Consider the following 72,089-nt stretch of genomic DNA (forward strand, 5'->3'; position numbering starts at 1 on the left):
CAGTCCCAGGAGGTCAAGGGGGCGGGATGAGGTTAGTAGGTAGGAAGGTGGGAGGAGGGGACAGGTGAGAGGAAGAGCAGGTTAGGCAGGTGGGGATGAGCTGGGCTGGTTTTGGGATGCAGTGGGGGAAGGGGAGATTTTGAAGCTGGTGAAGTCCACATTGACACCAGTGGGCTGCAGGGTTCCTAAGCGGAATATGAGTTGCTGTTCCTGCAACCTTCAGGTGGCATCATTGTGGCACTACAGGAGGCCCATGATGGACATGTCGTCTGAGGAATGGAAGGGGGAGTTAAAATGGTTCACGACTGGGAGGTGCAGTTGTTTACTGCGGACCAAGCGTTGGTGTTCTGCATAGTTGGGAGGAAGGGATGGGTGAGAGGAAGAACAGGTTAGGGAGGCGGGGACAGGCTGGGCTGGTTTTGGGATGCAACGGGGGGAGGGGACGAGCTGGGCTGGTTTAGGGATGCAGTGGGAGAAGGGGAGATTTTGAAGCTGGTGAAGTCCACATTGATACCATTGGGCTGCAGGGTTCCCAAGTGGAATATGAGTTGCTGTTCCTGCAACCTTCGGGTGGCATCATTGTGGGTGACTTCTTTGCAGAACACCTATGCTCGGTCCACTGTAAACAACTGCACCTCCCAGTCGTGAACCATTTTAACTCCCCCTTCCATTCCTCAGACGACATGTCCATCCTGGGCCTCCTGCAGTGCCATAATGATGCCACCCGAAGGTTGCAGGAACAGCAACTCATATTCCGCTTGGGAACCCTGCAGCCCAATGGTATCAATGTGGATTTCACAAGCTTCAAAATCTCCCCTTCCCCCACCGCATCCCAAAACCAGCCCAGCTCGTCCCTGTCTCCCTAACCAGTTCTTCCTCTCACCTATCCCCTCCTCCCACCTCAAGCCGCACCTCCATTTCCCACCTCCCTATTTATTTCAGAACCCTCACCCATCCCCCTTTTCTGATGAAGGATCTAGACCCGAAACGTCAGCTTTTGTGCTCCTGAGATGCTGCTTGGCCTGCTGTGTTCATCCAGCTCTACACTTTATTATCTTTGCCTCAAGTAATCATGATTTTTCTGTCCACACAGTCTTTTTTTAACATTCCACTTTGTTTAACTCATGCTTATTCTGCACTGATATTCTTGTACAATCTAAATGTAATGCAGATAAGGCACCTGGATTCTATTTTGTTAAAATCTCTGCTGGATTTAGATGCAGCTAAACTAATACAAACAGCACACTGTAACCTGCAGACACAGCCTAGACCTAGAGTAAAGAGTCATGTCACAATATCTACATACCTTTGTCTCATTGGCATGTTGAGATCCTCAAAGGGTAGTCACCCGAATGGTAAATCCACAATATCTGCCTCTAATTCGAATTCGAACAGTCTGCCATTTTGGTGGTTTGACATCTGCTGGACAGGATGTTTCCTCTATTGGGAGAATCTAAAACCGGGTGGAGGGAGGCAGTGTCTGACAATAAGGAGTCACCCATTTCAAACAACTGAGGTTGTTTCTCACAAAGGATCGTGAGCCTTTGTAACTCTTCCTGAAAAGTGGGGGAGGCAGAGTGTTTGGAGAGATAACGGGAACTGCAGATGCTGGAGAATCCAAGATAACAAAGTGTGAAGCTGGATGAACACAGCAGGCCAAGCAGCATCTCAGGAGCACAAAAGCTGACGTTTCAGGCCTAGGCACTTCATCAGAGAGGTGAAGAATCTAGGCCTAAAATGTCAGCTTTTGTGCTCCTGAGATGCTGCTTGGCCTGCTGTGTCATCCAGCTTCACACTTTGTTATCGGGGCAGATGGTTTGAACATTTTTTAAGTCAGAGGTGAATAGGTTCTTGCTAAGAAATGAGGTGAAAGGTTACTGGAGGAATGGATTTCAGGTTACAATCAGATCAGCTTGCGATCTTTTTAAATGGCAGTGCATGATTGAATCACCAACACTTGTTCCTTGCTTGTTTTGAGAACTCTACCAGATCTTGTCATGGTATATTGTTCTGGAAGTGTGGATTCTGCATGTGGCAGTTCTTGGTCTGTAGCCATGTGGTCAGATTGTCTCTTGGTGTTACGTGACATTATAAAATCTATTGTGTTTATTCATGTTTGCTGGGCTTAGCAAGCAGATCAAACACCTAGCGTGAACTGACTTCTGTTCCTCTTCAGAGATAATGGGAACTGCAGATGCTGGAGAATCCGAGATAACAAGGTGTGGGGCTGGATGAACACAGCAGGCCAAGCAACATCTTAGGAGCACAAAAGCTGACGTTTCGGGCCTATATCTCTGTTCCTCTTCAGTATTGCTCCGCCAGGGGCCATAACTGTAAGATGTCAGAGCAGAAGTAGGCCATTCTGCCCATTGAGTCTGGTCCAGCATTCAATGAGATCATTACAGATCTGATAACCTTCAAATCCACTTTCACGCCTAAATTTTTCAAAAACCCCAAAAGAACTGCAGATGCTGTAAACCAGGAACAAAAACAGAAGTTGCTGGAAAAGCTCAGCAGGTCTGGTAGCATCTATGAAGAAAAGATCAGAGTTAATGTTTCGGGTCTGGTGACCCTTCATCAGAGCTGGTGCTATAATATGAAGCATGAAGCTAGTGAATAGATTAACTCCACACATCGTTTGCCTGAGATTGTGGCCGATGTTAGTTAGCCACTTCTTCATTCATTATCCACTCAGCAAATTCATGCACCTTGCTGTGATCCAAACACAAAGTGTTTATGTTGCTGAAATCAAGGGAGGTGTTCTATACTGTACCAGATTCAGGCTGCTGAGTCTTTCCCTTACAGTCTACAAGTTTACAACTGGTAGGCTCAGGCAGAAGGAAGTTGGTGTCGTACTTATGTGCGGTGCAGAGATTAAATCTGAATTTGTGAAAGAATGCTGGATTGTAAGTAGACAAGAGGTGGGAGATAGATAAATAAAAACACACATATATTAATAAATATTCTTGCATACATGTGTTTGCAGTTACATTTTTATTAAATATATTTCCTCACATATGAGTGCAATAGTCATAAAAGAGTTAGTCTGTAAAGGCTGTTTGTGACTCTCACATGTCTGAAGATTATTGAATGCAGCTTTATAGTTCAGAAAGTTTGGACATCCTGATCATATGGAATTATAGCTAATACAGAATATTCAGGACAAAGGCAGGGAAGCTATATTGAATCTGTATGAGCACTGCCCAGGCCAGATCTAGGGTCCTGTTCTGGTCACAGGACACTCAGAAAGATGTGAGAAATTTTGTGAAGGCTCGGGGAAAGGTAACTGAATGCTGTCTGAGTGACAAGGCCGGGCTGGAGGAGCTGCAGTCTGTCATTGAGCAGAGCTTGGAGGTAATGTATACAATGGTAACAGGTGATAGATTAGGGGGACAAAGTGAGGCCCCTATTAACTGATTTAAATGCAGGAGGAATCTGAGGAAGAAATTCTTCAGTCGCCCTTTTGCCCCACTCCTCTTTTCTGTTCCCCTCCACCCCCATTCCCCTATTCTCCACATTCCCTTTTCCACCCCCAATTCCCCTATCTTCCCCATTCCCTTATCCACCCCCGATTCCCCTATCTTCCCCATTCCCTTATCCACCCCCGATTCCCCTATCTTCCCCATTCCCTTATCCACCCCCGATTCCCCTAACCTCCCCATTCCCTTATCCACCCCACCATTACCCTATCCTCCCCATTCCCTTATCCACCCCCCATTCCCGTATCCTCTCCATTCCCTTATCCACCCCCAATTCCCCTATCTTCCCCATTCCCTTATCCACCCCCAATTCCCCTAACCTCCCCATTCCCTTATCCACCCCACCATTCCCCTATCCTCCCCATTCCCTTATCCACCCCCCATTCCCGTATCCTCTCCATTCCCTTATCCACACCCAATTCCCCTAACCTCCCCATTCCCTTATCCACCCCAACATTCCCCTATCCTGCCCATTCCCTTATCCACCCCCATTCCCGTATCCTCTCCATTCCCTTATCCACCCCCAATTCCCCTAACCTCCCCATTCCCTTATCCACCCCACCATTCCCCTATCCTGCCCATTCCCTTATCCACCCCCCATTCCCGTATCCTCTCCATTCCCTTATCCACCCACATTCCCCTAACCTCCCCATTCCCTTATCCACGCCCATTCCCCTATCCTCCCCATTCCCTTATCCACGCCCATTTCCCTATCCTCCCCATTCCCTTATCCACCCCCATTCCCCTATCCTCTCCATTCCCTTATCCACCCCCATTCCCCTATCCTCCCCATTCCCTTATTCACCCTCCATTACGCTATACTCTCCATTCCCTTATCCACGCCCAATTCCCCTAACCTCCCCAATCCCTTATCCTCCGCCCATTCCTGTATCCGCTCCATTCCCTTACCCACGCCCATTCCCCTATCCTCCCCATTCCCTTATTCACCCTCCATTACACTATCCTCCCCATTCCCTTATCCTCCCCCCATTCCCCTATCCTCTCCATTCCCTTATCTACCCCCATTCCCCTATCCTCCCCATTCCCTTATTCACCCCCATTCCCCTATCCTCCCCATTCTCTTATCCACCCCCATTCCCCTATCCTCCCCATTCCCTTATCCATGCCCATTCCCCTATCCTCCCCATTCCCTTATTCACCCCCATTCCCCTATCCTCCCCGTTCCCTTATCCACCCCACCATTACCCTATCCTCCTCATTCCCTTATCCACCCCCAATTCCCCTATCCTCCCCATTCCCTTATCCACCCCCCATTCCCCTATCCTCCCCATTTCCTTATCCACCCCACCATTACCCTATCCTCCCCATTCCTTTCTCCACCCCCATTCCCCTATCCTCCCCATTCCCTTATCCACCCCCCATTCCCCTATCCTCCCCATTTCCTTATCCACCCCACCATTACCCTATCCTCCCCATTCCCTTATCCACCCCCAATTCCCCTATCCTCCCCATTCCCTTATCCACCCCCCATTCCCCTATCCTCCCCATTTCCTTATCCACCCCACCATTACCCTATCCTCTCCATTCCCTTATCCAACCCCCATTCCAACTTCCCCCCATTCCCCTATCCTTCCCCCATTCCCATACCCTCTCTCTATTACCTGAACCACCACTCATTTCCATATCATCCCTCCATTACCCTATCTTCCCCATCCCATATCATCCCCCATTCCACTATCTGCCCCCAACTCCTGTTGTATCTTCCCCATCCCCCTTTCCTCCCCATCCTTGTATTCTCCCCCCATTTCCCTATCCTCCCCATTACCCTATCCTTCCTCTAATACCCTATCCTCTGCCCATTACCCTAACTTCCACCCATTACCCTATCCTCCCACCCCATTGCCCATCCTTCTCCCATTCCCCTATGCTCTCCCATCCTCATACCTGCCCTTATTCTGCCATCAACCCCTCAATCCCCTATCTTCCCCCATCCTCATATCCACTCCCATTCCCCTATTCTCCCCATTCCCATCTGCCCTATTCCCCTATTTTCCCTTCCCCCGGTCCTCCCCGTCATTCCCCTACCTGCCGTCACCCCCATCACCTCCCCATTCCTCTATCCTCTCCCATTCCCATATCCTCCCCCATTTGCATATTCTCTCCATTCTTGTATCCTCCGACTGTTCCCCTATCTTCCCCATTCCCCTTTCCTCCCTCAATTCCCATATTCTCCCCATTTCCATATCCTCCCCATTCCCTTATTCCCCCATTCCCATATCTTTCCCTCATTCCCTTATCCTCCCTCATTCCCATACCCTCCCTCCCATTCCAATATCCTCCCCCAACCTCCTCACGTTCCTAAGACCTCCTCCCTACATTCCCTTGAACCTGTAAATCCTCACCCTCCACTTTTTTCCAGCCCCAGACCTTCCCCCCACTTCCTTCCTGTCTTCTCTCCCTACACACTATTGCTGCTGTTGAGAACTTCCAACAATTCTGTTTTTGTTTCACTGCCTCCAGTGCTGCACAATGTCAGTGCTCTCCACATCAGCTTCCCACCCTTCAAAAGCCTGAGCTGATCCCAATTCTAGCCGGCTGCAGCCAAACTCAAACTGCTTATCCATCACTGTCAGGCTGGCTATCAATCCACCAGCATCTTACTTTTAAACTTTCTCATCATGCCCCTTTCACCTCACCATCATGGTTCTCTTTCAGGCCTGGCAACCCCACTTCCTTCTGGGGATTTGATGCTCTGGGATTTGATGTTCTGGGTTATATACCGTCCCACTTAAACATATATGTGATATTTCTACGTATTCCTCCCATTTCCTTCACTCAGGCTACCAGCTGTGAGGCACTGAATTGCAAATTCCTTTGCCTGAAAATTACTTGTCTCCCTTTCATCCTCATGGTGATAGATAGAAAGTGTACCTGTGAAACCATTTCTACAAAATGAACAACATTGCCTTGTAATTATGGGCTGTTAATGACGATCTAAAACACAGATAGATACAAGGCGTCAGATTGAGTGTAAGTCTGAATCGTTCAGAGGTCCAACTTCTGTCAGAATGTCCAACATGTTCATTGATGCCATTTGTTCGAAAACAGCCTGAAAAATGTATATTAAACCAAAGCCTAGGTGTTAAAACAGCGCCTAAATAAAACTGTTCAATTTTCATCTCAAATTTGGAAACGTAAAATAAGTAGGCTGAAATTGGAATCTTGTCACATTGATCCACAGGACTCAGCCTTTCAATCTGGAAACCTATTTCACATCTACTTGTAAATCCATCAAAACGTGTGAAAGAAAGATTGGGGGATGAGCCAGAATCAATGCTTGACTTGAGCTCCCCATAATCTAACCCTGCTGGGCCACAGGGGGAATCAGATTGAACTCAATCAGCAGAATGAAATGGTGGCAGCGAATTGACAATTGATTTTTGCTGTATCAGTTTTTACTTTCCTTTGACTGGGAAATATTGCCAAGACATTGAGTTTCAAAGCAAGCGAAAGCCATCGTGAGAGCAAAGGAACATGTCCCGAAAAGGAACTAGTGTGTGTGAACTTCAGTGAAGTAAAGAATGATTGAAGTGACCAAATAACCTTCTCACTTCCACGCTCAACCAACTATAACTCATCCAGATTGACTCCCATCCACCACCTTTTCTTCAGGTTATTGCACAGCGTGCCTCACATATCTCAGTACTCCCCATCTTCCTTGCCCCATTCCAATCACACCAGTTTACTGCTTACCCCTCACTTTTTTATTGCAAAAATGTACTTTATTCAGAGAAAAAATCTTTATCCACATCTTTTGGTCCAACTCATCCATGCCGACTGGGATTCCCAAACTAAACCAGTCCCACTGCCTGTGTTTGGCCCATATCCCTCTAAACCCTTCCTTTCCATGTACTCATCCAGATGCCTTTGAAATGTTATAGGGTTGGGTGTAAAAGGTTACTCCTTTGGAAGAGATTATCAGCACTGACCTGGTCAGCTGATGTTGTAGTTGTTCTTATTGTTTGAGCAAACTGGGACTAGCTGTATTGATGACATTAGATCACGTATCTCACTGCTGACTACAAGGAGTTAGCTGTGTTTCCTACAAATGACCAGACTTACAGAAACATTTCATTTGTGTGTAGCACCTTGGAATGCACTGTGGCTATAAAATGAGCAATACAAATGTAAGCTATTATGGGCCTCTACTCTACAGTGAAACCTGTGCTGTATCTTTCAGACTCTGAGCTATTGACAATGGCAGTAAAAATTCCCAGCCCTTCTCCTATGATCCCTTCCAGGGCATCCTTCAAGATCAACTTTTACAGGCCTTCCCCAACTACTCCTACACATCTTACTTTCCCTGAGATGTCGCCATGGTTACTGCATTGAAGCTACTTCAGACAGTCAAGTTCTGCCAAAATTTAGTTCTGCATAATCTTTGCTTAGCAAGAAGAACAAACCATTGGAATTTGACAGTCCCTGCAGATGCAAAAACCAAAGGCGTTGCATGCTCATGCAGGATTGTATTAACATACATTCAAGCATCCAGAGGGTCTGATAACTGGACAGACCCTTGTGAGACTTGGGCAGATTCCTTCATGGGCAGAGACTGCTCCTTCAGTGAGTTGGACCACTCTCGCTGCAGGAGTCCTGCCTTGGGCCTGCTCTGTGGGCAGTCTTTCGCAGTCCAGCATTGGTGAAAGGCCCTGAGTTAGCATCCCATGGAAGATAATATAGAAATAGAATTACTTTGATAGAAGATAATTGCCAAAAAACACAAGTCAGTGGCATTTTCATATCAATGTAGTGTTGACAAGTTTTCTGGCGAAGATCTTTGCTTCCTCACTCTCCACGGGAGTGGTACCGGAAGATCGGAGGGAGGCAAATGTTGTTCCTCTTTTCAAGAAAGGGAATAGGGAAATCCCTGGAAATTACAGACCAGTCAGTCTTATGTCTGTGGTCAGCAAGGTTTTGGAAAGAATTCTGAGGGATAGGATTTATGACTATTTGGAAAAGCATAGCATGATTAAAGGGAGTCAGCATGGTGTTGTGAGGGGCAGGTCATGCCTCACAAATCTTATTGAGTTCTTTGAGGAGGTCAGGAGACAGGTTGACGAGGGTCGAGCAGTGGATGTGGTGTACATGGACTTCAGCAAGGCATTTAATAAGGTTCCCCATGGCAGGCTCATTCATAAAGTCAGGAGGTATAGGATACAGGGTGATTTGGCTGTCTGGATTCAGAATTGGTTGGCTGACAGGAGGCAGAGAGAGGTTGTAGATAGTAAGTATTCTGCCTGGAGGTCAGTGCTGAGTGGTGTCCCGCAGGGCTCTGTTTTTGGGCCTCTGCTCTTTGTAGTTTTTATAAATGACGTGGATGCTGGACATGCACATGGACAGCAGTGAATTGAGGGGTGGGTTAGTGTTTGCTAATGACACAAAGGTTGGAGGTGCCGTTGATAGTATCGAGGGCTATTGCAGGCTTCAGCGAGACATTGACAGTATGCAGAGCTGGGCTGAGAAATGGCAGATGGAGTTCAACCTGGATAAATGCGAAGTGATGCATTTTGGAAGGTCGAACTTAAATGCTGAATATAGGATTAAAGGCAGGATTCTCGGCAGCATGGAGGAACAGCGGGATCTTGGTGTTCAAGTGCATAGCTCCCTCAAAGTTGCCACCCAGGTGAATAAGGTTGTTAAGAAAGCATATGGTGTTTTGGCTTTCATTAACAGGGGGATCGAGTTTAAGGGCCGTGAGGTTATGCTGCAGCTCTACAAAACCCTGGTGAGACCACCCTTGGAATATTGTGTCCAGTTCTGGTCGCCCTATTATAGGAAAGATGTGGAGGCTTTGGAGAGGGTGCAAAGGAGGTTTACCAGGATGCTGCCTGGACTGGAGGGCTTGTCTTATGAGGAGAGGTTGACTGAGCTCGGACTTTTCTCTCTGGAGAGAAGGAGGAAGAGAGGTGACCTGATCGAGGTGTACAAGGTAATGAGAGGCATGGATAGAGTCGATAGCCAGAGACTTTTCCCCAGGGCAGGATTGACTGCCATGAGGGGTCATAGTTTTAAGGTGTTAGGAGGAAGGTACAGAGGAGACGTCAGAGGGAGGTTCTTCACCCAGAGAGTTGTGAGCGCATGGAATAGTTTACCAGTGGTAGTCGTGAAAGTGGAGTCATTAGTGACATTTAAGCGACTGCTGGACATGCACATGGACAGCAGTGAATTGAGGGGAATGTAGGTTAGGTTATTTTATTTTTGGATTAGGATTATTCCACGGCACAACATCATGGGCCGAAGGGCCTGTACTGTGCTGTACTTTTCTATGTTCCATGTTCTGTGTAAGTTCGGAGGTGACTTAAGCTAACGCTTCGTGACACAGAATTGATGGGGCTGCCTGGTGCAGATGGTGGTTATTAGTAACTGGAAGTTAATTTTAAATGAAATGAAAACTAGCTACAATACTGTATTTAGCATGTTGCTCAGTACAGTAGCCAGCTGGGTTTATATACACGACACAAGAACTGGACCCAAACTTGCCGTAGCCTGGAACTTCGAATAGCAAGAACTGCAGATGCTGGAGTCAGAGACAACAGTGTGGAGCTGGAAAAACACGACAGGCCATCCACCCGGAAACGGGAACCTTCCTGCTCCCCTGATGCTGCCTGGCCTGCTATCTTCCTCCAGCTCCACGCTGTGTTATCTCGTGGCCTGGAACTTTGCTGTTTGACAACATAACATCGACTAGAAAATCAATTGTGATCAGAGATAATGGGAACTGCAGATGCTGGAGAATCTAAGATAATAAAGTGTGGAGCTGGATGAATACAGCAGGCCAAGCAGCATCTCAGGAGCACAAAAGCTGACGTTTCGGGCCTCGACCCTCTGATGAGATGCTGCTTGTCCTGCTGTGTTCATCCAGCTCCACACTTTGTTATCTTTGACTAGAAAATAAAGATCGTTTTTAATGACATCTCTGTAGGTTGGGACAGGAGAAGACAGAGATGGTGAACACTGTGCGTAAAGAATCGAAATTGTTAAACTCCAGGGAGCCTGGTTCCCCGCCTGTTCTGCAATTTCCCGGAGAATTGTCTCCATGCTGCTGTTCCCCACTGACCCGCCTGGCCCCCTGTAAACCTGGCGGCTGCTCGCAGGAACTCAGCCTTTCTGAAATCTCAACAGCATGAGGAACCTGGGACCATTACACAGTGCCCACTGCAGCCCCGCCACCGTCCGGTAATCCTGTGTGTGAAACCGCGCCCCCCCCCCCTCCCCCTCCCCAAGCAGCCGTGACCCAGCCCCGGTCCGCCGGCCGGCCTCGGGGGGTGGGCTGGGGGGCGGTTTGTGACCTGCTGCTCACTGTTTGAGTTGAAGCCTCTCCATCTCCACAGGCTGTGACAGTGCTCGGCGCACACCTCCCCCTCCTCTCCTTCGGACACCCATTCCTCCCACTCTCCCTCCTCCTCTACCTCTCTCCCCTTCCCCACTTTCGCCTCCCTCTTTCCAGCTGTCTATCCCACCTCTCTCTATCCCTCCCTCTCTCTGTGTTCCGCTCTACCTCCTTCCGTCCCTCCCTCCCTCTTTCCAACTCTCTATCTCTCCCTCTCTGTTCCTATCTCCCTCCCTCCATTCACCCCTCTCTCTCTCTCCCTCCCTCTGTTCCTCCATCTCTCTTACCTGTCTGTCCCCTCCTCTGTCCCTCCTCCCTCTCTGACCCGCTCGAATTCCCGGCTGCTTCCAGTCTCGGGAGAAACTGCAGCGAGGATACGCGCAGGCGGAGTTTCTGGTGAAAGTTTCGATTTCCGACAGTCACAGAGACAGTGAGAGAGACGGAGGGGCATCTCCACAGTCAGAGGGAAGGAGGGACAGCTCCACAGTCAGGGGGAAGGAGGGACAGCTCCACAGTCAGAGGGAAGGAGGGACATCTCCACAGTCAGAGGGAAGGAGGGACAGCTCCACAGTCAGGGGGAAGGAGGGACAGCTCCACAGTCAGAGGGAAGGAGGGACATCTCCACAGTCAGGGGGAAGGAGGGACAGCTCCACAGTCAGAGGGAAGGAGGGACATCTCCACAGTCAGGGGGAAGGAGGGACAGCTCCACAGTCAGAGGGAAGGAGGGACATCTCCACAGTCAGAGGGAAGGAGGGACAGCTCCACAGTCAGGGGGAAGGAGGGACAGCTCCACAGTCAGAGGGAAGGAGGGACATCTCCACAGTCAGGGGGAAGGAGGGACAGCTCCACAGTCAGAGGGAAGGAGGGACAGCTCCACAGTCAGGGGGAAGGAGGGACAGCTCCACAGTCAGAGGGAAGGAGGGACATCTCCACAGTCAGGGGGAAGGAGGGACAGCTCCACAGTCAGAGGGAAGGAGGGACATCTCCACAGTCAGGGGGAAGGAGGGACAGCTCCACAGTCAGAGGGAAGGAGGGACATCTCCACAGTCAGAGGGAAGGAGGGACATCTCCACAGTCAGGGGGAAGGAGGGACAGCTCCACAGTCAGGGGGAAGGAGGGACAGCTCCACAGTTAGAGGGAAGGAGGGACATCTCCACAGTCAGAAGGAAGGAGGGACATCTCCACAGTCAGAGGGAAGGAGGGGCATTCCCACAGTTAGAAGGAAGGAGGGACATCTCCACAGTCAGAGGGAAGGAGGGGCATCTCCACAGACAGAGGGAAGGAGGGACATCTCCACAGTCAGAGGGAAGGAGGGACAGCTCCACAGTCAGAGGGAAGGACGGACATCTCCACAGTTAGAGGGAAGGAGGGACATCTCCACAGTCAGAGGGAAGGAGGGACAGCTCCACAGTCAGAGGGAAGGACGGACATCTCCACAGTTAGAGGGAAGGAGGGACATCTCCACAGTCAGAGGGAAGGAGGGACAGCTCCACAGTCAGGGGGAAGGAGGGACATCTCCACAGTCAGAGGGAAGGAGGGACATCTCCACAGTCAGAGGGAAGGAGGGGCATTCCCACAGTTAGAAGGAAGGAAGGACATCTCCACAGTCAGAGGGAAGGAGGGGCATCTCCACAGTCAGAGGGAAGGACGGACATCTCCACAGTTAGAGGGAAGGAGGGACATCTCCACAGTCAGAGGGAAGGAGGGACAGCTCCACAGTCAGGGGGAAGGAGGGACATCTCCACAGTCAGAGGGAAGGAGGGACATCTCCACAGTCAGAGGGAAGGAGGGGCATTCCCACAGTTAGAAGGAAGGAAGGACACCTCCACAGTCAGAGGGAAGGAGGGGCATCTCCACAGACAGAGGGAAGGAGGGACAGCTCCACAGTCAGAGGGAAGGAGGGACAGCTCCACAGTCAGGGGGAAGGAGGGACATCTCCACAGTCAGGGGGAAGGTGGGACAGCTCCACAGTCAGAGGGAAGGAGGGGCATTCCCACAGTTAGAAGGAAGGAAGGACACCTCCACAGTCAGAGGGAAGGAGGGGCATCTCCACAGTTAGAGGGAAGGAGGGACATCTCCACAGTCAGAGGGAAGGAGGGACAGCTCCACAGTCAGGGGGAAGGAGGGACATCTCCACAGTCAGAGGGAAGGAGGGACATCTCCACAGTCAGAGGGAAGGAGGGGCATTCCCACAGTTAGAAGGAAGGAAGGACACCTCCACAGTCAGAGGGAAGGAGGGGCATCTCCACAGACAGAGGGAAGGAGGGACAGCTCCACAGTCAGAGGGAAGGAGGGACAGCTCCACAGTCAGGGGGAAGGAGGGACATCTCCACAGTCAGGGGGAAGGTGGGACAGCTCCACAGTCAGAGGGAAGGAGGGGCATTCCCACAGTTAGAAGGAAGGAAGGACACCTCCACAGTCAGAGGGAAGGAGGGGCATCTCCACAGACAGAGGGAAGGAGGGACAGCTCCACAGTCAGAGGGAAGGAGGGACAGCTCCACAGTCAGGGGGAAGGAGGGACATCTCCACAGTCAGAAGGAAGGAGGGACATCTCCACAGTCAGAGGGAAGGACGGACATCTCCACAGTTAGAGGGAAGGAGGGACATCTCCACAGTCAGAGGGAAGGACGGACATCTCCACAGTTAGAGGGAAGGAGGGACATCTCCACAGTCAGAGGGAAGGAGGGACAGCTCCACAGTCAGGGGGAAGGAGGGACATCTCCACAGTCAGAGGGAAGGAAGGACATCTCCACAGTCAGAGGGAAGGAGGGGCATTCCCACAGTTAGAAGGAAGGAAGGACACCTCCACAGTCAGAGGGAAGGAGGGGCATCTCCACAGACAGAGGGAAGGAGGGACAGCTCCACAGTCAGAGGGAAGGAGGGACAGCTCCACAGTCAGGGGGAAGGAGGGACATCTCCACAGTCAGAAGGAAGGAGGGACATCTCCACAGTCAGAGGGAAGGACGGACATCTCCACAGTTAGAGGGAAGGAGGGACATCTCCACAGTCAGAGGGAAGGACGGACATCTCCACAGTTAGAGGGAAGGAGGGACATCTCCACAGTCAGAGGGAAGGAGGGACATCTCCACAGTCAGAGGGAAGGAGGGACATCTCCACAGTCAGGGGGAAGGAGGGACAGCTCCACAGTCAGGGGGAAGGAGGGACATCTCCACAGTCAGGGGGAAGGTGGGACAGCTCCACAGTCAGGGGGAAGGAGGGACAGCTCCACAGTCAGAGGGAAGGAGGGACATCTCCACAGTCAGAAGGAAGGAGGGACATCTCCACAGTCAGAGGGAAGGACGGACATCTCCACAGTTAGAGGGAAGGAGGGACATCTCCACAGTCAGAGGGAAGGAGGGACAGCTCCACAGTCAGGGGGAAGGAGGGACATCTCCACAGTCAGAGGGAAGGAGGGACATCTCCACAGTCAGAGGGAAGGAGGGGCATTCCCACAGTTAGAAGGAAGGAAGGACACCTCCACAGTCAGAGGGAAGGAGGGGCATCTCCACAGACAGAGGGAAGGAGGGACAGCTCCACAGTCAGAGGGAAGGAGGGACATCTCCACAGTCAGAGGGAAGGAGGGACAGCTCCACAGTCAGAGGGAAGGAGGGATATCTCCACAGTCTGAAGGAAGGAGGGACACCTCCACAGTCAGAGGGAAGGACGGACATCTCCACAGTTAGAGGGAAGGAGGGACATCTCCACAGTCAGAGGGAAGGAGGGACAGCTCCACAGTCAGGGGGAAGGAGGGACATCTCCACAGTCAGAGGGAAGGAGGGACAGCTCCACAGTCAGAGGGAAGGAGGGACATCTCCACAGTCAGAAGGAAGGAGGGACATCTCCACAGTCAGAGGGAAGGACGGACATCTCCACAGACAGAGGGAAGGAGGGACATCTCCACAGACAGAGGGAAGGAGGGACAGCTCCACAGTCAGAGGGAAGGAGGGACATCTCCACAGTTAGAGGGAAGGAGGGACAGCTCCACAGTCAGAGGGAGGGAGGGACATCACAGACAGAGGGAAGGAGGGACATCTCCACAGTCAGAGGGAAGGAGGGACATCTCCACAGTTAGAGACCCAGGAAGACGGAGGGACAGTCGGACAGAGGCAGGAGTCAGAGAGAGGCAGACCGAGTCAAGGAGTTCTCTCTCGGTCCCGGAACCCACCTGACGTTACAGGGAGTGCACCTTCGCCCTGGGAGCTACAGGAGGTAGGAAAGGTCTGATCTCCACATCTCACACCGGGACACAGAGGCTCACTGCTGCTTCGTGGGGTATGTCAAATAGTTTTTTTTTAAATGTTAACCAGAAGCTGTACAGAATCTCGGGGATAGACTGGTACCTCAGGTAGGCTTCAAGGTCAGACTGGGAGCTCCCTGTTCGCTCGGACTCCGGCTAGAAATTATGTGCCTTATATAAGGAATTTCTTCAACGTGTGTCATTCTCAGAGTCTATCTGTACACGGCCCCTGCGGTACAGTACTGTTCATATAAGAAATGGTCATATGTGCGTTCTCCTGCAGCGACCAGGGTGGAATGGATTCGATTGAATCTAAGAAGTTGTGTTTTCGATTTATCAACAAATTGCAAAACATGGGCATTTTCCAGGTGTAGGGGAAGTGGAGTCTGCTCATAGGCATCTCCCGCTGTGAACCGGATTTCGTCCCCGCGACTCTTCTCAGAGTTTGATGTTTTAAAAAGAAACACAAAGGTGTTTGAGCGAAAGCAAAAATCACTGGAAAAACTCAGCAGGTCTGGCAGCTGTGTGTCTATGTGTGTGTGTGGGAGGGAGAGAAGTTTCTCTGCACTGGAACCTGGAAACGACAGAGTTTCTCCAGCATTTTGTGTTATGGTTTTAGATTTCCAGCATCCACAGATCTTTGGGTAGTGATATGTGGAGGTTTGAGCTGTTCTGTTCCGGCTGGATGATTGCTAAGCCATTGTCTCTATTCTCGCTTCGGCAGCAATAGACTGCTCTCCCGGGAGGCTGCCCCAGCTCATTTAAACCATCCTTCGGTCCACACAGACACCAATTTCGCCACAAACCGTCCCAGAGACAGCAATGAGCGGAGAGTGTTTGCCACACTCAATGTTTAACTAGAAAAACGAAGTCCCAGCCGCTGCACTTTCCAACATTGTGTACAGGAGTTGGGAGGGAGGTCATGCTGCGGCTGTGCAGGATATTGGTTTGGCCACGTTTGGAGCACTGCGTGCAATTCTGGCCTCCCTGCTCTAGCAAGGATGTTGTGAAATTTGAAAAGATTCAGAAAAGATTTTACAAAGATGTTGGAAGCTATAGGGAGAGGGTGAATAGGCTGGGGTCATTTTCGAAGGTGCATTGGAGGCTGAGGGGTGACCTAATAGAGGTTTATAAAATCATGAGGGGCGTAGGTAGGGTGTCTAGACAAGGTCTTTTCCCTGGGATGGGGCAGTCAAAAACTAGAGGGAATAGGTTTAAGGTGAGAGGGGAAAGATTTAAAAGGGGCTTAAGGGTCAACTTTTTCACGCAGAGGGTGGTGCGTGAGTGGTATGAGCTGCCAGAGGAAGTTGTGGAGGCTGGTGCAATTACAACATTTAACAGGCACCTGGATGGGTATGTGAATAGAAAGGGTTAGAGGAATATGGGCCAAATGTCAGCAAGTGGGACTGGATTTATTTAGGATGTCTGGTTGACATGGACAAGTTGATCCGAAGGCTCTGTTTCCACGCTGTACATTTATACAGCACTGAAATGTTGACTGACGTCCCAGGAATAGACCAGACTCATCCTGCCTGATCTTGAAGTGAGAGCAGTTTGCAGCTAATATCCCAGTAACTGCAGCTGTACCTTAAAGGGGAATATTATAGCACTCACTGCTGTCTGTCTCTCTCTCTCAGTGCAGCAGGCATTCCCCACTCACCCCCCAACCACACAACAGTGCCTCCTCACAGCAGAGAGGCCCAACATTGTGGGATCAATGAAGGAAACACTTAATGTTGCTAAAATGTATAGAAAAGTGCAGAAGGGTTTTTCTTTTATCTTTGTAAAGTGAGGTGTGATCTGGGAAGCCAAACTTTCAAAAGGGAAGTGGAGAAAGATCTGAAAAGTACTGATTTGCAGGGGCCCAGGGAAGGTACAGGAAATGGGATCATTGACTCTCTCACAGTTTTCACAGTCACAATGGGCCAAGCCATCTACTTTGTTGCTAGATAATAAAATGTGAGGCTGGATGAACACAGCAGGCCAAGCAGCATCTCAGGAGCACAAAAGCTGACGTTTCGGGCCTAGACCCTTCATCAGTCCTCTATAAAGACGATGTCCAGACCACACTCATTATTGGAGAGATTAAAGAGCAGCTAGAATCCATCACTGATGGCATTAACAATGCTGCCAGCTTATTTTTTAAATTGGTATTTTTAATTTAATTTAACAGATTCAGAATGATAGTTGATAGGCCCTGCATTGGACAAAAGGATATCTTTGTACATCTAAAACAAATTACTGGAGAAACTCAGCAGGTCTGGCAGCAGCTGAGAGAGAAGGACAGAGTTAATGTTTCAAGTCCAGTGACCCTTGTTCAGAGCTGATTTGAAGAATCTGAAGGAGAGTTCTATCCAACTCAAAACACAAACTCTGTTTCTCTCTTCACGAATGCTGCAAGATCTGCTGAATTTTATTGTGTGTTTAGTATTACAGCACCTGCAGTATTTTGCTTTTGTTCATGTGCTCTAGTAAAATTATCAGAAGGATTGAAACAGCAAGAGGTACATTTAACAAAATGGATTTGTAGTGGGGCTTAGCTTTTGACCAAGAAAACATTTGCTCCGATGCTATGTCTGGAAGTGGGGTTTAGAGGAGAATGCTGACAATATGTTGGAAAGAGAGTGCAGCCACCTAGCATGTCCCAATGAGAATGAATTGCAGAAGAGCAGTGATGGATATCCCCAAGACCCAAAAGCTGAATTGTTTCAGCCACCTGATCAGGTACGACAGAGAACTGTGTGACAAACAGACCAATGGTGAAAGGTGACCAGTAGAACACCCAGGGTAATCAGGAGTTCTTGAAGCCAGTGTCCTGCAGAAACGACTGGTGCTGCACTGTTCCAATTTTCAGTCAAAGGAAGCAACCAGCCGAGTAACCCATCAATCAAAAGGCATGAAGAGGAATGCAGGGAAAGGTGAGGGCCAACGGGGTCCTCAGGGAAAGATTGTGTTGCCCAGGGTATTCCTCAATGACCGCTGGCTTTCTCATTTTGAGGTTAAACTAATTTCCCTTGAGTTGTTAAGTTGAATGGGAAAGTCATTATGTTCTGCATCCTCAGAATTCAATGAGCAAGAATGTTTTATGGATTGTGCGCACGTGTACTTTATAAAGAAGATTTTAGCCCCATTCTTAGCTGTAGCCTGAAAGCTGACTGGGGAGTTCCAGTTAAGCCCCACTGTTGAGAGTCAACAATTTCTTACCTAATCTCACCCTCTCTCTCCCCCGCCAATAGCAGTCAGCTGGTAGTATTCCCCATTCAGCTCTCATACTCCTTTCACTGTGACCTCCTCTTACAATATGCATTGTTTTGTAGTCAAAACTTATAATTTCAGTGCAGTGCAAAGACTGAAATTATATAGATAAAGTAAGAGTATTGACTGAGTTACAACACTGGCAATTTTCTAGTGACGTCTTCTGTCACCACACCAGTTACAACTGGAGAGAAATATAAAACGTATTCATGAGCAACTAGACAGCTAGATGTCCATTTCAGTCAAATAGATAAGCATTTTCTTATTTAGCTTCAGTGTTCATACATAAACTTCAAAGGACGTTAATTTATGAAATGATGATCAGCTTTAATTGTAACAATATCCTAAATACATTACACCATCATAAACATCGAACTGTCTTTATTGTGTTACATTGTTAACCTCATTGCACATTAGGTTACCAGCAAAAAACTATGAATACTGTTCACGTGCAATCCATGTTTTAAAAATGAAACAAATATATCTGATTTTACTTCCACATTGTTATCATTTGCTGATTTTTAAAAATATTTTTGTTATCCAGACCTACAGACGAAGACCCGACTGTATACATATCTATTTATATTTATTAATTCTGGTTGTTCACACAGTCAGGGCCAAAATTTGCCTCCACCCTTCCTTGAGGGTAATGTCACTGGGTGAGTAGCATTGAGATTTGTAAATACTATAATCGGAAGTATGGTAAATAATGAGCTGCAAGGGCTATTGATGAAATTGTGGAATTGGCAACAAAGTGACAAATGCAATTCAATGTCAGGAACTGTAATTTGTGGTGTTTTGGTTTGTAAAATGTCTGTAATGGGAGTGAGGGAATATAAGAAATAGGAGGGATGCACAGCCCAAATGAGTGTGTGTTTCTGGGAATTTGAAGCAGCTTGGGAATTTGGTGCTGAGTAGAAGAGGTCCTTTTTGCAATAAGTAGTTTGTAAGATTTTTTTACCAGGATAAATTGAGGTTCAGGATTGGTGCAGACTCAGTGCCTCAAATGGTGTCTTGTGTACAGTTTGATTCTATGAGACGGGAGGCCATTAAGCCCACTCTGAATTCAATGAGATCATAAACTGATCAGCTGCTTCAACACCATTAGCCTTGTGCTTTACCCTATCCTTTAATAATTTATTGTGTAGAAACCTATCCATCTCAGTCTTGAGTGGACATAACAAGTGACCTCATTAGTCCCCAGGGCAGGAAATTCCAAAGATGTATTACCTTCTGAGTCCTCAGTGACCTGCCCAGCATTCAGAGACTATTTTGACTGGACATTTGGATGGTAGAAGGTGACTCAGGTTTAAAAAGACCAATAACTTAATTTGATAAATTACCACAAATGGTTTATGGAGCTGATGGTGAAATTCAAGTAAAAAGGTGTTGAGTTGTAACAGTGATTCTATGTGTGACTTTAGTAACTCAGTGCAGTTTGTAGCTCGAAGCTTCACGCTACGGGGAGGATGTTGGGACATAGACAAGGAATAAACAGGTTTACTGGGGTGTGGCCTGAAATTAGGTGATAAAAAGGACTTGTAAGTGTGGTTATTTTGCATTTATAGGATGATTGAATAAAGATATTTAAAATTATGAAGGATTGAGACAGAGTAGATTATTCTCAGAGATTGAATGGCAGTATAAGAGGAAGATTACAAAGGAGAGATCTAAAAGAAACTCCTTTTACACTGAGAATTGGGAGGCTGTGCAGTGCCTTACTTGAGCTGGTGAATAAAGCAAAGACAACAGTCTCTTTTAAGAATAGATCAGAACTCCTCAAGGAAAAGGATATAAAGAATAGCAATGAATTTGAACTATTGTCCTTGTGGAAAATAAAGATGACTATGAGTTGGTTGCTGTGAATAATTTGGTTCTGCGTTGTAGTTTTCACTGCGTTATGCGTATCAACAGAAAGCCATTTTAATAAATACTTGTAGCAGACTTTGCAGCCACATTAATTTCAAGGTAGCTCTTTAAGACATTATACATGTTTAATTGTTTGTCAATCTGTATCTCATTTTTAAACATTCAACTTGTATTAAATAGTTCCATTAGAATTCAGTAATGCTTTAAAAAAATAGCTAATTGAAATCTAATGATTGGAGCAGGTAATGCTAGAAGGGACAAAATTATTTAAAGATAGTGAGAGCATCATACAGGACAGAAGAGGCCTTTTGGCCCATCAAGTCTGTACTGACCCATCACCTTGAGGCTTTTTGCAGAAATAAATCCATTTGTCACATTCCTTTCTAATTAATGAAGAAATATTGGTTGAGATCAACACAGAGCAGAAATGGAATATAATACCATCTTGGTTGGTATGGTTTTTGTAGCACAGCACAGAATTTAAGAAGCAATCTGATCTGTGGTGACTTATTTGTCAAATGTCAATGACACACTACTGCCACAGAAGATATTCTTCTGCGATTAAGACATGTTATTAGAGCTGAATGGCAAAACACTGACTCCATATCTAAATTCTCCTGTACCGAACATCTGCCTGTGTGATCCTGACTCTGGGTGAAAGTAATGCGAGGGTATCTCACTTGCCTGAAATGACAAATATCACCACAAGTGCCGAAATCATCACGAACAAAATCTCTCTCTGCCAGCCTTAAACCTGCCAGCCATCAGCAATCTTAACGCAAATCCAAGCTCATTGCATTTTTGTTTCCTCTTAATATTTGTCTGTTTTATTCTCAGTTGGAAATGTGTCTCCATTCTGCCTTACCTGCAGTAGTGTAATTTGGTCCTTTCATTAAATCATGGTTTGAGGCTGATTTGCTTCTGAAAATTCACTTCCATTATTAGTAGTCAATTTCAAAGCAAGCTCTGTTTCCCTGAAATCCAAAGCTGAGTGAAAGAATGTCTGTCCATTTTATTCTTTACTTCCACTATTTAATGACTCTCCTGCCATTACAGAACACTCCTCAGGGCAAGTTGTTAACAGACATTAGTCATTTCTTGATGGATTTTATGAATCACTCGTTTGGAAGCCCACTGAAACAGAGTTAGATGGTCCAGCCCATAACTTCCTTTTCTTCTTTGGTCACTTGACATCCACTCCATGATGAAATGTTCATGACTTGAAATTCAAAACTCTCAGTCTGAATTCTTTGCTTTGTGGTTCAGATGGTCAACACACTACGGGAGAGCTTGAGGTATCTCATTTACTCAGTTGTCTTTGCTGATACATCCCAGTGCTCAGCTAATTCATTGGACATATCACCTTTCATTTTTATACTTCCATTTTCTTTTCTTTGGAGCCTTTGTGGTGTGTCAGTTGGCAACTTCACTGTGGCAGCGAGAGGAGACCATGCGTCTCCTCTTGGTAGCTGGTGGCTACACCGAACATGGCTCCTCACAGCGACTGGAAGCAATGGTGGCAGTGGATCTTTCAAGATGGCGTTGCTGCCAAGGAAACAACTTGGAGCAGAGCCCCCGGAGCAGGACTTTTGACAAGATGGCGGCGGCCGCCTGGCCTGGCCTGGCAGTGGAGCCAGCATCTCTTGGTTGAAATAGGCCCAAAGCGAGGACTCCTGGTATCACCAAGGCGCCAGCAGAGCAGAGAACTCCCAGTTGCAGGGCAGGTGTGGGTTCAAGTAGGACCCAGCATTGGCATCAGCAGCAGTGTTGACAAGGTGGGCCCAGCAGCAGAGATGGCACGTAAAGGATAGCAACTCTTATTTTAGTGAATCTGCCAGAGCTGATGGAAGAGGGCTGGCAGCACGAGCCGACTCAGGACTCTCTTTCATGTTATATCATGTATCCTTTTATTTTGAAACTATTCAAAATGGCAATGGATTGTCCCAACAGCTTTTCACTGTATTTTACTGTATTATTCATTGTAAAATACAAGTGACGCAAATAAATAAAATGATAGGTAAATGGAATCTATTCATTTTGTAAGGTGAATTGTCTATGCTTGTAACCTACTGCTCTGCCACAGATTAATATTGTTGAATGTTTTACATCCTTCTCCTTGTATCTACAGCGTTATCATTCTCCTGATTGAACTGCTCAGAGCCTGTGTGAGAATTGTTACAATATGTAACTTTGCATAAGTGTCACAGAGAGGAGACAATCTCACACTTCCATCTGTCTGCCTTCTTGAATGCATTTCTCTGCTTCATTGCAAAGCCTCAGAGTTATGTAATTAAACATGATCCACTGAGGCTGGATAATGCATGCTTCAATTATTTATTGTGTCTTGGTAATCTTACTAAAAGCTCCACAGTTTGAGCAAGCCATCACGGGACTAATGTCAAAATCAATTATCCATGTCATTCTTCTCTGCCCTTTTTCTAATGCATCAGTGATCTTTTTGAATACACAGGGGTCAGAACCAGATACGTTATTTTCAGCTTGCTCTAATAAGTGTTTTATGAATTAAAGATATAGGGGTCTCCTGTTGAGAAATACTTTCTGTCTTTCCAAGTTGAATGTTAATAGCAGGGCTTTTGAGGAAATGGTAGACATTAGACACTAACCATGCCTAGGAAAGGAAAATGGAACTTTCAATTCTGATATGACAAGCAAGTCTCAATATGTTGTGTCAACATTTTGATTGCACTGCAAGTGTGTCTCAGTTCAGTCTAAAAGATCTGCCTGACTATAATGAAGGCATTGTACTGAAAGTTACTCCTTTACAGGCCATCTACCTGCATATTATTGCAGCAAACTCATATGAGTATGAAATATGTCCAGGAAATAATTTATGGACAAAAATAGATCATCAACATTTATCTTCCTTTTTAATAACAGCTTCTAGGACAACACATCTGTGAACATACATGTTTTCATTACTGTGTGTCAGGGTGAGGGTTATTTTAATAAACAACATGATAAGCCACCTCATCTATCATTTTCGAAACTTGCCCTGATCATGCCCTTTGGGGTTTCAGCTATTGCTATCCCCTAATAACAAGATGTGCTCTAGAGACTGTTTTGACATGTTTTTAACATCAGCTTTTGAAGAAAGAGCTCACTCTTGCACAGTGCATTGCATGCCCTCAGTATAAGAAAAGAAATCTGGCAAAACCTCTTCTCTAAATAAGTTAAAACAAAAATTCCCAGAGTGTTGTTACCAGATGCAGATTGTATAAATGGGGTTATAAAGCAGTGTTGTGAATTATTGGAGAGAGAGTTAGCAGACAAGAGAGATAATGGGGTCATTTTTTAAGTAAAGCCAATGTCATGTTTGTACTTATAAGAAAAATGTGCAACTCAGTTGAGTTACGTAAAACATATATTATTCTGCGGCCAGTTTGGTAACACATTTTCAATTATCCAAAAATCATTTTTCTCTCTGATTTAGAAAATAAAGACAGCTGCTTTCCTGATGTTTCCTAAATTGATCCAATTCAAATGATGCTAGTAATTAGGGCTGAATACTGCATAAAGTAATAAGTACACTTTTATTTGTCAAGAACTATGAAACCAAAATATTAAGTTCCAAGGTATTGAAATGGAAATAGAATTAGAAAAGTTTAAGTTTGAATACTCGATTCCGATGGACGAGATTATTGTGAACAATTGTACAGTTAAAATTCTTTGTGGCCAATTGTCATCTGTGAATTTCTCCATTTAGTTGAGTCAGTTATCCAGCAAACCAACCTCAGAGATCTGATTACAGTCTGATACAAAGTGATGGTGTGGTGCAGAATATGTAATGTATACCCCTGCTGTTGAAGTTTGGAGGAACACAAATGTGGCCATTTTGAATCAAATGATGTCAATTTGACCAATATTTGATCATGGGAAATTAGAGCAACTCAGTACTGGTAAAGTTACAAAATCCCCACTCTCACATTAGCGAGAAATGACTGGTGGTGGATTGGCCTGAGGGTTAGCGTGCCTTGAACGAGGGGCGAGATTGATAAAGGGAGTTGAGCATGGTAACCTCAGCTGTTATAAAAATTGAATCCATGCCGGTGGTATCACTTTGCATTACAAGCCAGCTGTCCAGCCAACTGAGCATCCAACATCTAACGCAGCAGTTAACATGAGGAATGTTGATGATTGGCCACTTGGCCTCACTCAGTAGTAGCCCTGGAGACATCAACCTGTCACTAGTGATGTGGGATTTGTCTCAACTCTTCAGGTTATCTTGTCAACCAGTTTCCTAACAGACCAGCTGGACCCTAGCCAGACTTCTATAGAAATGATCAGCTGAATATTAGGGCTTTTTTGGTTAAGTCTGCATTGTGTCAAGAGTTTTGGATAAGACCTCACTAACTATCTACCCCAACCCTGTGATATTTTTTGTGATTGTTGCCCACCCGATCTTTTCACCTTGTTTCTGGAGCAACTCGCCATTCTGTGGACACCCAGAATTCACCGGTATCCCTGACACCCATGCCAGCTATAAAATCCCGCTTTGCACCCGGACAAAGATCTGTCCATCTGGAGCTTGATTTTTACCCTAGGCTTGAGAGACAGCTGCTTGGGAGAAATAGGGGTTTCACTTTGCAGGCAGGGTCCTAGAAGTCCAGCTTGGGGTTGGGGGTGGGCAAGATGGTGTTGGTGCATAGGTGGCACCTCCCTTTCCCCCAGGAGCAGCAGTGAAGGCCTCACCAGCAGATCATGCCAGCCTGGTACATGGGTGCAAATGGGCTAATGCAGTCTCAACTGTCTGAAGGAATGCCCAGCACCATAGAAAGAAGGCCAGTGATCTTCTCCATTCTGCCAGGGTAAGTGCCACCTTACCTCCAGGCATCGGTAACTCTCCATGTCCTCTGTGCTGCCTACTCACTCAGGACACCTCCCATCTGCATCAAAGTAACAGCCGTATCACCCATTTTCATCTTCAGTAATGCCCATCTCTCTCCCTCTCTCATTCCAGGAGGAAAGCGCCCCACAACAGGGCAGAAAGACAGGTACTGTCCACCATTTGGCTTCTCACTCCTTAACAGCAGAGGATCCTGACTCTGATACCCTGCTGTGTGTATCCAGGCAGGTTCAGCATGAGTGAGCACTAAGTGAGAGAGTGAAGACCTCAGAGCTGTAGCCCGGTCCAGTCCCTGAGCTAGGTGTGTGTCCCTGAGCGCACAGTGTTATTGCTGCAGTGTTACAATGAGAGTTACTGTGGCGGCCTGAGGTACACACTGAAGTGTGGAAGTGTCCTATAAGTGGATAAGAGATGTACCTAGAAGGTTCTTGGAGACAGGCACATATAACGAGCTGCCAGAGGAGGTGCTGGAGCCAGGTACAATTACAGCATTTAAAAGGCATTTGGATGGGCATATAAATCAGATTATGAATAGGTTTAGAGGGATATGGGCCAAATGTTGGCAATGGGACTAGGTCAGTTTAGGCTATCTGGTCAGTGTGAATGAGTTGGACCGAAGGGTCTGTTTCCACGCTGTATACTTGAATGACTCTATGTCAGACGCTGTAACATGGAGTGAGTGTGGCTGGTTCCCATGGAGTCTACCCTGAGATGCTGAGGCCTGGTTTCCAAGATGGAGGCTGTTTGGAGCAAGTGACAAGATGAATTGGCCATGTGCCCGCTCTGGATTCCTTGTTGAGTATTCCCAATATTGGGTTTGTTTGGTAAGGTGAGAGAGTGAATATTAATGAAGCAAGTTGGGGACATTAACAAGGCTTTAACAGGCATTAATCACTGTCACTGAGGAATTCACCATTGCCTAACAAGAATCTTACTACGCTGCCTGTGAAAAGTATAAAAGATGGTGTTAGTTGCTCCTGACATCGAGACAGGCCACTTGTCACCTGCATCTGCTACATCTCCCCACATTCCACATTACTCAGAGCCTTCAAAGATTCTGCCTCTAATTCTGAATCTTCTCATATTTTGACAAAGTGTCAGATTTGTCAAGTTTCATGGAGATTTCTCTTCCTGAGGCCCAGTGAGATTTCTGCTACCATCAACACAAACTCATTTCATTAACCAAACTTGCCCCAGTTACACCTCTGTTGGCCAAGGCTAGCTGGATTCTAACACTTGTTGCACCCAGAAGAACTTGCCACTGTCAGGATATACCAGAATAGATGGCTCTCCCTGGTGGTCCACATCAATTTCAAAGGCAACCCAGACAATCACTGTCAGTCCACATTGATCTGCACGGTTTGTGACTATTGCCCTGGAAGTGGAAGACCAGGGGAAATTGGCGCTGCACTTTGTGGACAGATATTTGGAGACCTTGATGGACAGGATGGTGTAGAACGGAGGTGCCTTCATCTGTCAGGACTGGCTGAGGATACCAGATCCCTGTCAGCTTGGTCCAAGGTTTGCCATGCGGTCAGTGGTCTCAGCCGTCTGGAGGAGTGCCCTAGGGGAAGGCATCGCAGGAATGAGTAGGCAGTGCAGAGGGCTTTCCAGGCTTAGGAGAGTGGGGGAGTTTTGTTGGTAGAAGCAAGTGAGGGACGATGTTGCACACAATCCCACAATGCTATCCCACCTCCCTCTCCATTTTAGCTATCCTTCCTCAAGAAGGAGTGCCCTCAGATGGTCAGTTCTCAGCCTTGGCCACCCTCCAGCCATGCCTCTGTAATTGTAGTCATTTCAGATCTGTGTACAACTATGTGGGCTGTGAATTAGTCGACGTATTTGCAAATGCCCTGTGTGCTCAGACATGATGCCTTTAACACATCTATTTTTGTACTCCAGCCATACTTGCTGCTTGTCCTCATTTCCGCGATCTTCCAGTTTTATTTCCTACCTCTCTACCTTTCATTTCCATCTTTGCTTCCCTCACTCTTGCCTCCCTGCTCATGTTCCCATTAGTCTTCCATTCTAGTTTAAATCGCCCGCCGCCGCCCCCCATCCCCCACCGCTCACTGTCCTAATAAATGCCCCTGTGAGGTTATTGGTCCCACTGCCGCTGGAGTGCCACCTGTCCAGCTTACAGAGGTCCCAGTTTCTCCAGAATCAGTCCCAGTGCCTCAAGAATCTAAATCCCTGCTCCTACACAATTCCTCCAGCCAGCATTCATTCATTTATTGTAATGCTCCAGAATTTGCCAGCACATTGGCACTCTGAGTAATCTTGAGATTCTGTCTTTGAGGTCCTGCTGTCTAATTTATTTCCTAGCTCCCTATACTCAGCTTACAGGACCCCATCCTTCTTTTTATCAATGTATCTATGTCAATGGTACCGACATGGACCATCAGTTCTGGCTGGTCCCTCCCACCTCCCAATGCTGAGTGTTAATGAGCTGAACAGTTTGACCTAATTAAATTCCAACAGAAACAACATCCTTTGGAGTCAACAGCTTTGGCCTTCTTAGTCTGTATTTAAACTCTGTAGAGTAGGTGACCAGGGTGCTCTGACAAGGAGAGAGCGCAGTGGGAAGTGGGAAAACTAGAAAAATCTAGCTGTGTGAATTTCCCTTCAGCTGGCTACTGTTAGGTTATGTGTTTCTCTGCAGGTCATGCCCTGTGTCACAAATAGTCAAAGACACAGTGCAGAAGATGGTTTGTCTTTGAAACTTAGTGTCAATTATAAATGAAAGAAAATGTAAGGTAAGGTAGTGTAAACCAAAACAGCTGTTGTTCCCCTCAACTAGGCCATCCCCACACCTGACTGTCATTTCTAATTTAAGAAGATTAAAAGGGAGTAGACTCTTTTAACATTTACACATTGTACTGTGTGTTGTAAAGGAGATACAGCGCACAGAGTCACTGAAGTTCAGAAGGAAACCGGTCAGCCCATCTTCTATGCACCAGCTCCCTAAATGAGCAATCCACCCAGTAGCTTTCTCCTGCGTTTTCCCTTGTAACCCTGCACAATCTTCATTTTCAGATCACACTCTAATTCCCTTAATGAAATTTCAATTGAACCTGCTTTCACACACTCTTATGCAGTGCAATCCAGACCTTAACCACTCACTGCATGATAGATGTCTCGTCCTGCCTCCATTGCTTCTCTTACCGATTACTTTCAAACTAATCCCATTCATTCTTCATTCTTTCATGAATAGGAACAGTTTCCCGCTCTCTATTCTGTTCAGATCCATCATGAGTTTGAGTACTTCTTTCAGGTCTCCTCTCTGCTTTCTTTTCTCTGAAGAAAACAGTCCTAACTGCTCCAATCTGTCATCATAACTGAAGTTCCTCATCCTTGGAACTATTCCCATAAAACATTTCTGCATTCCCTCCAATGCCCTCACATCTTTCTTAGAGTGTGGTGGGCAGAACTGGTTGCAATACTCAGCTAAACTCGAACTGTTGTGTTGTACAAGTTCAATGTAATCTCTTGCTCTTGTACTCCATGCTTTAATTAATTATGTTTGAGATGCGGTATACTTTATTAACTGTTCTCTCAACCTGTCCTGCCACTATGAAAGACTTACGTACATCTAAATTCAGGTCCCTTTCTTCCGCTGCCTCTTTTAAATTTCACTTACATTGTCTCCCTCTTCCTACCAAAATGAATCCCTTCACAATTCTCTACATTAAACTTCATCTGCCACCAACCTACGCATTCCACCAATTTGTCCTTTTGAAGTTTGAAAAGGCTATCCACACAGTTATAACGTTTCCAAGTTTTATATCATTCACAAATTTTAAAAATATGGCTGTACACTAAGATTTAGATCACTAGCATAAATATCAAGAAAAACAAGCGTCCCAAACCTGGCCTCTGGGGAACTCCACTACAACCCTTCCTCCATCCCAAAGAACACCCATAACCCAATACTATCTTTATCCATTTGTTACTGTTCCTTTTCTTTCATGAGTTTTAACTTTGCTCAAGTCTGTTGTGTAGCACTTATCAAATGCTGTTTGGAAGTTCATGTATACCACATCAACATTGTTGTCCTCATCAATACTCTCTGCTCCCTCTTCAACAAAACTCTAACAAGTTAGTCCGACATGATTTTCAGTTAATAATGCATTCTAGCTTTCTCCAATTGACTTGCATTTGTCCATGTGATTTATCGTTTTGTCCCATATTATTGTCTTTAGAGCTTCTTCCACCATCCAAATAAGCTGACTGGTTTGGAATTGTAACTTTGTAACTTCACGCACCTTTTTTGAATGAGGAAGTGGCATTTACCATTCTCCTGTCCTCTGGCACCAGCTCTGGGCTGAAGGAATACTGAAAGATTAGAGTTAGTGCCTCCACAATTATCACTCTCTCTTCCTTTACTATCCTTGAATGCATCTCATCTGATCAATATTAGGCCCTGCTAGTATCTGAATTATTAATATCTGACCTGGATGGCATCTTCTTCCTTGGTAAGGACAAATGCAAACTATTAATTTAAACCCTCAGCCAAGCCCCCTACCTTCATGCATAAATCCCATTTTTAATCCTTAATAGGCCCAACTTCCTCTTTTCTAAATTCCTTCAACAATCTCTGAAGCTCTCCTGTTTGCTAGCTGTCATTTGCTTTTCATACTCTCTTTCTGTATCTCTTATTTGTTTATTTTCCCCTTTTTCTTGAACTTGACACATTCAGCCTATGTGAAATTATATTTCCCATTTGAGATATGACATAAGCTGCATATTTTAGCAGCTGTAGTACTGCTTGATATTACCCCAGTCTCAGCTCAATGGCTACTGAAACTTTCATTCGTGCCTTTGTTAATTCTCTACATGAAGATTCCAACACACTCCTGACTGGTTTCTCACATTCTACCCTCTGTAAATTTGGCATCATTTAAAGAAGTGAATTTCTTATCCTGTATCAAGTTCCAGCCACCGATCACCCCTTTGCCCATTGACTCTGTTTGGCTCCCGGTCCAACAGTGCCTTGATTTTTTAAAAATTATTACCTTTGTTATCAAATCTCTCCATGGCCTCATCTTCGCCTTCTCCTCAATCTCCTCCACCAACCTCAAGCCTTCCATCGAATGCTCATTGAATTCTGTCTTCCTGAGGATCTCCAAATCTAGTTGTTCCAGAACTGGTGGAGCTGTGTTTTCTATGACCTAGCCACCAAATTCTACAATTCCCTCCTTGAAGCTTTGCCTCACAGAGACTCCTTAAAACCTACCTCCTTGATGAGGTTTTTGGTTGACAACACATGATATCACTGTGAGAATGAGTCAAATTTTGTCAAAGCCCCCAGAAGAGAAAGCCTGTTATCTTGCAAATGGCACATACTGGTCTAACTTGTATGCTTCGAGATGGAGCTCCAGTATGACCAATGTCTTCACTTCGCTGGGCTTTCGCTGGTTTCTTTCTCTGGGGATTCTGGTAGTTGATACATGATGTAAAAGAATGGCAGTTGCTTTTGTAAGTGTTTAAACACAAATAATGATTTTTTTGCTCACAAGGCTTGATGACACATTCAGGAAGTGCTTTATTGTCTTGCATTCAGACACTATGTCCGTAATGTGCTTCATTTTCCCTGTGTTTCCACTCTGCTCAGGGATTGCCTAGGCCCAGTATGACTGGAACTCACTACTATCTGGATTGAGAAAGCTCCCTGTATACCCCAGCAAGGTGGGGTAATCACCACATTAACAGCCTGCTTGGTGTAAACATGCAATGTATGAATGTCTCTCCCTGATGAAATATCACTTTCACAGCTATGATCAGGGACAAAAACTCTGAGGAAGCAAAGAACAAAGTACAGGACAGCACAGGAACAGCCTCTTCAGCCCTCCAAGCCTGCGCTGGCGCATTTTGCCCTTCCGTACTAAAACTGTCTTCACTTACAGGATCCGTATCCCTCTTTCCCTTCCTATCCATGTATTCGTTCAGCTGCTTCTTGTTTCTGCTTTCTCCACCTCCTCTGGCAATGTGTTTCGGGTACTTACTGCCCTCTGTGTGAAAAAAATGCCCCCCTCGCACCTTGAACCTGTGTCCCCAAGTAATTAACCCCTCCACCCTGGGAAAAAGCCCTATCATTTCCACACTGTCCATGCCGTTCACAATCTTATAAACTTCTATCAGGTTGCCCGTCCACCTCCTGCATTCCAGTGAGAACAAACCCAATTTATCCAACCTTACTTTGTAGCTAAAATCCCCCATACCAGGCAACATCCTAGTAAACCTTTTCTGCATCCTCTCCAAAGCATCCACATCCTTCCAGCAGTGTGGTGACCAGAACTGTACATTATATTTCAAATGTGGCCTAACTGGAGCTCTCTAAAGCTGCAGCATAACTTGTTTATCTTTGTCTCAATGCACCTTCCGATGAAGGCAAGCATGCCATCGGCCTTTTTACTACCTTATCTACTCGCGCTGCACCTTCAGTGATCTGTGAGCCTGCACCCCCAGCTCCCCTTGCAAATTAATATTCCCATTCACTGTATAATTTCCACCTGTACTTCCCCTGAAACCTGGGATAAAAGACAAATTAATCAATGAGAGATGGACCAAAAGAATCTTTAGTGGAATTCCTGCTGATGAAGGGATCTCTGGAATCAGAGATTTTTAATGAAAGGATGCTTTTGCAAGTAGGTAACAATAAGAGAATGTGAATTAAAATGTGACTTCTGATAATTGCAGGAAAATTTATAAAAAGTGTAATGATGACATCAACACTACATTTTGTTGCCCCTCTGACAATTTTTACATTTTTATTTATTTCAAAGATATAAAAGTGACCACCAGAATATGTTAATATTTCCTTAATAATCTGGTGCTCCATTCTTTAAAAGCAATCTCCCCGCTTTTCAGAAATACACATCCCAGCTGGGTTGTGGGTCCTATAGAGACTATACGATGGAAGAGCATAAGTAGGCCATTCAGTCCATCAAGTCTGCTCTGCTATTCAATGAGATCCTTGACTGCATTTCTCTGTATCAGTCACTGGTGATGGATGGGATGATGGTTGGTCACATCCATTAAGTCCATTGCTGTAATGCTGTCTTGGCTTGGAGTTGCCAGAGTTGATCTGGAAATTCCAGGAATTGCAAATCGTTTGCCAGGATGCTAATAAGAGAAAGCCCAGGGGATATCATCAAAGATACTAAGAGATAAGCCTATTTCTCCCTTTCTCTAACACTTTGGATTATTCACAGCCGGGAAGCTGTGCTGTGGGTAAGTAAGGGTTGTTTGATCATACGATGAATCCTGCAGCAATACATCCCCTTGGTGACTTGCTTGAGACCCATGAATAAAGACATTCCATTGGGATTGGCTCCCGTCTTTGGTGGGTCCCAAATTTACTCAGGGGCAAGTAGCTGCGAGCTTCCCCAAGGTGCCAACTAATTGGCTGGAGCCAGGATTTGGTAACATTGGTTGAGAGTCTTAATCAGCCAGGGGCCCTCGGAATTGAACTGGATGCCTACTGTATTCCTGCGTCCTCCTACTTAAACCAGTCAAGCTCAACTGTGGGATCCATGTCTCCCATCAAAGCAGACAGCTCAGCCTTGACAGTAAGCTCGATAACCAGGTTCATTGCCCCCCACTCAACTGAATCTCCTCCAGTAAAATAGTTGCTGATCAATGGTAGAGCCTAGCAGTGTGAAAGGACTGCTCCATTCACTTTCATTCCCAGACATTGCAGCTCCATTGGTCGTTGGGCAATTATCTGTAGTCTACAGGACCATAGGTATCATACTAAATATTTTTAATCAGCCTGTTCAAATATGCTATGATATGAAGCAGCTGATGCATGAACCCAGACCATCCTGGCTCAAAGGCAGGGGCCACTACCATTATGCCATAAGCCCCCGTAAAAGTAGCTCTCTAGCTGGGAGACAATTAGTTATTTAGCTGAGGGGTGCCAACCAAGCTTGGGGCAGTTCCTAGGTCTCTCTCAGTGCAATGGACAATTGAATCAGCAATTGGTGTTATTTAGACCCATGCATTAACCTGCCTCCACTCCTCATCCCCCTTCACCCTCAGCACTACCTCAGGAACTGTGTACAGAGCTCTGACAGATTGGCCTTGTTCTATGTTACCTCTGTGAAACTCTGAGAACACGCCCTGCTCAAGTACTTTTTGAAAGCCACCACAATAAGATGATGCACAGCTGAAGGAAACTATTTATTTGGTAAATATTTAAAAAGTTTCACATAAATTAAGGATCTGTAATGCTCTATCCTTGAGCAAACAGGATAAAGGATCCTAACTCTGTATAAACCCGCTCTATTCCTTTCACTTCAAGGGTGATTTGAATGAAATCTGACTGAACGCAGAGATTTAAAGCAACTTAGGTCCTGGTATGTTTTAATTTCGTCTCTCCCAAATGTATTCCAACCCGCAGGTCTCAGGAACATGAAATACAGTTTTAATAAGGTTACTGCCTCTTCTGATGAAGGGTCTAGGCCCGAAACGTCAGCCTTCCTACTCCTCTGGTATTGCTTGGCCTGCTGCGTTCATCCAGCTCTACACCTTGTTACCTCACTTACTGTAGCAGCTGATTCCTGAGTTTCAGTATCAGACCATTTACTGTCTTCACCCATTGAGACAAGTTCCCAACATTTGATCTGTGTGTTTGTACTGATGGGTAGGTGAGCTCTCTGATTACACAGCCACACATTTCAAAACCTGCAACACACCCGCACCAAACCTGCAGTGTGATTCTTTAATGATATCTCTGTCTTCCTGAGTCAGGCTGCCAGCGTTGTGAATGCTGCTAGCTCCATCTCAACAGCAACAGGCTATTTTTGGATGAAGTGATGGATTCACAATCCCGCACTGCCCCATAGCCAGCGGGACTCAGCAAGCAGAGAGTGTGATTGTTCCTCAAGCCATGAATCATTGCACACCAGTCTGCTGGTGACTCACGCTCCCTGCATCTGCACAGACCCTTTATCAGCCCACGGCATCCGGTCCTGGGTGTACGGTGCGTCAATTCACGAAGCTCTTTTTAAAAAATACTAAAATAGCTTTTGCATTAAAATATCTCCTAAAGGCATCTTGTGAAATAATTCTGGTGTTCACACGTCCCTTCCAAGCGACCATTAATCTTCGCAAACAAAACAGTGATGTAGTCTAACAAATATCACAATACAAGCATATTGGTGGTATTTACTTTTAAAATGCACATTTGTCATAAGCTTTTACTTTGCCTTTTTTTTTGGATTTCTCTTGGAGCCCCTTAATATAAGATTTGCAGCGAAAGAGGAACATGGTATGCTGAAACATTCAGCAGGTCGTACAGCATCTGTGGAGAGAGAAAGAGAGTTAACTGGCCCAGTAGCATAATTAGATTTGAAACGTTAACTCTGTTTCTCTCCCCACTGCTGTAAGACCTGCTGAGTTTCTCCACCACTTCCTGTGTTTGTTTCAGATTTCCAGCATGTGCAGTTCTCTGTTGGTCAAATTTTCAATACTGACAGTGTGACATCAAAATAGCATGAGTTGCCTTTTCAAAGAGATGTTTGCAATGTGTTTACATACAAATAGGAACATTACACTCTGTTTGCTCAAGGATGGATCAGTAGCAGATCCTTAATTCATACATGACTTCTAAAAATAATGTTTTCCTTCAGCTATGCCTCAGCTTGTTATCAAGGTTTTTTAGAATTTACAAATTTCCTATTTCACTTTTCCTCAGTTCCACAGGAAAAGCTTTCTATCTTCCACTACATGGCCCTAATTCCTTCTGTATGAGCATTAGTAGTTTGTGTTGGTGGGCTATTTGACTCTAGAAGACCTCAATGCCAAGTATGGATCTGCCTTCACTGGGCACTCATGCTCTCCAGTAACACCTAGCAGTCAGGAATGGGGAGCTTGGTACCCATGAGTGGCCTCCATGGCCAAAGATCATACCTTCCTGGACTAGATGACTAGCTTTCAATGATGAGCTAAGCCAAAGGTGATTAACCTTTAGTAAAAGCCTGGTCTGCAGGGGGTGGGGTGTGGTGGGGGCGGGGGTGGAGGCGATTGGGTATATATTCATCCAATCTCCCAGGACTGTGGACCACAATGTGTACAATTCACCCGATCACCCTGGTCTGTGGACCACAATGTGTACAATTCACCCGATCCCCCTGGACTATGGATCACAATGTGCGCAATTCACCCGATCCCCCTGGACTATGGAACACAATGTGTACAATTCACCCGATCCCCCAGGACTATGGACCACAATGTGTACAATTCACCCGATCCCCCGGACTGTGGACCACAATGTGTACAATTCACCCGATCTCCCAGGACTATGGACCACAATGTGTGCAATTCACCCGATCCCCCTGTACTGTGGATCACAATGTGTATAATTCACCTGATCTCCCAGGACTATGGACCACAATGTGTGCAATTCACCCGATCCCCCTGTACTGTGGATCACAATGTGTATAATTCACCTGATCTCCCAGGACTATGGACCACAATGTGTGCAATTCACCCGATCCCCCTGGACTATAGATCACACTGTGTACAATTCACCCAATTCCCCTGGACTGTGGATCACAATGTGTACAATTCACCCGATCCCCCTGGACTGTGGACCACAATGTGTGAATTCACCCGATCCCCCTGGACTATGGACCACAATGTATACAATTCACCCGATCCCCCGGACTGTGGATCACACTGTGTAAAATACACCCGATCTCCCTAGACTATGGATCACAATGTGTACAATTCACTCGATCCCCCTGGACTATGGACCACAATGTGTACAATTCACCCGATCCCCCTGGGCTATGGACCACAATGTGTACAATTCACCTGATCCCCCTGTACTGTGGACCACAATGTGCACAATTGACCCGATCTCCCTGGACTGTGGATCACAATGTGTGCAATTCATCCGATCTCCCTGGACTATGGACCACAATGTGTACAATTCACCCGATCCCCCTGGACTGTGGATCACAATGTGTACAATTCACCTGGTCCCCCTGGACTGTGGATCACAATGTGTACAATTCACCCGATCCCCCTGGACTGTGGATCACAATGTGTACAATTCACTCGATCCCCCTGGTCTATGGAACACAATGTGTGCAATTCACCCGATCTCCCTGGACTATGGACCACAATGTGTACAATTCACCCGATCCCCCTGTACTGTGGATCACAATGTGTGCAATTCACCTGGTCCCCCTTGACTGTGGATCACACTGTGTACAATTCACCCGATCCCCCTATACTGTGGACCACAATGTGCACAATTCACCCAATCCCCCTGGACTGTGGAACACAATGTGGGCAATCCACCCGATCCCCCTAGACTATGGACCACAATGTGTACAATTCACTCGATCCCCCTGGACTGTGGACCACAATGTGTACAACCCACCCGATCCCCCTGGACTATGGACCACAATGTGTACAATTCACTTGATCCCCCTGGACTATGGACCACAATGTGTACAATCCACCCGATCCCCCTGGACTATGGACCACAATGTGTACAATTCACCCGATCTCCCTGGACTATGGACCACAATGTGTACAATTCACCCGATCCCCCTAGACTATGGACCACAATGTGTACAATTCACCCGATCCCCCTAGACTATGGACCACACTGTGTACAATTCACACGATCTCTCTGGACTATGGATCACAATGTGTACAATTCACCCGATCCCCCTGGACTGTGAACCACAATGTGTACAATTCACTCGATCCCCCTGGACGATGGACCACAATGTGTACAATTCACCCGATCCCCCTGGACTGTGGACCACAATGTGTACAATTCACCCGATCTCCCTGGACTGTGGATCACACTGTGCACAATTCACCCGATCCCCCTGTACTATGGATCACAATGTGTATAATTCACCTGATCTCCCTGGACTGTGGATCACAATGTGTACAATTCACCCGATCCCCCTGTACTATGGATCACAATGTGTATAATTCACCTGATCTCCCTGGACTGTGGATCACAATGTGTACAATTCACCCGATCCCCCAGGACTGTGGACCACAATGTGTACAATTCACCTGATCTCCCTGGACTTTGGATCACAATGTGTACAATTCACCCGATCCCCCTGTACTGTGGATCACAATGTGTACAATTCACCTGATTCCCCCGGACTGTGGATCACAATGTGTACAATTCACTTGATCCCCCGGACTATGGAACACAATGTGTACAATTCACCCGATCTCCCTGGACTATGGAACACAATGAGTGCAATTCACCCGATCCCCCTGTACTGTGGATCACAATGTGTACAATTTACCCGATCCCCCTGGACTATGGATCACAATGTGTACAATTCACTCGATCTCCCTGGACTATGGACCACAATGTGTACAATTCACCCGATCCCCCTGGACTATGGATCACAATGTGTACAATACACCCGATCCCCCTGGACTATGGATCACAATGTGTACAATTCACTCAATCCCCCTGGACTATGGACCACAATGTGTACAATTCGCCCGATCCCCCTGTACTGTGGACCACAATGTGCACAATTCACCCGATCTCCCTGGACTGTGGATCACAATGTGTGCAATTCACCCGATCCCCCTAGACTATGGATCACAATGTGTACAATTCACTCGATCCCCCTGGACAATGGACCACAATGTGTACAATTCACCCGATCCCCCTGTACTATGGACCACAATGTGTACAATTCACTCGATCCCCCTGGACTATGGACCACAATGTGTGCAATTCACCCGATCTCCCTGGACTATGGACCACAATGTGCACAATTCACCCGATCTCCCTGGACTATGGACCACAATGTGCACAATTCACCCGATCTCCCTGGGCTGTGGATCACAATGTGTACAATTCACTGGATCCCCTTGGACTATGGGCCACAATGTGTACAATTCACCCGATCTCCCTGGACTATGGACCACAATGTGTACAATTCACTCGATCCCCTTGGACTATGGGCCACAATGTGTACAATTCACCCGATCTCCCTGGGCTGTGGATCACAATGTGTACAATTCACCCGATCTCCCTGGACTATGGGCCACAATGTGTACAATTCACCCGATAGCAAGTTGATGGCGGATTCTGGAGAACTGCTTTGTGACACAATGCCATTTTAATTTCACCGTTGAGTTTCTGATTTCTGGGTCTTTACAATGAAAAGCTTTGCTGCAGATTCCATTCATTCATCATACAGGGAGAGAGGAAATCCACGAGATATCACTATTCCAGCCATTATCCGTCAGAGCGGCAAAATTGTGGAAATCCAGAAAAAAATCATCGGAACGCCCAATATTACCCTGTGCTCTCAGAAATAATTGGAGCATGGTGACAGAGGAGCTGAAATTTGATTTGCGATCCTTAAATGCAGTTGATGTATATTGCCTGTTCTACAGAGTCATACAGCATGGAAACAGGCACTTCAGCCCAACTAGTCCAAGCCGAGCATGTTCCTGAACTACACTAGTCCCAAGATAATAAAATGTGAGGCTGGATGAACACAGCAGGCCAAGCAGCATCTCAGGAGCACAAAAGCTTTTGTGCTCCTGAGATGCTGCTTGGCCTGCTGTGTTCATCCAGCCTCACATTTTATTATCTTGGAATCTCCAGCATCTGCAGTTCCCATTATCTCTCTCCTACACTAGTCCCAGTTGCCTGCATTTGGCTGATCTCCCTCCTAACCTTTCCTATTCATGTTCTTATCCAACATTTCTTGAAAATGTGGTAACTGTAACCCACATCCATCACCTCCTCTGGAAGTTCAGTCCACACATGAACATCTCTCTTTGTAAAAAAATTGTTGAGTAGGAAAGGTTTGGAGGGATATGAGCCAAGAACATGCAGGTGAGATTAGTTTAGCTTGGGAACATGATCGGCATAGTATACTTTGACCAAGGGGATTGTTTCCATGCTGCATGACTCTATAACCTGCTCAGTGAATCCCAGGTTGGGTTCCGTCAGGTTCAGCCAGCTCCTGACCTCAATACAGCCTTGGTTCAAACATAGACAACGGAGCTGAATTCCACTGGTGAGGCAATGGTGACAGCCCTTGACATCAAGGCTACATTCAATCAAGTGTGGCATCAAGGGGCCCTAGCAAAACTGGAATCAATGGGTGTCGGGGGGGCAAACTCTCTGCTGGTTGGCATCATACCTGGCACATTGAAAGACGATTGTGGTTGTGGGAGGTCGGTCATTTCAACTCCAGGACATCTCTGCAGGAGTTCCTCAGGGTAGTGTCCTGGACCCAACAGTCTTCAGCTGCTTCATCAATGACCTTCCCTCCATCATAAGGTCAGAAGTGGGGATATTTGCTAATGATTGCATGATGTTCAGCACCTGTCACGACTCCTCAAATACTGAAGCAGTCTGTGTTCAAACGGAACAAGATCTGGACAATATCGAACACTGCTGATGCAGTGAGGAACTCACCTCCTGACTCCCCAAAGCCTGTCTGCCATCTACAAGGTACAAGTCAGGAGTGTGATGGAAAACTCTCCATTTGCCTGAATGAGTGTAGCTCCAGAAACACTCAAGATGCGCTGCAGAAATTCACCCAAGATCATTAGACAGCATCTTCCAAACCCACAACTGCTTCCATCTGGAAGCACCGGGGGAAGATATCTGGGAACACCAATACCTGCAGATCTCCCTCCAAGTCAGTCACCGTCTGACTTGGGAATATATCATCATTCCCTTACTGTTGCGGGGTCAAAATCCTGGAATTCCCTCCCTAAGGGAATTGTGGGTAAACCCACAGCAAGTGGACTACAGCGGTTCAAGGTGGAATCTCAACGCCACCTTCTCAAGGGCAACTAGGGACAGCAATAAATGAATTGCCTGTCAGCCAGAGAATGCATTTTAGAAAAGGATACATTGGTTACAAAAAGCTCTGAGAGACAGAGTTCTCCCAAACGAAGATGGTCAAGTCTCAGGATCACAATGGCCTCGTGGATAATTATTTGATGGGCTGTATACAACTAACAGCCTCAAACAACAACCCAAGCTTCAAGGCAATGGCAGATAATGTACAGTCACAGTCTTACATGCGACTTGGTGAATAATTATTCAAACACATTTGGTTATAGATTTATACAGCACTAAAAATAAACCAGTTATTCTGTATGTGTGATGGGATAGATCCTGGTTTACATGTAAATTCAAAAGTAATTTTGTTCTTAAGAAGGCCGGAGAGCACTGTTACAGTCAGTGTTTGGAGTAAGACTTGAAGCCACAATGTTGTGTCTCAGGGGTCAAGCCAACACCAAACATGTGATAGCTGCCACTCAGTCTAGAAAGTCTCGTGTGACACACAACGTAGAATGAATGGTGAGACCTGAATCAATAAAAACCAGAATTATTTGTTCCAGTTCCATAGCTTGTAGTCAATGAATCCATTTGCAGTATTGGTATAGAAGGATCTCATCACGGTAATAAGGGACAATTCATTTCAGCACCAGATCCCCAAAGTCTCAAATAAGATTATGAATATGTTTGTAGATTTACTACAGGCTATCATGGCTTAGCTAAGGATATGATTAACCTGCTTGGGTTAAAGTGTTCGGGAGAGACTGAGCCACTTGCAGGAGAGCTGATGGGAGCTGGTGGTGTTATCGATGGGAAAGCCCTCAGCAAATTGTTCCCCTCAAACTCTTGGAGAACCAATAACAGGCTTCTCCCAGGGATCAATGCCATTGGGAGGAAATGCAGCATGATGGGCTGGGGTGGTAGTCTTCAGCAGCACCCAGCCCCAATCTCTCTAATCCTTTTATTGAGGGACATAACCCTACTGCCTCCCCTGCCAAGGGCTGGGAGCCCACAAGCAACAACATCAAGGCTTAAGATAATAAAATGTGAGGCTGGATGAACACAGCAGGCCCAGCAGCATCTCAGGAGCACAAAAGCTGACGTTTCGGGCCTAGACCCTTCATCAGAGAGGGGGATGGGGTGAGGGTTCTGGAATAAACAGGGAGAGAGGGGGAGGCGGACTGAAGATGGAGAGAAAAGAAGATAGGTGGAGAGGAGAGTATAGGTGGGGAGGTAGGGAGGGGATAGGTCACTCCAGGGAAGACGGGCAGGTCAAGGAGGTGGGATGAGGTTGGTAGGTAGGAGATGGAGGTGCGGCTTGGGGTGGGAGGAAGGGATGGGTGAGAGGAAGAACAGGTTAGGGAGGCAGAGACAGGTTGGACTGGTTTTGGAATGCAGTGGGTGGAGGGGAAGAGCTGGGCTGGTTGTGTGGTGCAGTTGGGGGGAGGGGACGAACTGGGCTGGTTTTGGGATGCGGTGGGGGAAGGGGAGATTTTGAAGCTGGTGAAGTCCACATTGATACCATTGGGCTGCAGGGTTCCCAAGCGGAATATGAGTTGCTGTTCCTGCAACCTTCGGGTGGCATCATTGTGGCACTGCAGGAGGCCCATGATGGACATGTCATCTAAAGAACGGGAGGGGGAGTGGAAATGGTTTGCGACTGGGAGGTGCAGTTGTTTGTTGCGAACCGAGCAGAGGTGCTCTGCAAAGCGGTCCCCAAGCCTCCGCTTGGTTTCCCCAATGTAGAGGAAGCCACACCGGGTACAGTGGATGCAGTATACCACATTGGCAGATGTGCAGGTAAACCTCTGCTTAATGTGGAAAGTCATCTTGGGGCCTGGGATAGGGGTGAGGGAGGAGGTGTGGGGGCAAGTGTAGCATTTCCTGCAGTTGCAGGGGAAGGTGCCGGCTGTGGTGGGGTTGGAGGGCAGTGTGGAGCGAACAAGGGAGTCACGGAGAGAGTGGTCTCTCCGGAAAGCAGACAGGGGTGGGGATGGAAAAATGTCTTGGGTGGTGGGGTCGGATTGTAGATGGCGGAAGTGTCGGAGGATGATGCGTTATATCCGGAGGTTGGTGGGGTGGTGTGTGAGAACGACGGGGATCCTCTTTGGGCGGTTGTGGCGGGGGTGGGGTGTGAGGGATGTGTTGCGGGAAAACATCAAAGCTTAATTGTCATTGCTCACATGCCTAGTTCCCCATCCACTGGTTTCATAATTACCACTAAAATGTATTGATTGGGGCAAGTAAGCTATCCACATGCCCTCTCACCACATGGGAGGTGATGGGGTCTAATTAAAAGCCCACAACCAACAAATTCATCTCATGATCCTGTCTGTAATGCAGATGGGATTTTGGTGGGGAAAGATCTGAGAATATGCAACTCAGGAACTGGCAAACGATGCCAATTCACATGGTTCTTCCTGATGAATGTTTATTTGATACTGGAGCTGTTAATTAGGTCACTGAACAGCTTCAAACACTCCTGTGAAGTGTAAAATCTATCTCCCTAATTGTTTCACATGCTTCCCTAAATAAAAAGCAGAAACCTTCAGATTTTTTGCTTGCTCAGTATTTTTTTGGACAGAACAGGAGCAGTGAACAATCTTACACAAACCCATTAGGATCCACGTTGCTTCTACGTTTGTGCTGAAGTGTAGGTCAGTAAGAAGACTCAATACATACATTCGCCAGGGACATTCTACGTTCAAACAGTCCCACAGGATCTTTTAAATCCACTCAAGAGGGCAGATGTTGCCTTTGTTTAACATCTCATCCTAAAGGTGGCACCTTTGGGAAAGGACATGTGCCCACAATCGTCTGGCTTTGAGATGAGTGCGCTTCTGTTGAGCCACAGCTGGCACAGTTGGCTGAAGCACACTGATGGCTTATTGGTGTGTAACATATTTTCTGGCTCTCTCCTTGCTTCTGTCCTGCGTCTTCCTCCCTTTGCTTCGTACGTTTCATTTCATAACTAATAATGTAACATCATCATTACTGTAGCATTGCTAAAACTCACAATTTCATTCAGAAGTCTTTGATATTTTTCAGTGTTGCTCAACAGCAGATGTATAATCTCTCTCTTTTCTGCCCCAGCGAACCATGGGCAGTCGTGCAATAAAATAAAATGAACAAATGGCTCATGAAATTCCAAGTGTTGATGATTCTATTATTCTCATCTCTACACATATGCTCCCCTAATGAATGTAAAGATGATTATTTCAAGCCTGTGTTGGTGAAAATCACAATTCAAGTCAATGAGAATTCTCTCTGATGTAGGAGCAGCTGTCCTGGAATCTTTGATCGAGTAGGAGTGAATTGTTACTTAGAGGAACAAATGCTTTCAACAGAGGAGCAAGAAGATTTGGAAATAAATGTCAATTTAAAGGCAGAGGTTGCTTTCTCTTAAGTAGTGTATGTTCTCTTTTTTTGCTCCACCAGCAATTTTCTTCCAAACCCTCTGTGAGCAACAGAGACCTCTCTAAATAGCTCATCCAAGGGGTCATCATTCCCATTAAACAGAAATAGGCCATTTGGAGCAATTTCCGACCCAATGTTTAGGTTCCACATATCAACCAATCTTATCTAAATAATTGACAATCTCTTTCTTCCCCTTGTGTCCATCTTTTCTCCTAACTGCATTTGAGTTATCTATGTCAATTACTCCTTGTGGTAGAGAATTCCACATTGTAACCAGACCCTGAATAAAAGCAAAGATGGTCAGAAGGGTCTCGACCCAAAACATCAACTTTCCTGCTCCTCTGATGCTGCTTGGCCCGTTGTGTTCATCCAGATTCACACCGTGTTATCTCAGATTCTCCAGCATTGGCAGCTCCTACTATCCTGAACTTTGAGCTGACCATTCTTACACAGTGGCTGCTCTTTCACAGCTCTCTGGATCTGGCTTGTGGGACACCGAACTTCTGAAGTGTACCGTCTGCTTCCAGAAGACAGCTGGTCCAGGATCACAGCATAGCTAAAGGGATGCTTTTTGAGGAGGATTAGCTTTGGTCTGAGCAGCTGGAGGGAGAGTGTTCTGGACCAAGCACAAAGCCAAGCATTTCCAAGCTGGACGTGGCCCTAAGGCAAAGCTGACAATGATGGCTGAAGACATGAGATGAAGGAGAAAGCTCAAGGAGTGATACAAACCTTCATCAACCACAGACTGACCAACAGATCCATTAAATATTATTTTACCTTACCTTCTACCTCCTTAATCTTGCACCTCTATCTCTTACACCTTCCTCCCTATGGAAAAACTCCATAACTTCAAAGACCATCAAGTTGTACAAGGGTCAGCCTCACTAAACCTCCCAGGGTTTGGGTCACCAGGGATTATCCTTGGCTCTTCCAGAAATGAAGATTAATCTCCCAATTGTCATTGCCGTGATAAACCCTGGTTATAAAGCCATGGGGCAATTTGTAGAATTGTGTGATAACATGGTGTGGAGCTGGATGAACACAGCAGGCCAGGCAAAATCAGAGGAGCAGGGAAACTGACGTTTCAGGTTTGGACCCTTCTTCAGAAAATGTAGAATTGTGTGTTGTTCACATGGTAAAGAATTTTGGTTTCAATTCATTGATGATAAAACTGCTTCAGAATGAGGATATAGGCTTGCTCGCAGGGCCAGTGGGTCTGGTTACAGGCATTTTGTCACGGTGCTAGATAACATCATCAGTGCACCTCTGGCAGGTGGCTACCCAATAGAGCGACCAAACCGACTGGCTCAGCGAGCAAGTCTACATCCTCACCCACAACCCGAGCTACAAATATTCTCAATAACTTGAAACTGCTTCAGAATGGTGAAAAGGCAGTTGGACTGAGTAGGGAAGTTAGGGGGCCACAGGAATAGGATGTTGTAGAGTTGGAGACATTTCCCTAGGTGGGGTTATGGGGGTAGGGATGTATGCGAAACGGGAGGATCTGGGTTACATTCTGGGTGTTAATGTGTATACTCTCTGGCCTGCCATTTCCTACAGGAGATCCCGATGTTGTGTGGAATGACCTCCTGCGGGCGGAAGGCCCTAACGCTCCTGAGTAGCGTGTTCGCTGTGTGTGGTCTGGGTCTGCTTGGGGTGGCCGTTAGCACTGATTACTGGTTATACCTGGAAGAAGGGACCATCTCCCCCCAAAACATGTCAGCAGAAGTCAAGGTATCTCTGCACGCTGGCCTCTGGAGAGTTTGTTTTCTGGCAGGTATGAACACATCCTCATCACCAATTTTACCGTTTGTGAATTCAGAAACTTCGCTAATATTCTGGGGACTTGGTTTCAAATCCCACCACAGCAGATGATAGAATTTGAATTCAATAAAAAAATCTGGAATTAAGTGTCCAATGATAACCATGAATCCATTGTCGATTGTCAGGAAAAGCCCATCTGGTTCACTAATGTCCTTTAGGGAAGGAAACTGCCATCCTTACCTGGTCTGGCCTACATGTGACTCCAGACCCCAGGCAATGTGGTTGACTCTCGACTGCCCTCTGGGCAATTAGGGACGGGCAATAAATGCTGCCTGGCCAGAGATGCCCACATCGCGTGAATGAATGAAAAAAACTAAAGCTTGCTCTTCAATGAAGGAAAATAGCTGATCATATGCCCTATGCCAAAGCTTTGATCTAATTTGCCCTTTTTTTCCTTTCTGGCTGCTTTCTGCCATGTTCTGTTTTCATTTGATGGTCATTCACAAGAAGGTGGAGAATTTCCTATTGAAACTCAAAGCTGCAGCACTGGACCAAGAGGCCACTGATAGGAACCAGACCTTGGGTCCATTAGTGCATTAGAGTAAACCAACACTGAACCACTTTGTTCTTTGTTCCAAGGTGTATAACACAAAGTCTAAAACAAAAGTCCATTCCAAGAATACACCAGGAATGCTCAGCTAATCAGGCAGTGTCTCTGGAGAGAAATAGAGTTAGTGTTCTAGTTTGATAATGACTTCCATAAAAGGTTTAAGGACCTGAAACTTTAGCTCTGTTTCTCTCTTCACACACAATGCTGGGCCAACTGAGTATTTCCGGTGATGTTTCAGATTTCCATCGCCTGCAGTATTTTGCATGTATATTTCCATCATAACAGGCTGTGCTTTCACCACAACCAGTGTTATTAATGCTGGCCATTTTCAAAGCAATAATTATGAATGAAATGTTAAAGTTTCTCCTTTAGCAAGAAGATGACATCTTTGGAGCTTTAGAAATTATTGGACCATATTTTTAAATTGTGACCTTTCTTGGCTTGATAGGTGGGGTACACATCAAAGATCTGCCAACAACAGGCTAAGTTTGTTTTAAGGTTGAGAGGCAGATTGACAAAATAAGATATTGTATTGAGCACTGAAGTTCCCATATTTTGTTTTTCAAAGTTTTAAAACTCCTGTATCTCGCAACAACAGTGGAAGAGAAATACATAATGTACATATGCACTTCTTTACAACTGTATAAATCACTTCTGTTTATATGATATGCAAAGCCGCACAAGTATATATCTCTACTCTTGCATATATCATAAAACACTCCCGCTATATGTCGTTTCCTTACAGAAATATCACGTTGTTATGTGAATTTATAAATAGACATTGTGACTGCCATTCAGAACCCAAATCTTCTGCTTCATTTAACAAACGCCTTAATAGCAGTAACACGCTCTGTATGTGTTTTGCAGAGTATCCCACTGTTTGAGTATAATACGCTTGTTTTCCAGGAGCAATGTTCCTTTGTGTATAATCACCCCACTTTATGGAGACATTATCCTGCTGTGCCATTAATCATACTTTGTCATACAAACATGATAATTCTGGGGAGGGATGCAATCTTTCAGGCGCTACCATTTTTATGGATTCCTGATAGCTTCATTTTCTCCCTCCCTGCTGTGGCGTGATTTCCTGATGATTGACAATCTTTAACCAGCTCTTGTTTGTATCCACAGGAACAGAGCGTGGGCACTGCTTCACCATTGAGTATGTGATGCCAATGAATGTGCAGCTGACCTCAGAATCCACAGTCAGTGTTTTAAGTCAGTATCCATTCTCCATCTGGTCAGTCGCTCGATGTTGAAATAAATAAGGACATTGCACATGTTCGGTTTGAGTCTATGCCTCAGAAGCAGACTATTTGGCCCAACTTTTGTTCCGGTGTTTATCCCCTCCCAAACTTCCTTCCACCTCTGCTTCATCTCATCCACTTCTCTCTCACATGGTCACCTGGTTTCTGTCAGGGACCGGGCCAATGTTTCCCTTTTCTCCCCATCTCGCAGCTGTTCACAGTAAGATGTATGCTTTTCAGGGGAATAATTCAAATGCTTTAGAGCTCGAGACTTTCAGTAATAAAGTTTAAACCTGTAATGAGAATGTCATCGGTAACAGGTGGAATGGGACCTATATGCTTTACTGGCAATGTGGGGCTAAAGCATTTCACCTGCAGAAGTCATCCTGTCCCTGCTGCAAAAGAGGAAATATAACAGGAGTGCAGAAGTGACAAGGAGAATCAGATGGCATGAGATACTTGAAGAAGGTTTACCACAGATTCAGGAGTGAATTCTGCAAAAGGGCTAGCCCGAAGCCCAGACACACTGCAACAGCTTTGTCCAGCATTATATCTACTATTAGTGTTCAGACTCAACAAATTTGAAAGTTACAAGCAAGACCTGAATTTAATATCATGTTTATTCACACAATCCCCCCAAATGTAAATGCAATGAATAACACTCACTCCCACATACATGAGACAAAGGCACATGAGCATTTGCCTTTATAGGCGTGTGAACATAGTTGTGTATGTGTGCGTGTGTGTGTCTGTGCACATGAACTCGTGCATACAGACACACATGGACATGTGTACATGCACACAGACACACACATGCACACATATACAGCTATGTTCACACGCCTATAAAGGCAAATGCTCATGTGCACAAATCCAAACACATGCAGTTTCCCAGACACTATCATTACAAACACCAGGTACATCCTGGCTCCCTGGTAGCATGGACCCACTGGAGGTGGCGACCCTGTGGTACGCAGCTGGAAAGGAGTTGCCCCAGGAATCCTCAACTTGACTCCACACCCAATGATATATCATTACATTCATCAAACACAACAAGATCTTGATGATGTGCTCCTGAGATGCTGCTGGGCCTGCTGTGTTCATCCAGCCTCACATTTCATTATCTTAAGCTCTTGATGATTATCTTGCCGTTCCATCTTCAGCTGATGAATTCTTCCATGGTGAATATCACCTGAACACTTAAATTAACCAATTACATGAAGGTATGTCGAAAAGCGAGTTGTGAAGACGACGTAAGGAGTCTGCAAAGGGATATAGATAGATTAAGGGAGTAGGCAAAGATCTGGCAAATGGAGTACAATGTGGAAAATTGTGGAAGTATTCATTTCTGAAAAAAAGAAACATTTGTCGAAATAGTGAGAAGTTGCAGAGCTATGAGATGCAGAGAGACCTGGCTGTCCTAGCGCATGAATCACAAAAGGTTAGTATGCAGCTACAGCAAGTAATCAGGAAAGCTTGTAGAATGTACTGTTTTATTGAGAGGGCAACTGAATGCAAGAGTAGGGAGTTACACAGGAACATTGGTGAGACCACGTCTGCAGTACTGATCACCGAACATACAGAAGGATGTCAAAGCATTGGAAGCAGTTCAGAGAAGGTTTCTCAGACTAATACCTGGAATAACCAGTGCTTTATGTGGAAAGGCTAGACAGGCCAGGCCTGTATCTCTGGAGTTTAGGAGAGTCAGAGGTGATTCGGCAGGTTAGATGTTAAAATGGTGTTCCCTCTTGTGGGAGAATCTAGAACTTGGGTCCTGGATTAAACATAAGACACTTTTAAAACAGGGATAGGGACACATTGGTTTCAGTGAGAGGGTTGTGAGCCTTTGGAATCCTATTCCTCAAAAGGCAGTGGGTGCGGAACCTTTAAATATTTTAAGGCAAAGGTAGGTAGGTTCTTGCTTACCAAGGGGATGAAAGGTTACCAGGAGCTATGCCGGAATGTAGAGTTGAGGTTAAAATCAGATCAGCTGTGATCTTATTGAATGGCAGGGCAGCCCAAAGGGCTGAATGGCCTATTTTTTCTTTTGTTCACTTTAAAGCAGGGACTGCACATCCTGAGTTATTTTATGCATGTATAAAATGCTTTGGGATGTCCTGAGGCTGTGACATGTTTTTTTCAAAAATTCAGGAATTTCTTTCCTCCTACTGATGACTGATGCCTCAAACTGTTTATTTTTCTTTCTGCAGAAATGATCCGATCATCAACCCCTTTCCCACTGGTCAGCCTGTTTTTCATGTTCATTGGCTTTGTGTTGAACAACATTGGCCATATTCGACCTCACCGTACAATCTTAGCATTTGTGTCGGGAATCTTCTTCATTCTTTCAGGTAAAGGTCAGGAAAGAAACAAACACAAAATTTATCAAGTTTTCTTTTGCTTTTAATCAGCTTTCTGTTGTCTGATGTTGTTCAGCCCCACATTTGAGTTTGGAGTTGTTTCTCTGTTCAGGAAAATGGAAGAGTGACCCTGTCGGAAAATGGCACGTGTTGATATTCCCTCGCTCAGCTGTCACATTTTTGCTTCGTGGCAGAGCATCTGCTAATGCCCCCTGATGTTGGCACAGCTGGTAGCCAGAAATACCTAAACTGGCTGCAGTTTGCGTCATAGTTACACAAGATGCTTCTACAGTTTGTCTTGGATTCTCCAGCATTTGCAGTTCCCATTATCAATGCTTCTACAGTTTGCCTGACTCACCCCAACACATGAGAAATACCATGTTACTCCCTCCCTTTAATGACAAGTACCAACCCCGTTGGGGTGGTGGCTCAGTGGTTAGCAATGCATGACGGACTCAGGTTCAATTCCACCTTTGGGTGACCGTTTATTGCACATTCTCCCTGTGTCTGTGAGGGTTTCCTTCGGGAGCTCTGGTTTCCTCCCAAAGTCCAAAGATGTGCAGGCTAGGTGGATTGGCCGTGCTAAACTGCCAACAGGGAAGCGCAAGCTAGGTGGATTGGCAGAGAAATGTAGGGTTATATGGATGGGGTAGGGGTGTGGGTCTGGGTGGGGTGCTGTACTGAGGGTCGGTATGGACCTGACGGGCTGAATGGCCTGGGGAGACTGTAAGGATTCAAAGATTCATTGCCCCTCTGCCCAAAATCTTCAGTGGTACCAGCATGCTACAAGTTCAACAATGTTTTGGCCAGTTCCTTTCACTATTTGTTTCCTCACTGTGTCTTTTTATGTACCGAAGAGAACAACTAGATGATGAAATAATCAATCACACAAATATTTTGCGTGAAACTAGTGTTTTATGACAAATCACACTTTTCACAATTGCAGGTTTGTCTCTGGTTGTTGGACTTGTCCTGTACATATCCAGCATCAACGATGAGATGTTAAACAGAACCCCAGACTCCGAGAGCTATTTCCACTACAAGTATGGTTGGTCTTTTGCCTTTTCTGCCATCTCCTTCTTGCTAACCGAGGTAATTACCAGTTAAACCATATCTGGCTCACAATTTAATCCAGGACGATTTCAGGTTTAGGATTAGACCCAGATTCAGGCGAGACCAAATAAACCAGAACTACAGTTGAATCCACAAAAGTTGTCTCCAAGTTCAACAGCCTGTCATTGGGAGGTGCTTGGATTGTTTGTGTGACTGAGTCATCCAAGCCCTTTCCTCTGAATTCAAATGTGCAGAGTTCAAATCCCACTCCAACTACTTGAAGGCAAAAATGGAAGCTAATATCCCAGTGTAATACTGAGGCTGGGCAGAACTGCTGGGGGCGCTGTCTTTTGGATAAGACACTAAACTGAGCTTGTCCTCTCAGGTTGACGTAAGAGGCATTATGGCACAGTTTTGAAGTAAAACAGGGGACTTCTTCCCATCACACTGGTCAATATTTGTCACTCAACCAATGTCAAAAAAAACAAAGAATTAGAATTAGCTTTCTTGTCATGCACTCACATGAGTACAGTGAAAAGCTTACAGCCACAGCTTTAGGCACTATCTTGGGCACCAAGGTGCCTGGATACAGATTCTCAAGTATAAGTTCTTAGGGGAAAGGAAATTAGAAAAATAAAGAAATAAAATGTCCAGCAATAAATTAGAAAAATAGAGAAGTAACAGTCCAGAGTACACAGCAGGACAGCTTGTGGAGAGAGAAAATGTTTCAGGACAATGAACTTTCATGACAAGCAGTTGAACTGACTGGAGTACAATTCGAAGGAACTCAGTTCCACATTTCCAGCCCGTCCAGCAAAGAGCAATTTTCACTCCCTCCCCATCTAATGTTCCATCTCCCTTGATAGTCTGATGCAACCCAGGGAATATTGAGTGGTAATGCCGGGGGAAGAGGTTTGGAATGGTTAGCGATGTAGAGGGAAGTACACGGATGGAATGGAAGCTGCTTCAGAATGACAGCAGCCAAACTTACCACTTGCTGTTTACAGGAGCAATCGCAGTAGCATGTCATGGAATCAGGCCCCCTCACTGCATCTTATAGAACATATTGAACACTTTACATTTAATTCTTTAATACTCTCAGCTCACTGGGCAATTACACTGAAACACAGTATTTCTAAAAGTAAGTTTTTTTTTCCTGATGATAAGCAAGTTACTCATTGAAAGTTGATCAGTAGGATTCTAGAGTGAATTGTGAATTTAAGTCGCTGGAGGATGAACGAGAGCAGGAGGGTAACACTCTCCCCTCTCTGTTGGATGAAAACCATGTACCCCTGGATGAAGGTCTGATGTTTGCAAAAGATGAAAATGATCCAACTGCGATTCAGAGAACAAGACAACACAATGGAGGCCATTCAGCCCATCATGCCCTAGCCAAATGTTATGAGATAGTCCCGATCTCCTGCTCTTTACATATGGACCTGGAAATATTTCCTTTTCTGTTATGCGTTCACTTTCCCCTTTGAAAGTTATTATTGAATCTACATCCACCACCTTTTAGCAAGACCTTCCATATCACAAGAGAAAACTGTCTATAAATCAGCATCTATTTGACATTCCCATTCAGAGGGTTGTAATTCTTGATGGAAGTGACACCTTCACATTGGTGTGAGCCTTCAACTTACCACAGCCACACAATAAAACCCTCCCACTCAGCTGCTGAGGACATGGTGTCAACCAATGATATCAGAACTGCGATTGATAGATTTTTCTCCACTTACTGCTATCAAAACCTGAAAACTGAGGTGTGTAGATGAAGTTAAGATGCACATTGATCTAACTGATATATTGAACAGCTTTGAGGGGCTGAATGGTCTGCTCCTGTTCCAATGTTTTCATTTATGCTACAGTTTGAGAAGAGAATATTAAATTGTGGTGCTTGGAATATACGTCAACTACAGCTTGTTTCTACGATAAACTCAGTTGCCTAGGGATAGTTGTCGGGATTGAATTTTACCAGATGGAGATTGTTGCTAGGCAATATGTTACCTAGAAACACACAGATCGGTATGGAGCGTGACAATGTGCTGGTGTTTATGTGATGCATTGTCCATATGCCTGAGAGGAAGTGAGATCATGGCCATTGATTAAACCATCTCATGTCTCCAGTGTAACACATTTCAGATTGATGAATTGAAACAGTTTAATCCTAGTCATTTTTAAAGATCATTTTTAAGATCATTTAAATATTTTTGACCCATTTGCGTATCCTTGGGCCCCCAGGACAATGTGCTATCAACTGGGCGGCATGGTGGCTTGGTGGTTAGCACAGCTGCTTCACCAGCGCCAGGGATCCAGGTTCGATTCCACCCTTGGGTGACTGTGTGGAGTTTACACATTCTCCCTGTGTCTGTGTGGGTTTCCTCCACACCCCAAAGGTTTGGAGTGGCCATGCTAAATTTTCCGTGATGCGTGGGTTTTGCATGGGAAATGCAGAGTTACAGGGATAGGGTGGAATGCTGCTCAGAGGGTTGGTGTGGACTCAGTGGGCCAAATGGCCTGTTTCTACGCTGTAGGGATTCTATGAACTGATCAGTACAAGTTGGGTCTCTCAGCCCCTGGGAGGGCAGATTCTGTTAGGTGTTTCAGTGGTGAGAGTGGTGGGAGGTGTCAAGCTGGCAATAAGAGAGCAAATTATTAATTTCCCAGCTCCTCAATGGCCCTAGTGTGATACTTACAGAAGGATTGTATTTTGTGTTGCTGCAGAGTGCCGGAGTCATGTCAGTCTACCTCTTTATGAAGAGATATGCTGCCGAAGAGATATACAGACCCCACTCCAGTTTCTACAGGCCAAGGCTCAGTAACTGCTCCGACTACTCCGGCCAGTTCCTGCATCCAGACGCCTGGCCTCGTGGGCGCAGCCCCTCGGACATCTCCAGTGATGCTTCCGTGCAGCTGAATGCCAACTACCCAGCGCTTCTCAAGTGCCCGGATTACGACCAGATGTCGTCCTCTCCCTGCTGAGCCATGGTCCACCCCAATGCGTAGCCTCTGAGCAGCCATGGTATCCCGGATCTCACAGTCCTGTCCGTTGTTGCAATGAGGAAAATCTTAATACAGACCATAAGCTGGGCCTCTGGCTTCTGCATTTTCACATTCGCAAAGCACAAATTATCAGCTCACTGGAAGAGGGTGGTGCGGAGAGATTTGGGGGGAGGGGAGGGGAACAAGAAAACAAGATGATGTATTATTTTGAAATGTGTATTTCTGTTTGCAAATGGTGTTGACCACTCAAATTTTGTAGAATCCAGAAGCCAAATTCTCCCCGAAATGTTGTACAGTTTGGGAGGTGTCACTGGCGGTAATATCGCTGGACCAGAAATCTACAGACTCAGGTTAATTCACTGGGTCATGGGTTCAAATCTGACGATGGCAGCTGGTGGAATTTAAACGTGATTAATAAAATAAAAATATACAGTTAGCCTTAGTGACAGTGACCATCATCCAATGCTGTAAGAACCCACCTCATCCGTTAATGTCCTTTACAGAAGAAAACCCACCATCCTTACCCAGTCTGGCATACATGTGATTCCAGACCCACAGCAATGTGGTTGATTCATGACTACCTTCTGAAACATTCTCACAAGCTATTCGGGGCAATCAGGAGTGAGCAACGAGTTCTGGCCTTTCCAACCAGGCCCACTTTCCAAAGAATAAAGAAAATTATTCATACAGTGCACAGCACTGTGAGACAGATTGACTCCCTGCAAAGCAGCCCACTGCGTCTAGAATGTCATGCTGTGATGTTAAATAGTGCTTTGTTTCAGGGGTTCCTGCAATCTGGTCCTGAGCAGATGATTGACAGGCCGCTGTGGGACAAAGGGGAGTGGAAATCCCATTGCTGGGATAAACTCGGTTGCCTAGGCATGGTTGTCGGGATTGGCTTTTGCCAGATGGAGGTTGTTGTGAGGTGTTACCTAGAAGCACACAGGTTGGTATGCGGTGTGACTACTACATACTGATGTGTTATCCAAATGCCTGAGAGGCAGTGAGACCATGGCCCTCTACTAAACCCTCTCACGTCTCCCATGAGTCACATTTCTGGTGAATTGAAACAGCTTAAAACTTGTCAGTTTTAAATGCGACGAGATTTTTTACTTGGATATTAAGATAATTCGAATATCTTCACTTTCATCCAATAGTGTCATCTCAGAAATAGTAGGAACTGCACATGCTGGAGAATCTGAGATAATAAGGTGTAGAGCTGGATGAACGCAGCAGGCCAAGCAGCATCGGAGGAGCAAGAAGACTGCTGTTTCGGGCCTAGACCTTTCTGAAGAAGGGTCTAGGCCCGAAACATCAGAATTCCTGCTCCTCTGATGCTGCTTGGCCTGCTGTGTTCATCCAGCTCTACACCTTGTTATCTCAATGTCATCTCAGTTGGTCCTTTAGTTCAGGGCTGGAGCACAATGAGGCTTACATGGCAGCCCTACTGTGTTCTATTTCTTTGACCATGCTTTTGGTCACCCATTGTACCCTTGTTTGACTTGGAGTCAGTTTGTATCTAATGATTCTCCTATGCTCATGTTACTGAGCAAACAGTGGGCCACAGGGAAGGTGAAGAACTGAGATCAGAAACGGGAAATGCTGAAATTATCCAGGATAGCCAGTGTAGATTTGATAACTAGGACACAAAGGAGATGTTTTGTCTCAGGAATAGGGCTATGGAAAGAGATTTGTAGCAACTGAGTGTTTACAATTTTGAAAGGCAGCAACTGAAAGTATTCTTACAGCATTTAATGAACATCTCTCAAAAGGATAGTGAATGATCCAAATAAGGGTAAATGCAGAGCACTATGTAACCATGAAGCAAAGCGACATAGAATCAAAGAAATGAAAGGTAATTGTGAAAGGACTGAGGAAGAATTTCTGTTCAATGTGATCAATACTTGCAAAGGATTCATGGGAAAGAATAAATCATATCAACGAAGAACCCAATAAATAGTTTCAGAGATAGTAGGAATTGCAGATGCTGAAGAATCTGAGATAGCAAGGAGTAGAGCTGGATGAACACAGCAGGCCAAGCAGCATCAGAGGAGCAGGAAAGCTGACATTTCGGGCCTAGACCCTTCAGCAATTTTCTGAAGAAGGGTCTAGGCCTGAAACATCAACTTTCCTGCTCCTCTGATGCTGCTTGGCCTGCTGTGTTCATCCAGCTCTACACCTTGTTAGCCCAATACACAGGAGGAGATTGTTGAGAAGGATCGCTACTGCTGTGAGTCTTATGTCTCTCTCTGGATGTGGCAGAATGGGCTGAATTGTCATCTTTGATTCACCATGATCATGTGACCAACCCATAATTCCCAAAATCCTTAAGAAGAACTATTCCAGTCCTGGTAACCCATTCATGGTGGAATTTCCCCAAGTTGAATAACATATAGATGCTGTTAGAGAAGATTGGAATGAGAAATTAATTTGTAAATCTGCTTATTTATCTCAGCACAATTTGTGCCACCTGACAAGAGCAAGATGGTAATCTGCAACTTTCACATTCCAACAGTTTGTACATTTTGAAAGTGATCCATTGGCTATGAATTGTGCTGTGTAAGGTAATGGTTCTGATAGAGTTTGTGTTGAAGTTCTGTAAACTCTGCACAATCTGATGATGTCACACAGTCTGGGTGGAGAAGATGCGGACTAGTATGAGGTCCTCATAGACGAATGTGTCTTTTCTGGCTCCTGATGGTCTTTGTAATTATTTGTAACTAGTCAATGTAACTTGTATCTATTTCTATCAAACAATAAACTAGGTCTTGTTGTGAGATATACATACCGCTTCTCATTGAGACTCAACGGTGGTTTATCCTCTAACATGTGAATTAGACCAGCCCTTAAACTCAGCAGTGAAAGAAAGGTTGCCATCAAGGGCTGTCTAACTTATTTAATGTTTAGTTTAAAACAAAATAAAAAAAAGAATCCTGCCCCTCTGGTGCTGCCTGTCCTGCTGTGTTCCTCCAGCTCCATATTGCGTTGACTCCCTCGTAATCAGTGATTATGTTGCAATTATTACAGTGCATTGATTTCTCCCGCACCAGGGGCTGTCTGAACCTTTTTAATATTCCTTTAAAAGGGAAGAAAGGAAAATTAGTTGCAGTGAACTACCCCAGTCTCAAGTCACCAGTGGTTTTGACCAGGCGATATGATGAAAGATTTGAAAGATCCTGAGTTTGTGAAACACATACTGATTCTATCTTATACAGGATGACTGTACGGTTGGAGGATAAATCCTATTAAAGGTCACTTTATTGTGATGAGGTCAGTCAAATGAATAGTTTTTCAGGATTAAGCATATACTGCAGATAAACTCAATAGATTCACAAATTGAAAATTGTATTGTGCAATTCAGCAGTAATTTAGGAGGTGATTTTAGCTAATGCAGTGCACCATTATATTGTGATATTTTTAGAACGGATTCAATATATTATTCCTTTTCTGTCAGAGACAGTGCCTGTGAAGTGCCTGGGGGTCTGCAGCTCCAGACACAAGAGGCTACAGCAGATTCTCCTGGGGCAGAAACACCCCCTTGCACATTCCCTACCATTTGACCGAGATTGTGGCTAATTGCGTAAGTCAACTCTACTTTTCTGTATGGACCTCAAATCCCTCAATTCCCTTAGCATCCAAAAATCTATTGATTTCAGTCTTGAAGATGCTCAACAACTGAGCTTCCAGTTTCCGGGTGAGAAAATTCCAGAGATTCACAGTACTTTGAGTGAAGATATGTCTCCTATTCTTAGTCCTCCAAGGTTGAACCTGTACCCTGACACTGTGACACCCAGTTATAGATTTTCTAAGTAGGTGTAATGTTTCTAAATGCCACAAAGTTTTGATGCTATGTGAAGGCCGTGAATGTCAAATCATGTTGATCACTCCTGGCCATTTGTTCCCTCATAATTCAGACGAGATGAGGGTTTGAAGTCTGTATTTTTTATGCAAACCATACGTTAATATCTTGAGAATGGGGGAGAGAACACAAACAGGAACAGGAAGAACTATCAGTACTTGTGAACTTAAGTTCAGAAGTTGCTGAATCAACTTCTCAAGGACCGGAGTATTTTAAAAATGCTTCATTAAGACACCATCTTGTGAAAATGGCACTGCACAATGAAGTAATATACTGTTCAGAGAATTAGCTTATTTGCACACTTTCACTTCATGTTATTGCACTGTTTGGAATGATATTAACTACAGTTTACATTTCTGAAGCGTCCAGGAAATTTTTGTCCTCTGTAAAATTGAAGTGTTTCAAAGTAACTTTAATTCTGAAATGTTCACACTGTGACTTTGTAGGAATAATCGTGGAGGTAAGGTATTGTAAAGGTATTGATGATCAGCCACTATTTGGACAAAACTTTTGGAATAAATTGGATGGCCCGTGGCTACACAATTCAATAATTTCCCCAAACTTTTAATTTAAAATCAGAATAAAGGAACTTCTCTTTGTCTTCATCTCCCATCATTATAATCTCCCTCTTTTAGGCTGTTTCAACTTGATACTGTCCTCGTAAGGGCTGAGCTCTGACCTAAAGCCAAGGTGCAGGAGCTCCTGTTCATGTTAAGGGGGCAAGGGAGGACTGAGTTATGCAATGATAGCAATAGTTTCTGAAACTCGACAACAAAACACATTTTTAACGATAAGTGACCAACCAATTCAGAAAGTACATTGTGGTGAGGTGGTGGTGTAATGGTTATGCAAGATAATGGCCTAGTAATCCAGAATCTCAGACTAATGCACGAGGGGCATGGATTGAAATCTCTGTCATATCAGATGGGGAAACTTGAATTCAATAAGAGCCTGGAATGGGAAGCTTTCGAATGGTGACTGTCATTGAAAACCACAAATAACTGTCTGATTCATTAATGACAGATATAATAAAGCCTAATCACAACACCTTACATATTTCTCCAGAAAAGGCAGCTGATTAATTTGAAAGTCCAATCTGATCGGTTCAGGTGTTGCCATGGAGACAGGAAAGGAGAACTACAGTCTCTGCAAGCTCTCGGCTAATTCACAAACGGTGCATTTAGTGATGGGTAATAAATGCCAGATATGCTAACATCCCATGAATGAATGTTTAAAAATGACACTTCAGGAAAGCTTCCATCAAATGGCATACTGAATTCTGCTGGATATTTAATTGATAGATTTTCTTTAAAAGCAATGCATGAATCTGACATTCCCCACAGAGACTGTCTGCGATGTGTGATCAGGCAGGAGTTACGCTCACTCACTGCTGTCAGACTCAAGAGGAGCTGAACTAATCTCATCACCACTTCCAGATGCTCTCTAGTCCTTCACTGGGTTTATGCAAAGCAGCTGTTAAGTCAATTGGCAACAATGCCAGGCATCAGTTTCTGACCAGATGCCTCAGACAGCCAGGTCTCTTCAACCATTTAACCCTAACCCAGCTGGCACTGAATTGCTGCTTTTCCCACATACCAACTTGTTCACTGTATCAAATCCACTGCCTGTAAGGGGCCATGCTATTTACTGCTGCTCTGCTAACTGTGGCCAAGATTTAGCTCCGTGGGGATTTTAGTCTGACACATATGCTTTGCCCAGGTGACTGGCCCTCAGGTAAGTACCCAAACAGTGTCTAGTCAGCCATCCACCTGCACCATTCTTCACATCTGCCACCTATCGTGCCCTCATTGATGCCCACATCACCCTCTGCTGCACGTTCCAATGCAAGTAGACTGGGTGCTAATTGGGAGTGAGAACCTGAACTGGTTTTATAGGCGCAGCCTTCCTCTGCTCATGGGCACTGGACTCGTGAACACCCACCCTGTCCAAAATCAGGCCACTAACCAGGACTGGTTGCAAAAGCAGGTGCCAACGGACTCCCAGGGTTTAGTCGAAAGGACTAAAGTCAAGCTATGCCCCACTTCTGAATTAGTGTAGAGCTTGGGGAGCATCTCCTTCCCCATTGCTCTCTCCATGGCAGCACTTCAGCCAATCAAGACTGACTTGTCAAACAAAATGCACCCGTTTCTCTAGTAATATAAATTGTTGTGGCTGTTTGCAATTTGACTTTCTTGTATTGGTCCTGAACGAGTGAAAGACAGAAAGCTCAAGGACAAGCTATGTCCATCTAATTGACAGTCTATGTCTTAGGCTTGTGATAAATTGTCAAACCCTTTGTTTTAGTTGTTCATGAGACATGGGCATCACTGGCTAGGCCCCCAATTTAATGCCCGTCCCTAGTTGCCCTTGAGTAGGTGGGAATGAGCTGCCTTCTTGAGCCACTGCAATCCGTGTATTGCAGGTGGACCCACAATATCCTGAAGGAGGGAATTCCAGGATTTTGACCCAGTGACACTGAAGGAACAATAGTATATTTCCAAGTCAGGAGGGTGAGAGGTTTGGAGGGGAACTTGCAGTTGGTGATGTTCCCATGTATCTGCTGTCCTTCTTCTTCTAGATGGTAGTGATCATGGGTTTGGAAGGCCCTGCCTAAGAAGCCTTGGGGAGTTGTCACAGTACATCTTGTAAATGCTACACACTGCATCCACTGAGTATTGTGATAAGTGATGCAAGGAGCCCTGTGAGTTTCATACAGACACCTTCCAGTGTGTACAACACAGCAAGCCTGACTGAGAGTCTTCAATTGGTTGTCAGCATCATTAATTGTACTCTCAAGATTACTTAGCACTCACTTCTCATCTCGCATAAAATGTGGTTTCCCTTTAAATAGGTACTCCTGAAGAACATTGATAAAATTAATCTTTTCTCAGCAACGTTCATGTTAGCTATTATTAAACACCGACTAGAATCCCGTTATTGTTGCACCATGTGACTCTCAGGACGGTGGAAGATGTGAGGACGACTTTCTTCACCAAAGGTAGTCCATCTGTGGAATTCTTCATCACAGGGGGCTGTCAAGGCTCGGTCGTTAAACATGTTCAGGGCTGATATAGACAGATTTTTAATCACTAAGAATTAATCAAGGATTATGGGGGTGAAGCAGGAAAATGGAGTTGCGGATTATCAGATCAGCCATGATCTCAATGAATGGCAGAGCAGATTTGATGGGCTGAATGGCCTAAATCTACTCCTAACCATTGTGGTCATAAGGTAACATCATGGACCGTGGTCTTTTCTCCTCCAGGAGTCGCTGTCTTCTTTCCGGATCTGCGCAGTTTATTCCCACATCAGCTGCTGCAATTCCGAGCAGTGTCAGCAGAGGGAGCCTTAGTCATTGTCTTGCCCATTGACGTTGACAGCTTCCTGTCCATAATTGCGGAGGAGGACAATTCCACACCTCGCTCCTGTTGATTTTGAACTCCTCATGAATATTATAATTAAATGGAGACTGGCTGTCAGTAAAATGTTGGGTTGGCTGTTGATTGCAGAGAGTTGGATTCAGTGCAGTAATGATGAAATAACTCCACAGAGGCTGGCACCCCATCTCCAAGTCAATCTTTATTCACACATGGAGAGTCCCTGACACTGATCCAGTTCTCTCAGAACCAGTTCTCAAAGTGAACAGATGCCTGACACTCCTGTTCTTATCTGTCACCCGGGGTTCCCTAATTGGACCAGGTTAACAGCCGCTATCAGGGGACTGATATTCTATGTGGTCCATCTGGCTGACATCATTCCAATAACTACAAATGGGATAACATAGAGTATCTCCTGTCACTTACACAGTGGTATGAGGCAGTTAGCAAGCAGCCTATCAGACTGGTAATTAATAGTTTCAGATACATGAACTGGATCCCAAGAGTCGAGGCAGTACATTGCAAAACAATCTCATTATCATCTCATTTCCATTTTTCTTACAGAATTATTTTGTTCAATTTTAAATCACATGAAAAATCTTGACATTAATTTATCCACCAACAATTTCTCTTGAGGTCATCATCCATAAACGCCACAGACTTTGCAACTTAATCTACATCAAATCACTTGCTGCTATACAGATGTTCCCTCAGTGTCGCTGGGTCAAAATCCTGGAACTCCCTCCCTTAAGGCATTGTAGGTCAAGGCACAGCAAATGGAATGCAGCCGCTCAGGAAGGCAGCTCACCAGCATCTTTTCAAGAGCAACTAGGAACAGGCAATAAATGCTGGACCAGCCAGCGACGTCCACATTCCATGAATGATTAGAAAAATGTTTACATGTTCCTCATAGATTAATCAGCAGAGAGACTGTGTGCCACGGAGAGAGACCAGATCAGCTTGAATCTCTGGGTTCAGCAAGGTGACTTTTTCAGGCTGCGCAGAATGCCATCTGAAGACGTCAGGAGTCCACGTGTCCTTGTGGAGGTGTCAATGCAGGAGCTGGAGCCTAGTCCTGAAGGTCATTTAAAGAAGGGAACCTTGCTGAGAACTAAGGGTTTAAGATGTGACCCCAATGTGTCCTAGTCAGAACAGTGATCAAACTTGAACTGAGAGATTGATCATGATGCTGAGAGAGGAGAGGTTTCACATCACTTGCATCTGAAAGAGGTAGTTGCACACACAGAGGAGTGGGTGGCCTAGGGGTTAACATGATGGCTAAGGGAGTAAAGTTACCACAAGATGGGATAGGCAAACAGTCGGGCCAGAATGACCTCAGCACTGATCCCATGCCTATGCTGACCTGAACCCGGGTATTTGTGACATTAAAATTGACTATAGCATGACGCATCCGAATTACTGAGAGGGAAATCGGCCAGGGATATGCTCCTTTTTGTACTCCCTTGTGGGATGTGGGCATTGCTGGCTGGCCAGCAGCCCGTCCCTAACTCTGCTTGAACTGAAAGGTGTGCTCTGCCATTTCAGAGGGCAGTTGAGAGTCAACCACATTGCTGTGGGTCTGGAGTCACAAAAAGGTCAGACCAGGTAAGGTTGGCCGATTTCCCTACGTGAAGTCAGCCAGAGGGTTTTTTCCAGCAATCAGCAAAGTTTCATGGTCATCAATAGATTGTTAGTTCCAAATTTTTATTTTATTGAATTCAAACTCCACCCCCCATCTGCCATAGCCGGATTCGAACCTACATCCCCAGAAAGTTAGCTGAGTTTCTGGATTAATAGCTATTCATGTCATTTCACTGCAGACTTCGATAAGACCAGCATTTGTTGCCAGCGCCTAATTTATCCTTGAGAGGATGGTGGTGAGCCGCTATCTTGAGCTGCTGCAATCAATGCACTGCAGGTAAGCCCACGATTCTGGTAGCAAGGGAATTCTAGGATTTTGACTCCGTGACACTGAAGGAGCAGCGATATATTTCCAAATCAGGATGGTGAGTGGCTGGGTTGGGAACTTACAGGCTTGATGTTCCTATGTATCTGCTGCCCTTGTCTTTCTGGATGGAAGTGGTCACAGGTTTAGAGGTTAAAGTTGTGAGCAGAGATAATGGGAACTGCAGATGCTGGAGAATCCGAGATAACAAAGTGTGGAGCTGGATGAACACAGCAGGCCCAGCAGCATCTCAGGAGCACAAAAGCTGACAGTCCGGGCCTAGACCCTTCATCAGAAATGGGGGATGAAGGGTCTAGGCCCAAAACATCAGCCTTTGTGCTCCTAAGCTGCTGCTTGGCCTGCTGTGTTCATCCAGCTTCACACTTTGTTATCACAGGTTTAGAGGTTGTGAGCTGAGGAGCCTTGCTGAATTTTTCCGGTGAAACCTTTTAGGCGGCATATATTACTGCTACTGTGCATTGGTGATGGAAGGAGTGGATGTTAGACATTATGGATAGAGAGAAAATAAAATTAATTGCTTTGTCTTAGATAGTGTTGTGCTTATTGAGTGTTATTGAAGCTGCATTCATCCAGGCAAATGAGGAGTATCCTATCACATTCCTGACTTGTGTCTTGTGGATAGTCTCTGGGGAGTCAGGAGTGAGTTACTCACCACAGTATTCCTAGTCTCTGACCTGTTCTTGTAGCCACTGTGCTTACGGATTTTAATTCTAGCCCATAGCAGATTCAGTGACAGTAATACCTTTGATTGTCAGAATGACCAGTTTGAAAGGGATCTCCATTCTCTTAAATGAAACATCAAAATCACTTGAGGACTGTAATGATAATCTAACTTTACATCTATAAAGTGTGACTTTTTTCAATTTATTTTGTGGGATGTGGGCATCGCTGGCTGGCCAACATTTATTGCCTCTCCCTAGTTGGCCTTAAGAAAGTGGTGATGAGCTGCCTTCATAGAACCCATAGAGTGCAGAAAGAAGCCATTCAGCCCATTGAGTCTGCACAGACCCTCTGAAGTGCTTTTCACCCCGATCCACCCTCCTACTCTATCCCCTTAACTCCACCTAACCTCACGTCTTTGGACTGGATGTCCACGTAAAGAAGATCCAAACTCACTCCCTTGTCCACAACCTTAGTCACTTCTTCAAAAAATTCAGTGAGGTTTGGTAGGTTTGTTATAAATAGTATATGGTCGTGTAGGAGGGCACAAAGGTAATTTGAGGATGTCGCTAGGAATGGAGAATTGTATAACAGTATGATGAGCCTAAATAGCTTCTCAGAATAAAAACAGCAGCCAAATTCATGGTTCTGCCATAGAGGAAGGGAGAAATAGGCATAGAAGTGATATAGGAACTCAACTGTAAGGGCAACAGTTGGATGTTTCAGTGCCTGCAAATGACAGTCCAGGATGGTGTATTGCCTCTCTGGTGCTCGGGCCCTGGATGTCTTGGAATAGTTGCAGGACGTTCTGGAGTGAGAGGCAAACAGCTAGTGGATGTAGTAACGACACAGTTTTGAAAAAAAAAGGAGCTCCTAAAAGCAGAATATAGAGCTCTATGAAGAAATTTGAAATGTAGGACCTCAAAGGTAGGTATCTCAGGATTACTAGCAGTGTCACAATCGAGTTAGAAAAGAAACAGCAAGATATATCGGATGAGAACATGGTTGAAAAGATGATGTGGGGTTGGGGGAGTTCAGAATCATGGGGCATTGGGATAAGTTCTTGAACTGCTGCAGTCCACCTGCTGTGGGTTGACCTGCAATACCATTAAGGAGGGAATTCCAGGGTTTGGAACGAGTGACAGGAAAGGGGAACCGACATATTTGCAAGTCGGGATGGTGAGTGGCTAGGAGAACTTGGAGGTGGTGGTGTTCCCATGCATCTGCTGCTCGTGTCCTTCTAGGTTGAAGTGGTCGTGGGTTTGGAAGGTGCTGTTTGAGAATCGTGGGTGAATTTCTGCAGTGCACCTTGTAGATAGTACACACCGCTGCTAGGACACCTCTGCAGGAGTTCCTCAGGGTGGTGTCTCAGGCCCAACCATTTTCAACTGCTTCATCAGTGACATCCCTTCCATCCTAAGGTCTGAAGTGGGGAAGTTCGCCGACAATCGCACAATGTTCAGCTGCTACTGAGTGCGGTGGTAAAGGGAATGTTTGCAGATATGGTGCCAGTCAAGCAGGCAGCCTCGCCCTGCATGGTGTCAAGCTTCTTGCGTGTTGTTGGAGCTGCACTCATCCAGACAAATGGGTAAAATTCCGTGACATTCCAGACTTGTGCCTTGTAGATGGTGGACAGGCTTTCAGGGATCAGGGATCATTGCTGCAGGATTCCTAGCTTCTGGCCACTGCATTTATGTGATGACTCCAGCTGAGCTTTCAGTCAGGGAATAACACCCAGGATGTTGACAGTGGGGGCCTCAGTGATGGTTACACCATTGAATGTCAAGGGGCAGTGCTTAGATTGTCTCTTGGTGATGGTCATAGCCTGGCAATTGTGTGGCTCATGTGTTACTTGCCAGTTGTCAGCCTGAGCCTGGATACTGTCCAGATTTGGACACAGACTGCATCAGTATCTCAGGAGTCACGAATGGTGCTGAACATTGTGCGATCGTCGGCGAACATCCCCACTTCGGACCTAAGGATGGAAGGAATGTCACTGATGAAGCAGTTGGAAATGGTTGGGCCTGGGACACTACCCTGAGGAACTCCTGCCGAGGTGTCCTGGAGCTGACTGACCTCCTACAAACACAACCATCTTCCTATGTGTCAGGTAAGACTCCAACCACTGGAGCGTTTGTCGCCTGCTACCCATTGATTCCAGCTTTGCCAGGGCTCCTTGATGCCACACTTGGTCGAATGTAGCCTTGATGTCAAGGGCTGTCACACTTGCCTCTCCTCTGGAATTCAGCTCTGTTGTCCATGTTTGAACCAAGGCTGTAATGAAGTCAGGAGCTGAGTGGCCCTGGCGGAACCCAAACTGGGCGTCACTGAGCAGGTTATTGCTGAGCAGGTGCTGCTTGACAGCACTGTTACTGACACCTTCCATCACTTTACTGATGATTGAGAATAGACTGATGGGGCGATAATTGGCCGGGTTAGATCTGCTATGCTTTTTATGTACAGGACACACTTGTGCAATTTTCCACATTATGAAACTGTGCTGCCTCCCAGTGGGAGAACAGCAATATTACAACAACAATTTTTTTTGTGTTACTCTTACAACTTATTCCCATCTGGTGGTGTAGCACATTCCAGTTCAACATAATTCTAGGTTTAGCAAGGGCTTTATGTAACCTCCCATGTAGATTGCTATGTCTGGGGGGTGGGGGGAGCATAGTGGCTCAGCGGTTAGCATTGCTGCCCTGTAGTGCCAAGGATCTGGGTTCAGTTCCATCCTTGGGTGACTGTGTGGAATTTGCGTGCTCTCCCCATGTCTGTGTGGGTTCCCTCTGGGCGCTCCGGTTTCCTCCCACAGTCCAAAGGTGTGCAGTGTAGGTGGAATGGCTGTGCTAAATTGCCCATGGGGATGTGCAGCCAGGGATGTTACAGGGACAGAGTGGGAATGTGGGTGAGATGCTCTTTGGAAGGTCAGTGTGGACTCGATGAGCTGAATTGCCCCTTTCCACTCTGTAGGGATTTGATGCTTGAATTCTGTGCATTAATTGTGAGTGTGGAACAACTGATCAGTTACTCCAACAGTGGGTCAGGGTGTGTGCTGAATGGGTGAGGGGGTTTGACTGTTATCGATCTAGAACGAAATTCTCAATCACAGTCTCCTGCCTCAACGTCAGCTTGAATGAGATGATCATAAAATTATCAAGAGCTAATGGTGTTGAGAAGGAAAGTAGAAGAACAGTTATAAATAAGTTTCTTATAAACATTTACGCCGTAAGAAATGGGAATGAGGTAGGCCATTCAGCTCCTTGAGCCTAATGCAACATTCAGTAGGACCATGGCTGATCCTACTGTCCTCATGTTCACTTTCATGTGTCCTCCCCATAACCCTTGATTTCCTGACAGATCAAGAATCTCTCCATCTCAACCTACAAAATACACAAGCACTCTGCTCCAGAGTTCTCTGTGGCAATGAGTTCCAAAGACTCAAAAACTTTTGAGAGAATAAATTCCTGCTTATCTCAGTCTTAAATTGGCACTCCTGTATTCTGAAACTGTGCCCTGTGGTCCAAGACTCTCCCACGAGGTGAAACATCCTCTCTGCACTTGCCCTTGTCAAGCCTTTAAGAATCTTAGGTGTTTCAATGAGAACGCCTCATATTTTTTAAACTCCAGTGAATGGTGTTCCAACTTATTTAACCTTTGCTCGTAGACAATTCTTATATACTGAGGCTTATTCTGGTCAACTTCTGAACTGCCTCAAATGAAATGATATCTTTTCTTGAGTAAGGAGACTAAAATTCTTCTCATGACTCCAGATGTGGTCTCACCAGCACCTTGACTTCCTGCTCTGATACTCCAACCCTTTTGAAATAAGGGCCAACACTCCATTAGCCTTCCTTATTCCCTGCTGCGCCTATGAGCACAAATGGCCCCGAGCCCCTTTGTTTTACAGCTTTCTGCAGTTTTCCTCAATTTAAATAATATTCTGTTTTTAGTTCACCCACCCAAAATGAGCAATTTCACATTTTCCCACATTATACTCCATTGGCCAACATTTTGCCTACTAACTCAACCTATCTATATCTCCTTGTAAACTGGTTGTATCCCTCTCGTAACATGCCTATCCACCTATCTCTGTGTCATCTGCAAATTTAGCTGCAAGACATTCACTTCCTTCCCCAAGCCATCAATATTAATGTGTGTTAATTAAGTGACAAATCAGCAACCTACAGTAACTACAGTTGACTGGAAATGGTGTGAGCACAGTACTCAAAATAAAGGAGGCTCTATATTATTGGAAGCTCTTTCTTTATGAATTCATCTCCATCACATATTGGGCCTCCAGCATGAAGTCTCCCAGCTTGGTGTGATGTAGGCGATTGCTTAGCTGATTTATTGGTCACAAACAAAGGAGGATAGATCCTGGGCAGTTCCCTCAGGCATCCTTCATTGGATGCCTTCCCAAGCCTCAGGGCGAAGGATGCTGAATGTAGAGAGACTAAAAGAAGTGGAGAGAGGGTGTTGGTTAGAGGATGAAAAGCAAAATGCTGTGGAGGTGGGAAAGTGCTGGAAAAACCCGACGCATCTGGCAGCATCTGTGGGGAGAGGAAGAGAGTAATTTCCTCTTCTGAGTCTATGACTCCCAAATTTAATCGAACTGTTGTTTCAAACTGAAAAGGGGCAGAATAGTTACAGGTTTGACTTTGACAAAGGAGGAGGAGCATGTGGAACCAAGAGAAGGTCAATAGGTTAGAGAGATAGCAGGTGGCTTGAATCGAAAGGCAAAGGGGGATTGGTCACTTTTGTGGGGACGAAACAAAACATTGGTCCGGATTGGATGTTAACAACAAAGTAACTGTCTGCTCTGATGGAAAGTAATAAAATGGAAGTGAGTTCCGGCTGGTGCTGAGGTGGGGGGGTAGGGAGGAAGCGGGTCTCAGAATGGGAACTAGCTTCATCGCTCTGTGAAGTTGTTGAAATCAACGTTGAGCCTGTAAACGGAAAACGAGGTGCCGTTCCTCCAGCTCAAGGTTAGTGTCAGTGGAACACTGCAGCTGCACAAGAACAGCTTGAGAGGACGGCACATTCAAACGGCAAGTGCCCAGGGGCTCTGGGCTACAGTGAAAGAAAGAGATTACTGTCTGAAATGAAGGGTCTAGGCCCGAAACGTCAGCTTTTGTGCTCCTGAGATGCTGCTGGGCCTGCTGTGTTCATCCAGCCTCACATTTCATTATTACTGTCTGAAATTGTTCGATTCGGTACTGCTAACTGAAATGAAAGCTGTGAGGTGGTGTTGCTTGAGCTCAAGTTGAGATTCATTGGAAGACAAAACAGGCTGAGGATAGAGACTTCAGCCTGAGAGCAATGTGGAGAATTTAAATGACGGACCACTGGAAACTCAGAAACATAGACTGAGCAGGGCGAAGCGGGGGAGGGTGCATTGGGGAAAGTCTAAAGTGCCAGCAGCTCCAAAGTGGGCTCAGAGCCCATCTCAAAATAGTAGCAATGGGGTCAAAGTTTGAAGGTAAAGATTAACTCATAAAGCTGTTTCCCTTCTGTTTAACTCTATGACTCTACAACTCTAACTCCTCTCCTGCTCGCACTCCCTCTCTCCACGCACCCCTCATGTTCCTATCATGCCACCTTCAGGCTTTCTAGGTATTCATTCTGCCAGTCAAATTGTGTGTGTGGTCCTATGCCCAGTCACTTCATCCCCATTGGTCCTTTATCGACCTAAGCCATTATTTGCCTATCTCCAAATTTCTCCTTATTGCCCTCTGTGCCACTCTGTGCCCTCAACAAAATCAATGGTTATGTATAACCCCTACTTAACTCCTGCAAACTCATACTGCCCGACCCATTGCCTTTTGCCCCTCCCTCTTCCTGGTGAATTACTTGCTATCCACCACAGGTGAACCTCAGGAGCAATGCTGGCAGGGGCTCTTGCTGGTAATGCTATTAAAAAAAAACACTCCCAGTGATTCCCAAAATAGAGTCAATACATTGAAAATCCTTCAACTAATCCCTTCTGGAAACAAACATTTCATTTAAAGGCTTAACATTTCGTGTTTTATCCCTTATGCCAAAACTTCTCAAACTACAGGTCCCAGCCCCCAAAGGGGTCACCAGCCTGTCGAGCAGGGATTAAGGGCTAACAGCTTCAGGGTGCCTTTAAACCTCATAGGCTTTCGTGCCTGATCTCGTAGGCTGAATTCTTTCCTAAAACAACAGACTAGAAGGTTTTAAATCACTGCTGTTTGAACACCTCTGTCCCCAGCTCCTCTCACAGGCTCACACCTCACTCCAACCCTCCAACCCTGCCTTCCCTCCCCGTCCACACCCCTCACCCTCACAGGTAACAGCCCTCACATCTCCTCCCTGTCCCCAGCCTCTCACAGATTCGACAAACTTTGAGAAATAAATGAGGTGGCAATGAAAAAATCCTTGGAAAGCACAGGCTTATGTCACAAGCTTTTTTATTTTATTATTAAGCTTAAGGTGAGGTGCAAGTGGTTTAGAGGGGATCTGAGGAGAATACTTCTCACCCAGAGCGTGGTATAAATATGGAACATGCCGCCTGAGGGGGTGGTGGATGCAGGTAGATTTGTAAAATTTAAGAAGCGTCTAGCTGAGCATAGTTAGGTGTTTGTTGGTCAGCAGAGATATGGTGGGCCGAAGGGCCTGTTTCTACACTGTATGACTCTAAGCTGTCCATCAAAATGCTCACTTGATGGGCATGTCATTTTGAAAAGGATACACAGCACAAATACGGTAATGGTTTTATATGAGCAGGCGTTTGAAATATCTGCACTGTCTTTTTTTTAACTCCACACAATTTTTTGGGAGTTGATTCCTTGACAACTTTGCCAGTCCCATAGAGTTTGTTCACTTTTTATAATGCACAAACCCATGCCTTTTCACAATCACAATGTGCACCTTACCAGTAGCAAAATGTCCCAGGACCTGGTCCAAATGTGTACCTGACTTCTCCTAAAGAGGGGAAATATACAATGTTCCCTCAGCCTTTATACCGTCCTCACTTCCCCATTCACTCTCCACATCCCACCCTTGATAGCCTATGAAATTTAATGCCATCTAAACATCTCCCATAGACTCTCACATCCCCCATGCCAGCTCAGTGCCTATTCTGACCCACCAGTTATTTCCCCATCACCTTGCACTCGTGCCAACTCATTGAGTATCTGCAAGTGTCTATGCACAGTGGAGAAAAATATAGTTCTATTATTGAAAGTTCTATTTTACACACTATCCTTTGTTGAGCGAATCGTTCCTATTCGTGGTTACAAATTTTGACGTTTGCTGACAGGTCTTGACAAGTTGGAGAGCTCCAATCGGTTGATGTACCTTTTATGCACAATTTTCTCCACAGTTAGCATTCCAAATTGTACCTACCTCTCCCTTCCCCTGCATCAAGGGGTCCATGTTCCCCCCAACACCCCGACCAAGATATCCAGGGACCGATGCTGGAGAGGTATCACAGCTGGCTGCAATCTTCTGGATAGCCAGCTCAACAGACTCCTGAGTTTAAAAGCCAGGCGGGAATACACAATAGCGCCTCATTGAAAGCTGCACTGATGATGTTACCCAGCACCGTAATGAAACGTCTGCGGAACAGCGAACCAGCTTGGCGAGCCAGCCAAACTCAACACCCACAATCCGAGCTACAGATCTACTCTAAAACCTTAGAAATGCGCCAAGATTGGTCATTGTCCTGCCTGGGTGAGTCTTTATACTCTGGGTTACCGAGGCTCTCCATCATGGCATAGACCAGGGCTTTTATTGTTTCATATGGGCACAGTACCCAACACCACACAAAGTTATTACAAATCTGATTGGACCAGCCATGATCCTATTGATTGGCAGAATAGGCTCGAGGGGCCAAATTGCCTCCTCCTGTTCCTATCTCTCATGGTCTCATGCAGCTCCTGGAACTGGGTGTTGACAGGAGGACAGTTTTAACCCTCAGGGGCAGTGGGGATGTCCATTTACACCCTCCCAATACTAAGATAATAGGAGCAATAGTTGGCCAATGGGACCATATAGCCTGCTTCCCAGCTGATCAGATGTCACTTTGACTCCAGCTCCTGCCTGCCACCCATGAACCTCTCTCTGGCCGATCAAAGGCCTGTCTACTTCAGCCTTGAATATATTCAATGGCCCATCCTGCAGTGCTCTCTGGGGAAGGGACTTCCAAAAATTAATGACCCTCTGACTCTCACTGTCGTCTGAACAGGGTACAGCCCTTCTTCTGAAATGGTGGTGTCTGGTTCTAGATTCCTCAGTGAATGGTAATACCCTGACAGTGTCCCACCCACTCCTTAGCCTGGGGGGTATGTGAATGCACCAGGGTTGGGGGCACTGGCTTCAATTACCCTAGGTTGTCTTTCCCTGTGCAAGGTGACTTTACTGAGCTCCTGGCCCAGTACAGGAAGACACAGGGGAAACCGTGTTGCCCCTCTTTAAACAATAGCAGCAGGGATCACATAGCTGATGTGAAGAGGTAGCGAGGCTTTCATTGATTCCTGATGCTGGCCAGTTCTGGAGTGGGGATCCTCAGGGCACCTGATTGCAGCCAGTAGCTGAGCTGACATTATCGCTGTGAGAACAGAGCCTTCGTAACTTGTGATAACAAAGTGTGAAGCTGGATGAACACAGCAGGCCAAGCAGCATCTTAGGAGCACAAAAGCTGACGTTTCGGGCCTAGACCCTTCATCAGAAAAGCCTTTTCTGATGGAAGGTCTAGGCCCAAAACGTCAGCTTTTGTGCTCCTAAGATGCTGCTTGGCCTGCTGTGTTCATCCAGCCCCACACTTTGTTATCTTGGATTCTCCAGAATCTGCCGTTCCCATTATCCCTTTGTAACTCGTGACTTTGTTCATCAATTCAAGTCACTTCCTGGTTTTAGCTTTCTGTGCTGGC

General features: G+C 45.6%; 1 protein-coding gene across 4 annotated transcripts; it reads left to right on the forward strand.

Annotated features, from left to right (window-relative positions):
* The first annotated feature begins 14,680 nt into the window (after positions 1 to 14,680).
* LOC125463692 (voltage-dependent calcium channel gamma-5 subunit) lies at positions 14,681 to 54,562 on the forward strand. 4 transcript variants are annotated; one of them, XM_059653624.1, is made up of 7 exons: positions 14,681 to 15,039; positions 18,867 to 18,981; positions 44,854 to 45,070; positions 46,799 to 46,885; positions 49,125 to 49,265; positions 50,221 to 50,366; positions 53,052 to 54,562. In XM_059653624.1, the coding sequence occupies exons 3-7, from the start codon at positions 44,863 to 44,865 to the stop codon at positions 53,307 to 53,309; spliced, it is 840 nt and encodes a 279-aa protein (XP_059509607.1). In that variant the 5' UTR covers positions 14,681 to 15,039; positions 18,867 to 18,981; positions 44,854 to 44,862; the 3' UTR covers positions 53,310 to 54,562. The 4 variants fall into 4 exon arrangements, with proteins under 4 accessions (XP_059509607.1, XP_048411232.1, XP_048411233.1 ...); XM_048555275.2 differs by lacking the exon at positions 18,867 to 18,981 and having other exon boundaries at positions 14,681 to 15,102; XM_048555276.2 differs by lacking the exon at positions 18,867 to 18,981.
* The last annotated feature ends 17,527 nt before the right edge of the window (positions 54,563 to 72,089 follow it).

Source organism: Stegostoma tigrinum, chromosome 22 (assembly GCF_030684315.1).
Source record: "Stegostoma tigrinum isolate sSteTig4 chromosome 22, sSteTig4.hap1, whole genome shotgun sequence".
In the NCBI taxonomy this organism is placed as follows: domain Eukaryota; kingdom Metazoa; phylum Chordata; class Chondrichthyes; order Orectolobiformes; family Stegostomatidae; genus Stegostoma; species Stegostoma tigrinum.

Coding starts and splice junctions, on each gene's coding strand:
- LOC125463692 (XM_048555275.2), top strand. CDS start 44,863: ATGTTGTGTGGAATGACCTCCTGCGGGCGGAAGGCCCTAACGCTCCTG. Junction 45,071..46,798: donor GAGAGTTTGTTTTCTGGCAG/GTATGAACACAT, acceptor TTGTATCCACAG/GAACAGAGCGTGGGCACTGC. Junction 49,266..50,220: donor AATCTTCTTCATTCTTTCAG/GTAAAGGTCAGG, acceptor TCACAATTGCAG/GTTTGTCTCTGGTTGTTGGA.